At 44.4% G+C, this 60,948-nt stretch overlaps 1 protein-coding gene across 2 annotated transcripts; it reads left to right on the plus strand.

Annotated features, from left to right (window-relative positions):
• Nucleotides 1-14,571: 14,571 nt before the first annotated feature.
• Nucleotides 14,572-43,466, plus strand: LOC311531210 (myosin-1B). Of its 2 annotated transcripts, XM_084648413.1 has the most exons (39): nucleotides 14,572-14,761; nucleotides 16,975-17,214; nucleotides 17,300-17,443; nucleotides 17,536-17,692; nucleotides 18,401-18,428; nucleotides 18,530-18,638; nucleotides 18,735-18,827; nucleotides 19,024-19,087; nucleotides 19,183-19,281; nucleotides 19,871-19,974; nucleotides 20,126-20,264; nucleotides 21,247-21,365; nucleotides 21,465-21,614; nucleotides 22,317-22,487; nucleotides 23,107-23,413; nucleotides 23,544-23,617; nucleotides 24,737-24,824; nucleotides 24,919-25,036; nucleotides 25,429-25,552; nucleotides 25,636-25,772; nucleotides 26,692-26,947; nucleotides 29,684-29,926; nucleotides 30,034-30,210; nucleotides 30,297-30,442; nucleotides 30,519-30,609; nucleotides 31,147-31,536; nucleotides 32,381-32,507; nucleotides 36,283-36,401; nucleotides 36,668-36,864; nucleotides 37,223-37,406; nucleotides 37,487-37,652; nucleotides 37,968-38,092; nucleotides 38,339-38,647; nucleotides 38,748-38,951; nucleotides 40,363-40,488; nucleotides 40,582-40,752; nucleotides 40,837-40,941; nucleotides 41,252-41,347; nucleotides 43,177-43,466. In XM_084648413.1, the coding sequence occupies exons 2-39, from the start codon at nucleotides 17,011-17,013 to the stop codon at nucleotides 43,327-43,329; spliced, it is 5,814 nt and encodes a 1,937-aa protein (XP_084504539.1). In that variant the 5' UTR covers nucleotides 14,572-14,761; nucleotides 16,975-17,010; the 3' UTR covers nucleotides 43,330-43,466. The 2 variants fall into 2 exon arrangements, with proteins under 2 accessions (XP_084504539.1, XP_084504540.1); XM_084648414.1 differs by lacking the exons at nucleotides 36,668-36,864; nucleotides 37,223-37,406; nucleotides 37,487-37,652; ... (1 more) ...; nucleotides 38,339-38,647; nucleotides 38,748-38,951.
• Nucleotides 43,467-60,948: the final 17,482 nt, after the last annotated feature.

A 60,948-nucleotide genomic window follows, 5' to 3' on the forward strand; every position in this document is an offset into this window, starting at 1 on the left:
CCCACCCCACTCTCCTGTTGGTAATAGCTTATCTAAAGTGATTACTCTCCTTACAATGTGTATGATAATCAAGTTGGGCCATTTCCAGCACAAATCCAGGTTTTCTCCCCCCCCCACAACCCACTCTCCAGCTGGTAATAGCTTATCTAAAGTGACCACTCTCCTTACAATGTGTATGATAAACAAGGTGGGCCATTTCCAGCACAAATCCAGGGTTTAACAAGAACGTCTGAGGAAGGAGTGGGGGGTTTGGAAAACAAGGGGAAATAGGTTACCTTGCATAATGACTTAGCCACTCCCAGTCTCTCTTCAAGCCTAAGTTAATTGTATCCAATTTGCAAATGAATTCCAATTCAGCAGTCTCTCGCTGGAGTCTGGATTTGAAGTTTTTCTGTTGTAATATCGCAACTTTCATGTCTGTAATTGCGTGACCAGAGAGATTGAAGTGTTCTCCGAGTGGTTTATGAATGTTATAATTTCTGACATCTGATTTGTGTCCATTTATTCTTTTACGTAGAGACTGTCCAGTTTGACCAATGTACATGGCAGAGGGGCATTGCTGGCACATGATGGCATAGATCACATTGGTGGATGTGCAGGTGAACGAGCCTCTGATAGTGTGACTGATGTGATTAGGCCCTGTGATGGTGTCTCCTGAATAGATATGTGGGCACAGTTGGCAACGGGTTTTGTTGCAAGGATAGGTTCCTGGATTAGTGGTTCTGTTGTGTGGTATGTGGTTGCTGGTGAGTATTTGCTTCAGGTTGGGGGGCTGTCTGTAGGCAAGGACTGGCCTGTATCCCAAGATTTGTGAGAGTGTTGGGTCATCCTTCAGGATAGGTTGTAGATCCTTAATAATGCGTTGGAGGGGTTTTAGTTGGGGGCTGAAGGTGACAGCTAGTGGCGTTCTGTTATTTTCCTTGTTAGGCCTGTCCTGTAGTAGGTGACTTCTGGGAACTCTTCTGGCTCTATCAATCTGTTTCTTCACTTCCGCAGGTGGGTATTGTAGTTGTAAGAATGCTTGATAGAGATCTTGTAGGTGTTTGTCTCTGTCTGAGGGGTTGGAGCAAATGTGATTGTATCGTAGAGCTTGGCTGTAGACAATGGATCATGTGGTGTGGTCAGGGTGAAAACTGGAGGCATGTAGGTAGGAATAGTGGTCAGTAGGTTTCCGATATAGGGTGGTGTTTATGTGACCATCGTTTATTAGCACTGTAGTGTCCACGAAGTGGATCTCTTGTGTGGACTGGACCAGGCTGAGGTTGATGGTGGGATGGAAATTGTTGAAATCATGGTGGAATTCCTCAAGGGCTTCTTTTCCATGGGTCCAGATGATGAAGATATCATCAATATAGCGCAAGTAGAGTAGGGGCGTTAGGGGACGAGATCTGAGGAAGCGTTGTTCTAAGTCAGCCATAAAAATGTTGGCATACTGTGGGGCCATGCAGGTACCCATAGCAGTGCCGCTGATTTGAAGGTATACATTGTCCCCAAATGTGAAATAGTTATGGGTAAGGACAAAGTCACAAAGTTCAGCCACCAGGTTTGCCGTGACATTATCGGGGATACTGTTCCTGACGGCTTGTAATCCATCTTTGTGTGGAATGTTGGTGTAGAGGGCTTCTACATCCATAGTGGCCAGGATGGTGTTATCAGGAAGATCACCAATGGATTGTAGTTTCCTCAGAAAGTCAGTGGTGTCTCGAAGGTAGCTGGGAGTGCTGGTAGCGTAGGGCCTGAGGAGGGAGTCTACATAGCCAGATAATCCTGCTGTCAGGGTGCCAATGCCTGAGATGATGGGGCACCCAGGATTTCCAGGTTTATGGATCTTGGGTAGCAGATAGAATATGCCAGGTCGGGGTTCCAGGGGTGTGCCTGTGCAGATTTGATCTTGTGCTTTTTCAGGGAGTTTCTTGAGCAAATGCTGTAGTTTCTTTTGGTAACTCTCAGTGGGATCAGAGGGTAATGGCTTGTAGAAAGTGGTGTTGGAGAGCTGCCTAGCAGCCTCTTGTTCATATTCCGACCTATTCATGATGACAATAGCACCTCCTTTGTCAGCCTTTTTGATTATGATGTCTGAGCTGTTTCTGAGGCTGTGGATGGCATTGTGTTCCGCACGGCTGAGGTTGTGGGGTAAGTGATGCTGCTTTTCCACAATTTCAGCCTGTGCACGTCGGCGGAAGCACTCTATGTAGAAGTCCAGTCTGTTGTTTCGACCATCAAGGGGCGTCCACCCAGAATCCTTCTTTTTGTAGTGTTGGTAAGGAGGTCTCTGTGGGTTAGTATGTTGTTCAGAGGTGTGTTGGAAATATTCCTTGAGTCGGAGACGTCGAAAATAGGATTCTAGGTCACCACAGAACTGTATCATGTTCGTGGGGGTGGAGGGGCAGAAGGAGAGGCCCCGAGATAGGACAGATTCTTCTGCTGGGCTAAGAGTATAGTTGGATAGGTTAACCATATTGCTGGGTGGGCTGAGGGAACCATTGCTGTGGCGCCTTATGGCATGTAGTAGTTTAGAAAGTTTAGTGTCCTTTGTCTTTTGTAGAGAAGCAAAGTGAAGAGAAGCAGACAGCCCCCCAACCTGAAGCAAATAGTCACCAACAACCGCATACCACACAACAGAACCACTAATCCAGGAACCTATCCTTGCATCAAAGCCCATTGCCAACTGTGCCACATCTATTCAGGGGACACCATCGCAGGGCCTAATCACATCAGCCACACTATCAGAGGCTCGTTCACCTGCACATCCACCAATGTGATCTATGCCATCATGTGCCAGCAATGCCCCTCTGCCATGTACATTGGTCAAACTGGACAGTCTCTACGTAAAAGAATAAATGGACACAAATCAGATGTCAAGAATTATAACATTCATAAACCAGTCAGAGAACACTTCAATCTCTCTGGTCATGCGATTACAGACATGAAAGTTGAGATATTGCAACAGAAAAACTTCAAATCCAGACTCCAGCGAGAGACTGCTGAATTGGAATTCATTTGCAAATTGGATACAATTAACTTAGGCTTGAAGAGAGACTGGGAGTGGCTAAGTCATTATGCAAGGTAACCTATTTCCCCTTGTTTTCCAAACCCCCCACTCCTTCCTCAGACGTTCTTGTTAAACCCTGGATTTGTGCTGGAAATGGCCCACCTTGTTTATCATACACATTGTAAGGAGAGTGGTCACTTTAGATAAGCTATTACCAGCTGGAGAGTGGGTTGTGGGGGGGGGGGGGGGGGGAGAAAACCTGGATTTGTGCTGGAAATGGCCCAACTTGATTATCATACACATTGTAAGGAGAGTGATCACTTTAGATAAGCTATTACCAGCAGGAGGGTGGGGTGGGGGGAGGTATTTTTTCATGCTTTGTGTGTATAAAAAGATCTTCTACACTTTCCACAGTATGCATCCGATGAAGTGAGCTGTAGCTCACGAAAGCTTATGCTCAAATAAATTGGTTAGTCTCTAAGGTGCCACAAGTCCTCCTCTTCTTTTTGATGATTACCTGTTCTGTTCATTCCTTCTGAAGCACCTGGCATTGGTGTGATCATGGAGGACTTCAATTTGAGTGACATATGCTGGGGGTTTCATGCTGCCAGTACTAAAACATCCTTGAATTTCTAAACAATACAGATGACAGTTTCCTAATTCAAAAAGTGTTGCAGCCAACATGGGGAATTTCTTTATTATACCTTGTCCTAATTCATAAAGGGGAACTGATCATAGAACTAAAAATTAATTGTGGGTTAGGTATAAGTGATCATGGCTTGATCACATTTATAATGTACAAACAGAATAAAGTCCAGACCAGCTGAAAACAATTATGAGCCAAGTCAGTTGTGAGGAAGAATTTAATGAGAAAAATGTGAATGATAATTGGAAATCGTTTAAGAACACCTTACAATATACCCAAAAAGCCACAATCCTACAAGTGAGGAATAAGCTTGTGCTGGTTAAAAAAAAACTGACCTGGTTTAGAGGGAAAGTGAAGGCAGCTATATATATATATATATATATATATATATATATATATATATATATATATATATATATATATATACACACACAAATGGAAGATTATAGTAAGGAAAATAAATCAGGAATTGGGAATTGCAGAGAATTGATAAGGGACGCAAAGGGACAAAAGGAGACATCTATGGTTAGCAGTGATAAGGACAATAAGAAGGAGTTTTAAAAATATATTAAGCATAAAAAGAATCATGACAATGGTATTGGTCCATTACTAGAGGGAAATGTTAGAACTGTTAATAATGTAGAGAAGGCAGAAGTGTTCAATAAATATTTCTGTTCTGTATTTAGAGGGAAAAAACAGATGATACATTTTCATCATATAATGATGATAACTCTTTTTTCCATTTCACTACTATCTCTGGAGGATGTTAAAGAGAAGCTATCAAAGTTCAATATTTTTAAATCAGCAGGTCCAGATAACTTGCATCCAGTAGTTCACCCATCTTATTATCTAGACTTCTAGCATTGGTATATAAGCATTTAAAATTGTCACTTTTTAGCTGTCTGCCATTATGTAATGTAATTGAATGGGACTTGTTTTCATTTGACCATTTCTCATGAGTTTCTACCCGTATTTTATCTTCCATACTCTCCTCCTTATTATAGAGAACCTCCATTAATAGATCCTCCCCTAAGGGATGTCTCTGTGTGAACCACATGCTTCTCCGTACCTGTCAGCTTTACCCCAGCCCATATTTTAAAAACTATTCTCTAACCTTTATTATTTTAAGTGCCAGAAATCTGCTTCCATTTTGGTTTAGGTGGAGCCCATCCTTCCTGTATAGGCTCCCCCTTTCCCAAAAGGTTCCCCAGTTCCTAATAAATCTAAACCCCCTCCTCTCTACACCATTGTATCATCCAAGCATTGGGACCCTGCAGTTCTTTCTGCCCAATTGGCCCTGCATGTGGAACTGGAAGCATTTCAGAGAATGCTACCATGGAATTCCTGGATTTCTATTTCTTACCTAGCAGCCTAAATTTGGCCTCCAGGACCTCTCTCCTATCCTTCCCTATATCACTGGTACGTACATGTACCACAACTACCGGCTCCTCCCCAGCACTACACAGAAGTCTATCTAGATGTCTTGAGAGATCCGCAACCTTCGCACCCAGCAGGGAAGTCATCATGTGGTTCTCCCCATCATTGCAAACCTAGCTATCTATGTTTCTAATGACTGAATCCCCCATTACTATTACCTGTCTCTTCCTAATAATATGCTTACTTGTCTTAATCTTTCATCAGACAGAATTACTGTGTTCCCATTGATTTATTCCTGACATCACCTGGAGTGAAACAAGTAAGTTACCATTGCTTTGGGTTCTGAAAACCCTGGGTAACAATGGTGGATAATCAGCTGAACATGAGCTCCCAGTGCGATGTGATGGCCAAAAGAGCTAACGTGATCCTGGGATTCACAAACAGGAGAATCTCAAATAGGAATAGAGAGGTTATTTTACCTCTGTATATGGCACTGGTGACACCACTGCTGGAATCCTGTGTCCAGTTCTGGTCCCACAATTTATGAAGGATACGATTAATTGGAGAGAGTTCAGAGAAAAGCCACGAGAATGATGAAAGGATTAGAAAACCTGCCTTATAGTGGTAGACTCAAAGGGCTCAATCTATTTATCTTGAAAAAGAGAAGATTAAGGGGTGGCTTGTTTACAGTCAGTAGTATCTACACAGTGTTACGAATTACACCTGGTAGGACACTCACACAAATGCTGCGAATTATACCTGATAGGTCACGCACAGTTCAAATCTAGGCTGAGGCACATAAACAAAGTCCACAACTGCAGAGTTCCCAAAAAACACTAAGTTTATTACACTCGAGCGTGGTGCCCCCCTCCTAGCCAGGAGGGGACCCCCAAATACAGATTATACAAAGGTTATATACTTTTTAGCAAAGCATGTTGCCCTCGTGCATTGGAAACCTTAGCCAATAAACAAACCCTTTTCTTATCTACCACCTATCCCTGCTTGGTGTATTCCTCGTGCTAAACCAGTATGTTAATTACACAGCATGGTCCTAAAGCCATGCATCAGTAACTTTTATTATCAGGATGGGAGGCCTCACATCAAAGGCCAGGAGATAGGGAGTTAGGGACTGACAAAAAAACAGATACTGGGAGTCAAGGCAGGCTGGAGACAAGGGGGAGGATTTTCACAGGAATGCAGTATCTAAGGAACATGCCTCCTGATGCATGATGTGTTTGCTTTTAGGCAATGGTGGGCCCCAAACCAAAATGGAGTCACATGTGCTAACTTTTCCTTAACAAAAGGGAACATATATTTAATAACGGGCTCTTCGGTCTATCAGAGAAAGGACTAACATGATGCAATACCTGGAAGTTGAAGGTAGACTGATTCAGATTGGACATAAAGTGTAAATTTTTAACAGTGAGAGCAATTACTATTGTAACAATTTACTGAAGGTTGTGGTGGATTCTCCATCCCTGACAATTTTTAAATCAAGGTTGGATGTTTTTCTAAAAGTTCTGCTCTAGAAATTATTTTGTGGAAGTTCGCTGGCCTGTGTTGCACAGGAGGTCAGACTAGATGATCACAATAGTCCCTTCTGGCCTTGGGATCTATGAATGTATGAATACATTGCACACAGCTGTGATGGCTGTGGCTAGGTATTGTTTTGATCTGGCCTTATTAACCAGTCATCCAAGTAAGGATACATAGAGCCTTCTATGTCTTGCATGGATAGCTACCATCACCAGGCTATTGGTAATAACACAATGGCTGTGGACACTCCAATAGGGAGGACCCTGCATTGATAGCATTTGAGTTTCATGAAGAATATGAGGTACTTGACGTACCTCTTTCTGACGGCTACATGGAAGTATGCATCCTTCGAATTGAGAGCCTGGAACCAATCTCTATGCGACAATGAGGGGTTGATGTCCCCTAATGTGATCATCATGACCTTTGATGTCTTTCTATATCTCTGCATCATGGGGTATCTCACAGATTATAGATGACTTTGGAAGGGTATTGAAGGAGAAAAACATCCAAGCAATCTTCTCAAATATCCTTCCTGTCCTACAAGTAAAGGAGGACAGAAGGCAGAAGATTCTGGAAGTGAACCATTGCTAGGTAAGTAATAGATGGCTTTGATTTTATGGCACACTGGTCCACCTTCTATGGGAGAGGGGGCTATATAGTTTGGATGGCCTCTACCTCAGTAGAAGGGGAAACAAGCTTCTCAGGAACAGACTGACTAGAGTAGTCAGGGGAATGTTAAACTAAAAACAAAAGGGGAGGGTAAAAAGAAGGAAGAAATGAGCACTCATTTAACACAAAATCAAGATGTTAGAGCAAAATTAATCAAGAAATCAAATGATATGAAGAGAAGAAATTCTTGAATTGCCTGTACACAAGGCAGGGTAACCAATGCTAGAAGCCAGGTACAAGAGGCATTGGAATTGTTACATCTAACACAGACCTCATCTTAACAGATAAAGAGAATTGATCACAGCTCTAAAACTTAGCAATTGCTTCGGTATAAGTGATCATGATTTGATTACACTTGTTATGTGCAAGCAGAATAAAGTTAAAACTAGAAATATATGTACTTGATGCTTTAAAGGGGCCAGTTGCAGAAAACCGAAAACAATTATGAGCCAAAAATATGTGAGAAAAGGTATTTAAACAGAAAAATTAGAAAGATAACTGGGAATTGTTTAAGAAGACTTTACTATATACCCAAAAAGCTGCAGTCCCACAATTGACAGAGAAAGACACTTTGGTTAAAAAATAAATCTGGCTTAGACAGGAAATGAAAGCATCTATAAAATAATAGTAATAATAATAAAAAAATCTCATTATATAGCAAATGGAAGAAAGGAGAATTGATAGTAAAGAATATAACTTAAAAGCTAGGAATTTAGAAAATTGATAAGGAAGCAAAAGGACATGAAGAGAAATCTATGATCAGGCACGTTCAGGACAATTAGGAGTTTTTAAAAGTATATTAGGAACAAAAAGAATCCTAATAATGTTATTGGTCCATTACTAGATGGAAATGGTAGAATTGTCAATAACAATATAGAAAAGGCAGAAGTGTTCAATAAATATTTCTGTTCTGTATATGTAGTCACATCATATGATGATGCTGAAACACTATTTCCATTCCAGTAGTAACTCAGAAGAATGTTAAACAGCTGTTTCTAAAGCTAGATATTTAAATCAGAAGGTATGGAGAACCTGAATCCAAGAGTTTTAAGGGAGCTGACTTAGGCTCTCACTAGATCATTAATATTTATTTTTCAATAAGTTTTGGAACACTGAGGAAATTCCAGCAGATTGGAAGAAAACTAATGTTGTACCAATATTTAAAAAGGGTAATGGGATGACCCAGGTAATGTTAGGCCTGTTAGCCTAACATCAATCCTGGGCAAGATAATGGAGTGTCTGATACAGGACTCTATTAATAAAGAATTAAAGGAGAGTAATATACGTCATGCCAATCAATATGGATTTATGGAAAATGTTCTTGTCAAACTAACTTGATTTTTTTTTACGAGATTATGAGTTTGGTTGATAAAGGTAACAGTATTGATGTAAGTGTTGATGTGACTTCTGTGAAGCATTTTGACTTGGTACAGAATAACATTTAGATTTAAAAAACTAAAATGATATAAAATTAACATCAGACACAATTGGCTAAATGACAGGTCTCAAAAAGCAATTGTAAACAGGGTATCATTATCAAGCAGCTATGTTTCCAGTGGGTCCCACAGAGATTGGTTCTTGGCCCTGCACTATTTAGCATTTTTATCAATGACCTAGAAGAAAGCATAAAATCATCACTGATAAAGTTTACAGATGACACCATGATAGGTGGAATGTCAAATAATGAAGAGGACAGGTCACTGACAGAGCGAGTAAACAATAGATATTTTAATATGGCCAAAAGTAAATGTATACATCTAGGGATAGAGACCTGAGTGTACAAAAGGTGCCTTGAAAATCACTGTGATTCCGAAAGCTGAGTTAAGCACCTAAGCTCCTATACAATGAATGGGGAGAAGCAGGCATCTTAGACTGTGAATCACAAAAGGCAGCAAGCTAGGCAGCGAGTCACCTAAGCTAGCCAATGGGAGATGCCAATAAGAGGGGTGTGTGCTAAGCCCGTCCCTTTCTCAGAGATAGGTACCTAAATCCAGGCTGCAGGGAGGTCCTAGCTCTGCCTGCGAGTCTCAGCTGCAAACTTTCTCTTGGCAGTAGGTGCCTATGCTGTTAACAAGAAGCTGTCATCAATGCAGCAGCATCAATTTAGCAGGTCTGGTTAAGACATGCTAAGTCAATGGGAGAGCACTCTCCCGTCGACTTCAGTAATCCACCTCCACGAGAGGCAGAAGCTACGTTGACAGGAGAGCATCTCCTATTGACACGGCACAGTGTAGACATTGCAGTAAGTCAATATAGGTTACTTGACTTAAGTTACTTAGTTCATGTAACTTAAGCAGCATAATTTATGTTAACTTAGTGCCGTAGTAGCTTGCTAAAATTATACCTTGCTACCAAACACTTCGCCTGCTGTGGACCATGCTGAGTAAGAGACGCTTGGAGGTGTACCTGGGTAATAAGACCAGCTCACCCCGTATCATAACCAATGGGCTACCATGAGGCTCTAAACTTGCGCCAACCCTTTTTAATATACAGTATACATAAGTAACATGCCTCCAACTAAATCACGAAAATGTGAATATGCAGATGATCTTGCCATGACAATCCAAGCATCAAATCTCCATGACACTGAGAAAGTATTAACTGAGGACCTCCAAAATATGGAACAATATTTCCGGAAATGGAGGCTCAAACCAAACCCTGGAAAAACAATAGTAAGCACATTTCATCTTGATAATAAGAGTACCAAAAACACACCAAAAGTAGCTTTTTGTGGTAAAAATGTGCAACACGATTACACTCCAACATACCTCGGAATGAAACTCGACCGCACCCTCTCCTTCCATGATCATCTTGAGAAGGTAGTTGCAAAGATAAAAACAAGAGCCAACATAATCCAGAAACTCGCAGGTACAACCTTGGGTGCATCAGCAACAGTGTTGTGAACAGCTGCAATACCATTTGTATATTCAGTAGCTGAATATTGTGCACTGGTATGGAGCAGTAGCAGCCACACACGACTTGTGGTTACCCAGCTAAATACAGTGATGTGGTGCATCACGGGAATCCTTAAGTCGACTCCAACACCATGGCTACCTGTCCTGTCTCACATCGCTTCCCCACCAATATGCCGAATTGCTGCACCATTCTGCGAAGCTCAGCAAATCCAGTAAAACAGATATCCTCCTAGCCACCAAGACCTTAACACTGCCCCCTCCCGCTTCCCCCTGCAACATCTTAAGTCCTGCAAGCCTTTCTGGGAACATTCATTTAGTCTCATGCAATCAGGCTATGATCAGAAGAAGGCTTGGAAAGCAGATTGGGCTAAACAAGACTTAAAAAAGAAGCACCTTGTGTCAGATCCCACACAGAGGGTTCCTGGGTTTGATCTTCCATAGTGTTAGGGTTCCCTCCCCACTCTGAACCCTGGGGTACAGATGTGGGGACCCCCATGAAAGACTCCCTCAGCTTATATTCCACCATCTTAGGTTAAAAATGTCCCCAAGGCACAAATTCCTTTCCTTGTCCTTGGATGGTATTGTTGCCACCACCAAGGGATTTAAACAAACATTGAGGGAGGGGCCACTTGGAGCCCTATCTCCCTCAAAATATCCCCCAAAGCCCCTTCACTCCCTTTCCTGGGGAGGCTTGAGAATAATATACTAACCAATTGGTTACAAAGTGAGCACAGATCAAACCCCTGGGTCTTTAGGACACTGAAAATCAATCAGGTTTTTAAAAGAAGAATTTTATTTTTTTAAAAAAGTAAAAGAATCACACCTGTAAAATCAGGATGGAAAGTAACTTTACAAGGCAAATAAAAAGATTTAAAGCACAGAGGATTCCCCTCTAGGCTTAACTTCAAAGTTACAAAAAACAGGAATAAAACTCCCTCTAGCATAGGGAAAATTCACAAGCTAAAACAAAAGATAATCTAATGCATTTCCTTGCTATTACTTACAATTTCTGTAACTTTATATGTATCATTTCAGGATCTTGTTAGGAGATGTTTTCCCCCCCCGGTCTCTCTCTCTGTCCGAGAGAGAACACCAAAGAGAGCACAAAACTAATCCTCTCCCCACAGATTTGAAAGTATCGTCTTTCCTTATTGGTCCTTTTGGTCAGGTGCTAAACAGGTTATTTGCTTCTTAACCCCTTACAGGTAAAGGAGGGATTTTAGGCTACCCTTAGCTGTATGTTTATGACACTTGGTCATCTTGGTTAACTCTGAACCGAATTCGAACCAACCATGGTGGATGCGGATATCTAATGCACAGATGGAAAATCAAGGACTGCCCGGTATGTGAGTGTGGTTCTCCATGACAGACCATCAAATATTCCACCACCTATCACCCAATTTATAAATATGAAGGGGGCATCACTGCAATAAATTCTGTGACTCCTGATGTAGCCATTTGGCTCGATCAGCTTCAGGGGAAATTGTAGTTGCTCCTCTACACCAGCCGTGCGAAAGAAGAAGTGCTGTAGTGAAGACAAGCCCTGAGGCAGCCAGCCATCTGTCTTCCCTGGTCTGTGCATGATTCTGGGGCTTAGGTGGGAGACAGACACCTAGAAGGAGGCAGCAATGCATGTGCCCATTGCCAGAAAGATAGGTGCCTAGGGAACTTTCACTGCAAAAACTTAATGAGTTTCGGTGAGTTCAGCAGGAGTTTGGTGGATTGCATGGGACTCAAAGCTGAGACGTCAGAGTTTAAACCCAGACTTACCTATTTCCTTGGGTGAATCTAGCCTTTTGAGGCTTTGGCCCTGTGGGTATCTGCAGCAGTGTATGTGGCTGTGTGTAGGTGATGTGGGAAGGGAGGTTTGGAGGGCATACAGAAGAGAGCAGGGAGATGACGAGAGCGAGCTGAAAAATTGAAATACTGTTTTTTGAAAGATTTTGAAATTTTGAAGATGTTTCCATTTTGCAGGGTTCAAAATGTAACAATGTTTAATTGTTTGATTTTTTTGTGAAATATTTTATTGAAAAATGTTGAAATTTTAATTTGCAGAGCTGAAATTTCCAATTTATGACCTTTCATTTTTTGCCATTAATGCAACAAAAAATATGGTATCCAGCTTCTCCCCGTGCTACCATTTAATGTTTTAATTCCCCCGCATCCTGCAGTTTTTCCTTTTTCTACTCTGTAACTTTTCAGAACTTCTCCAACTTGGAAAAAATTACAGTTAATTTTTCCTTTTGCTCTTGTGGAAATTTTCCAGAGTGGCAAAAAGAAATACAAACAAACAGATAAATAAATAAATAAACAAACACACACACACCCATCCCAAGTCCCTAGATATAATTTATCCTAATGAATTCAGTGGCAAAAGGGACACAGGAAAAAAGGGAGGAAAGTGATAAGGGATGGAGGAAAACCACCCCAAAAACAAACTTTGAAATTTTACAAAATGTCCAGTTTTGAAGAAAAACCAGCAAACTTTGAAAAATAGAAGGCTTTTTTAAAAGTTTTGGCTTTGAAAATAGTAATTTTTTGTTTTAAAAGAAAGTTTTGACCGGAGAATTTCACCCAGTTGTAGGGGTTCTGCAGGTGTGTGAGCGTTACGGTGTTGTCAGCAGTAGGCTTGTGCTGAGATACACATGTGCTTCATTTGATTTTAATCATTTTCATTCCAGCGCAGGAGTGAGGACAGCTCACAGTGATTGATATGCTGGCTGAAATCCTGCAGCATTGTTAGACCCAGAGTCTCAGTGGGTATAAATCCACTGAAGTCAATGAAGCAATGCTGATTTACACGCGCTGAGAATTTGGCTCTTAGGCTTTAAGTTCTTGGAACTCAATATCTTCTGAACAGTTTCAAGATAGATTTATGCCAAATGTGAAACTTGACCTCTGCAGGGTTCCTAGGACCCATCCCCCACCCCCAGCACAATTGTGCTGTACCAGGCAGACAGCTCACTGTGAGCAAAGGAGGAAAGCATTTCCTCAACCTCATAGCTGGACATCTAGGCAGGCAGCTCTAATGGGGTGTGCAGCCCAAGCTGGAAGGGCTAATGGGGGCTATGCAGTGATCCCTGTATTGGGTACTATGATACGGTTCCCAGCACTAACCCCAGTTACACAGCAGTTTGCCTGGTTTATTATAGAAATTGACACCTAGAAAGTGAGGAATGACAGATGGAAAAGAGAGGGACTCTCCGTCACTCTGTGGTGTATGCAAAAGTGGCCCCAGAACCCCAGTGCATCCAGGAATGGTGTGGAAAGCATCTGCCCCTCCATAACAATGTGAGGTGCACATGACTCCCCACCAACAATGGGAGGATGCACATGATCTCCCCATAAAATATCAGGAGGCACCTCCCCTTCCAGATCAATGTGGGGTGCTCCTGCTCTCCTATATCAGTCTGGGATGTACCTGCTCCCTCCATAACAATGTGGGATACATGTACCCTCCCTATATCATGGATGGTGGAATCTGGCTACCTATCGCAGTCTGGGGGTAGCTGTTCCTTGCCCCTTTTCAGTAGAATGTATAATTTTTGCATTCATTTAACATTCCCCATCTGCACCATCTCCAGGGTCCTTTCCCTTGCACCCACTCACGTGGGGACCTCCTTCTTCAAGACTCCTGCTCCAGTCTCTTGACTCTGGACTTCCATTTCTCTGCTCTTTCCCTTCCACTGGCCCCCATTTCCTCACTATTCCCTTGCATTTACTGCCCTCCCTTCTGGCCCTGGATTTACTTCTTTTCCCTATCCCACTGCCCCAAGGATCCCCGTTCTCCTTTGTTTCCCCATCCTTGAGCCTCCAGGTGCCTTGCTCCCCAGACAGCCGTATCCTCTCTGGTCCCCTGCTCCTCTCAGCTTTGCCCCCATTCCCAGACTCCCTCCTGCTAGACCCAGGGACCCTCTTCCACTGCTAGATCCCTGTCCCTGAAACCCCAATTTCCTCTTCAGCTACGCGCCCCTGGAACTCTCTCCCTCTCTGTCTCACTCCTCGCTCCCTCTGCTAGGAGCTGTCTCCCATTACAGGAACTAGATTCTTCCCAGTCTCTTTTCTTCTGCTTGATTTCAGGATCCCCGAAAGTACAAATTCCAGGCAGCCCCTTTCACCTCCCCAACTGCCCCTGCCAGCTCCCTTGTCAAAATATTTATAGGAGATTGATTCACAGACCTATGGCTAATTATATCCATTCACATCTAATATGAATGGGAATTAGGTTAGGAGACAGGATTGCCGAAAATATTTTGACCAAGAAAGAGGAGGCGACTGCTGTGTTTGCAGCTCACACCCTATAAAAGCCCCTGGGACCAGTCTGTCTTGTCCTTTCACAGAAAGCTCTACGGTAAGAGTGTAAGGGACTTTGGTTTGAAGGGAGGGGGAGCCCACTCTGCATTCCGCACATCCCACTGCATTCCTGCTGCCGCGAGCACTCATTTCCAGGAGGGATTGCCTATGACAGCAGGACTTTTAAATCTACTTTTCGAGGCACCCATACCTTTTCAATCTCCAATTTATCACTGGAGTTTCATGCAGCAATAAGAAGGGAATTTCTATTTCTATTTTAGAATACTGACCAGCTTCCAGTCTGCATACTAGCCATCTGGTGTCACGAAAGAGGTAAGATCCTGATTTGCTAATTCCCAGGGGAGGGTGAGTGACCCTCTAGGGTGGGATTTCTATACAGCTCAATAGGCAGTCATTGTATCCCCTAATATCTATGCCCATTGTGTAAATGCACTGTATATTGCGCTTGGGCTCTCTTGCCCATGACAGGCAGGTCTCCAAAGTGGCTGGACTTGAAGTCACTGACCACTAACGCTGGGCTGGCCAGTGCCCTCTCTGAGATACCTCTCCTGAATACACACATCACAACGTAATTGTACACAGTGAGCTCCGACACCTCAGCTCGTAGGTCCCTAATAAACCAGGACAGAGTGGCCCAACAGAGGAGACCCTCCAGGGGATAGAATTTAATTATTTGTCCACAGAATAAATTTATTCTTTTAATGAACATGTATCCAGGATTTGCTTTTTCCCCACACCCCAAACATCACTGACAATAATCGTGCCCCAGCTAAAAGAGAGACACATTTCTCTGGTAAATGCTAATCAAGTTTTCAACTCTTACTGTGCAGAGTAGCTTAGTGAGTGGCACTTAGATACTATATGTGTAAAAATGCCTTCAGAAGAGGATTTCAGGCAGCGTTTAAGGCAGCTGGTGGCCCTTTCACACTGACTCCTTGACCAGTCTGACAGTGCCACTAATGTACCGTATAGTTAAATAAGGAAACTATAAAAGGAGTAATGGCAAATAAAGGCATATTGATCATATTTGATTAACTGGCATGGAAGAGGCAGGCAGACAGAGTAACTATTAAAGTAACCATTCTGAAATTGGCAGCACTGGATGACTTGGACCCAAATGTATTAAAAGAATTGGCTGAACAACTAATGATGATTTTTAACAAATCTTGGAACATTGGAGTAATTCCAGAGAAATGAAAAAAAGCCAATGTTGTGCCAATATTTAAAAAGGATAAACAAGATGACCTGGTTAGCCCAGGGAGGCTCGAACAATTTGTGTAGTGGAGGTGCTGAGAGCCATTGAACTAAACTGTAAACCCTGTATATGATGGAAACCACTTCAAGCCAGGGGTTGCTGCAACATCCCCTGCACCCCTAGTTCCGGCACATATGAGTTAGCCTAACATGGATCCCAGGCAAAATCATGGAAAAGCTGGTATGGAATGCAGTCAGTAAAGCCATATAATTAATTAATTAAGATTAATTAATTCCAATCAATGAGGTCTCATGGAAAATAGATCTTGCTAAACAAATGTGTGATTTTTTTAAGAGATCATGAATTTGGTTGATAAAAGTTACTCTGTTCACATAATGTCCTTAGACTTCAGTAAAACACTTGAATTAGTCCCACATGACATTCTGATAAAACAAAAAAAGCATTAAGAAATAAAAACTAGTTAACTAATAGATCTCAAGAAGTGATTGTAAATGTAAGATGATCATCCATTGGCAGATTTCTAATGGAGGCTCAGGGGGAGCTGCTTATGGCCCTATGCTATCCAATCTCTTTATCAATGCTCAAGTTTTCAGATGACACTAAAATTGGTGAAGTGCCAAATGATGATGACAGGTCAGTTATATAGACTACACTGGATCACTTGTAAAGCTTAGCTCATTTGAACAACTTGTGTTTTAATATAGCCAAATACAAAATCAAATACAAAGAAGGGAGGTCATACTTATAAGATGGAGATTGGAATCCTGAATGAAAAGCTTAAATTATATCAAAACCAGTATCTTTATTTTTCAATGCAAGAAAGCACTGACAATAGCAGCCTCTATCTTGTCCCTCTCCCCACGCCCACTTTCCAGTGCTCCCAACAACCCTTTCATTGTAACCACAACACACTAAAATGTACCCAGGAAAGAGGACCTAAGAGGGCTTTCAAAATTCCTGCTTTGTTTTTGGCTCTTCCTGGTCCCTCATATAGGGATCTACTTACGTTGTTGCTATAAACAATGGTGTGCATGTGGACAATGGCTGGGTGGACAATGGTGTGCATCCCACTGGAACTGCAGGACCTCTGGTTCTATAGATTAGGAAAGGTATAAATAAATTAACAGTGTGATAATAGAGGCCCAAAATTAGAGTCTGGATCTAAATGGCTGGGAAAGCCTCTCACTCAGATCTCAGGAGGGGCAGTTGGTAGTGACGTGGCCAGTTAAACAAGTGTAAGAAACTGACATGGCAGAGTATTCAAAATGAACAGCACGTGAATCAATGTCACACATTTTCTCCCCAACAGAACTCACTGCTGAGCTGCCCTAGATAAACCGCAGCCATGTCGTCGGATGCTGAGATGGCCGTCTTTGGGGTGGCAGCTCCTTTCCTCCGAAAGACAGAGAAGGAGAGAATTGAGGACCAGAACAAGCCTTTCGATGCTAAGAATTCAGTCTTTGTGGTGCATCCCAAGGAATCCTATGTGAAAGGCATAATCCAGAGCCGGGAAGGAGGGAAGGTCACAGTCAAGCCTGAAAAAGGAGAAGTGAGTAAAAACAAGGAATAAGGAACAGCATTTTGTTCCTCCTCTGTTCTTAGCTGATAGAAAAGGGTCTCTTCTTTCCTTCCAGACGGTGACTGTTAAGGAAGATCAAATCTTCTCCATGAACCCTCCCAAATATGATAAAATCGAGGACATGGCAATGATGACCCATCTCCATGAACCTGCTGTCCTGTATAACCTCAAAGAGCGTTATGCAGCCTGGATGATCTATGTAAGTACAGGCTGATGTCTTTCCTGGACTTCCAAACTAACAGCTACACTAAATCATGTGGAACCCCATCACGTTATCTCCCTTTCTTTCAGACCTACTCGGGTCTCTTCTGTGTCACTGTCAACCCCTACAAGTGGCTGCCAGTGTACAACCCAGAAGTTGTGTCTGCCTACAGGGGCAAAAAACGTCAAGAGGCCCCTCCCCACATCTTCTCCATTTCTGACAACGCCTATCAGTTCATGTTAACTGGTGAGTGGCTCAACTCCTGAAAAGTGATTATAGAGTGAAAATTTCATATGAGGAATCACAATCTTCTTTCCGGGAAATATGACATGCAGCTAAAGACACCAAAAACATTCAAAACTAGCAATGTGCAAACAGGAATTCATCCAAAGACAAACTGAACCTGACCCAAACATTAGCCCAGCTCTCAGAGAACTTTTTGGAAGTTCACAAGCGTGTGGTTAATGGAAAAAAGTACAGAATGTCCATATCTGCGTCTGCACATTCTGGCTCTAGCTGGGCCCAAAGAAGAACTGTAAAAAATCATGACACTCTGTTCTCAGGAAGCCTGATTCTTCCTGACTTTGCATCGTGTGTGTCATTTACACTTGTGCAAAGTGGTGCATCAGAATTCTCCACTCCCTTACACCTTGTGTGATAATTCACACGCACTTTGCACTCTTTTTGCACTGATGCTATGCAGATGGTTATAAATTGAGGATCAGGTCGTTATTCTACATACCCCTTTGCTGTCCAGAGATATAAGTAGCTTCATCAGATTTCTGTAAGAGGATATTCTGTGAAAGGGAAGTGGGTATAAGTATCCAAGTTAGTTGCCTGATGCCCTGAGGCCCCTTTGCAAATCCCAGCACTTATTTGTTTCATTCAGTTTTCAGTGAGTTCAATGTTTCACAGTAACTCTTTTAAGTCACTTTGCTTCTGTCTCTTTCACAGATCGGGAGAATCAGTCAATCCTCATCACGTATGTATATTTCCCTGCTCCGGTTTTTGCTGGCTTTGCTGTGCATTACAGGAAGAAACTCTTTGGTGATGTGTTCTCTGCTTCTCTGTTTGATTTGACAGTGGAGAATCCGGTGCTGGAAAGACTGTGAACACAAAGCGTGTCATCCAGTATTTTGCAACAATTGCAGTTTCTGGGGAGAAAAAGAAGGAAGAGCCAGGCAAAATGCAAGTGAGTTGGTCACTAGAGAAGGGATTAAATGTTCTGTTCTGAAGCTGCCATTTGGTTTAAAACGACCTTAATTTGACAATAATTGTTACTTTGTAGGGGACCCTTGAAGATCAAATCATCAGCGCCAACCCCCTGCTGGAGGCCTTTGGGAATGCCAAGACCGTGAGGAACGACAACTCCTCTCGTTTTGTAAGTCTTTTTGACAAAATTGTTCCTAGCCACAAGAGCAATGATGGGCCATATATGTTCCTACCATTAGACTGACAATATAAATGTTGGCTGAGTTTTCACACCTGCGGAAGAGACCCCAGGGCAGCTTTGCAAATCCCACTTCTGGAGTCTGTCTCTGAGGGTTTAAACGAAATAACTTTTTTTTCCTTTAAAGGGTAAATTCATCAGAATCCACTTTGGCACCACAGGGAAACTGGCTTCTGCTGACATTGAAACATGTAAGGGACCTCCCTTTAAGGGTCACAATTCTCTGTCTCTCTTTCTTTCTCATGGTGTTTTCTTGTGGCTAATTGTACTTTACCTGTCTTGCCAGATCTGCTGGAGAAATCTAGAGTCACTTTCCAGCTCAAGGCGGAAAGAAGCTACCACATATTTTATCAGATCATGTCCAACAAGAAGCCAGAACTAATTGGTAAGAAACGTTTTAACTCTTTTGGTGGAACTGATCACTGAGTAACACCAACTGATGAGCTTTGTTACATGAGCAATTATGGGCATGTCTACACTGCATTGTAAACCCAGGCTCAGACTCAGATTTGAGCCCAACCCCTCCTCTACAGTTCACGCTCAAATCTATCTGACTCGAGTTAGTAAGTCGTCAGGGCCAGATTCCTAGGACCCACATGGGGCGGTAGGTCCAACCTCAAATCCTGCTGTGACTTGGGACCAAGCTTGGTCATTTTGCAGTGTGGATCCTGCACAAGCCTGGGTCCCCAGAAGCAGAAAGTCTGACTCGGGTCTTTGAGCAATATGGAAGCATCAGCATGGTTCTGAGAACTAGGTCATTCAATTGTAAACCTGGGTTTACTATGCATCATGATGCATATGCGTAAGCTTGGAAACACTGAGTCTGTAGGCATTAGGCCCACAGACCAGGGTTTACAATGGAGTGTAGACATACCATTAAAGCCCTGTGTTACCCTCAGGCAAGGTCTGGAATAAAAATGTGACCAAAGACCAAACTGCAGCAGGGAAAAATTGGGATCTATTTTTGTTTTCAGAGATGCTTCTGATTTCCACCAACCCATATGACTTCCCCTTTGTGAGTCAAGGTGAGATCACTGTAGCCAGCATCGATGACCAGGAGGAACTCATAGCCACAGATGTGAGTAGCACAAAGAAATTAGCACAGGGACTAATACCAGAGAAGGGGTAAAATGTCTGAGTGCTTTAGGAGCTGAAATCCCATCATAAGTCAATGGGGCTTTGGCTCCTAAATCACCTAGGTGCTAGATCTTTTATGATTGTGTTGACAGAGCGCCATTGACATTCTGGGCTTCAGTTCTGATGAAAAAATGGCCATTTACAAGCTGACAGGGGCAGTCATGCACTATGGGAACATGAAGTTCAAGCAGAAGCAGCGTGAGGAGCAGGCGGAGCCGGATGGCACAGAAGGTACTAGCAGAATCTGAGCTAAACTCTCAATAATACAAGCAAAAAAATGAAGCCTTAGTCATCACTTGTGCTGAGCTGGGTGTTGGCACAATCTAACTCATGGGGGAGGTGGCTATAAGGGCTGATCTAAGTTATAGCATATCTACTATAACATACCTGCTACACATGGGTGTAAATGACACATAAGGTGTAAGCATCTCAACCTCCCCATCTCTAAAATGGCCTTCTTTGTAAAACAGCTTAGCTTCGCATATGAAAGGGGCAATGTAGGTGTTTTATTGCCTAACCAGCCCCTGGATTGTGCTATGAGATGAGACAGGCAGCGGGGAAGTGATGGCAGGAGAGGGCCAACATTGGGTAGTCATACTAGTTTAACATCATGAAGTTCCATTCTGTCCGAGAAGGCATGCACAGTTCCTGCCTATGCCAATGGGAGCTGCATGTTCATTCTGTGGACACAATTTGGGCCATGGTTTGAAACTGAAGAGAGACATTCTAATTTGTTTCTAGGCCAAATGCTGCACTGAAATACATCCCTTTGTAATCCTGTTGAAGCCAGTGGGGTTGCACAGCATGGAATATGGCCACTAACCTAAGTCCTTTATTCTGATCATTCAGAAATCAGAATCTCTAGACAGGCTGCACAGTAAAGTGGCAAAGAAAGAGCTTCAAAATCATCTTTTCATTCTGGCTGTTCATCTGCTTCTTTCTCCTTTAATATTTTTTATTCAGACCATATGGGATTTTTTTTGACAAATTCTTTCAATCACTTGATGTACAGACCCTCTCAATCAAATGCAAAACAATTAATCGAGAAATAAAGAAATGAAGGAAACTGTAAACTCCATAATTACTGGAGTTATTAATAGTATGTGGTAGCTGGTGAAACACGAACAGATCTCATTGCTCTTTTCTAGTAATTATAAAAGACACCAAAGTCTATTTTTGAGCTACTGGTTCATTCCTCTAACTCTTTGTTTAGTGGCTGACAAAGCTGCCTACCTGATGGGTCTGAACTCAGCTGACCTGCTCAAAGCCCTATGTTACCCCCGAGTCAAGGTTGGGAATGAATATGTGACCAAAGGTCAAACCGTGCAGCAGGTAACTATCGGTGATCTAGAACTCCTGGTTTGAATTAACACACCCGGGTTTCTTCTTCTGCTTTGTATGGTAACTCCAGTCCCTCTCCTACTGGTTTAGGTGCACAATTCGGTGGGTGCTCTGGCAAAGGCGGTCTTTGAGAAAATGTTCCTGTGGATGGTCATTCGTATCAATCAGCAGCTGGATACCAAGCAGCCCAGACAGTATTTCATTGGTGTCCTGGACATTGCTGGCTTTGAGATCTTTGATGTAAGGAGCAGAGGTTTGACAGCAGGTTCTTGGAAGGGATGCTCAGGGGTTCTGAGAACTTTGAGGATTATTTAAAAATTTAAATAATTTCCTGGAAAAGCCTGACTTTTCTGTAGAAACAGGTGTCTCTTGATCTTCTCCCACAGTAGTATGACCCTCCAATGATTTCATTTTTGGGTAGATTTTGTTTGGTACATGCAGAAATGGCAACTACACTGAAAGTGCCTTCAAATTGTTAACAGGTGGTGCCTAATAGCAAAGAAATTATCGTCCACCTAATGCAAATTATTGTAGGTGTTCATGGCACCTAGAGGACAGCTCACTAACTCCCAGGCAGGCTTGCAGCCGAGTATCTGGAAATGTTTTAGTAGGCCGGAGGGCTGAGAGCTCAGAAGGATCTGGGCAAGCCCAGACTCTAATATATGATCATGATCAAGAGCATAAAAATGGCTAAGTAGGCCTGGGCCCCAGAGCACAGAAATAACTGGACAAGCCTGGGCCTTACATTCAGAAATGTCTATGAAGAGCTGAGGATCGAATCCCAAAACATCTGGCTAGTTTTAGGGAAGAGAACTCAGAATCCCACTGAAGCCCAGGTTAGTTACACAGACATGATGAGTTGAAAGAAGAGCCATTGTTAGGTATATCAGGTGTGCACAGAATTTTACAAATAGGTATATCTCCGTTTTTGCCTTTGTGTAGTACAACAGCCTGGAGCAGCTGTGCATCAACTTCACCAATGAGAAACTGCAACAGTTTTTCAACCACCACATGTTTGTGCTGGAGCAGGAGGAGTACAAGAAGGAAGGGATCGAATGGGAGTTCATTGACTTTGGGATGGACTTGGCTGCCTGTATTGAGCTCATTGAGAAGGTTCTTATGCTTTATGTGCTGAAGGGTTCTTTAGCGTCTAAAGGATTTTGCTATACTTAAGATAATTAATAAATGCATGCTCAAGTGCATGTAAATTATTTAATATGCTCTGAATAATTAAATAAATATATTGGACATTGGTTGTGAAAAGGCCTCAATCCATAACTTTGGGATAGGGTCACAAGGCAGCCACACATAACTGTATGGCAACAATCCCTGTCACTGTTCACTTCCACAAAGAAAAGGACAGAGTAAGTTTTAGAACTCTTTTCAGTTACTTGGACACAGTAACTATTTGAAGGACATCTAAAGAACTGCATGGCCTCACCCCTAGACATAGAAGTTTAGAATGATTCCTGTTTCATTCACTTTAACTCTCTAGCACACAGAAAATCTGTCTAGGACACGCAAGATGATTTTCCATATGCTATATCTTTATTATTTTCAAACCTACAGATAGATACCATACGTAGGTTACCCTAATTTTATCTTGTCGAAGGCACATTCACTGACACAATATCCCTTCTGAACGCAACGAAGAGATGCTCACATTGTCTAGGAGGCTGATTTGTAATATCTCTTTTTCCTCTCTCTTCTCATCTGTTGCTGTGTCTTTCAGCCAATGGGTATTTTCTCCATCCTGGAAGAGGAGTGCATGTTCCCCAAGGCAACTGATGTGTCTTTTAAGAACAAGCTCTATGACCAGCATCTTGGCAAGTCCAACAACTTCCAGAAGCCCAAGCCTGCCAAAGGAAAGGCTGAGGCCCACTTTGCCCTGGTGCACTATGCTGGCACTGTGGACTACAACATCACTGGCTGGCTCGAGAAGAACAAGGATCCCCTGAATGAAACTGTCATTGGGCTGTACCAGAAATCGTCACTGAAAACACTGGCTTTGCTCTTTGCCGTGTATGGTGGAGATGCAGGTAATTTCTGTGAAATCAGTATTTTCTTTGACACACAGCAGGTGGCTCCTAAAGAAATAAAAAATATGCAAAATGTTCATTTTCATGAGATCCTTACATTTTAATTGCATCCTTTTCTTGTATTATTCAGAGAGTGGTGGTGGTGGCAAGAAGGGAGGCAAGAAGAAGGGTTCTTCTTTCCAGACCGTCTCTGCTCTTTTCAGGGTACAGTACAGTGGTCATTATAAATCTCTTTTCTATGTGAAGGAGGAAAGAAGACCCCCTTTAATTCTGCAAAGCCTGGTTTCCAGTTAGTTCTGACATGCACAAGCTTCCTTGCTCATAAAGAGCAAAGGGCTGCAGTCCTCAATCAAACAAAACTTCCAGGCAGGTCACTAGGAGTTTTGCCTAATTAACGACATGAGAATAAGGGCCAGAGTCACTGTCGCCTCTGGATAATGTGAAAAATGATATAAAACAAAATCATTCTCTGATATGGGGCTTAACATGTTCCTTCTCTCTACTTACCCTTTCAGAGGAAATTGATTCAGGGCCACACACTGTGCAGCCCTTCCCCCAAAATGTGGATGTTGCAATGGGGTCGGGTCTGTAGGCGCCCTTCATGTCTCTGATTATAACTGAAGAGCTGACAAGGTTACGAGTGTGTCACTTGTGTCTCACTTTCCTTCTGCCTCTCACTCCCTTCCTTTCTCATCCTCTTAAGCGTCCTGAGTCTCCCCTGCCTGACACCTTGGGTGTCACTTTCACTGGTGCAAAGGAGTACAAAAAGGGTGTACAACACTCCCAATTCAGAATTCCTCCCTCCCTCCCTTGCTCCCTCCCGTGAGTGGCAGTTTCTGACACCCACCTTGTACTCACTTTGTTCAGGTGTCAATGACTAGACGAGGTGGTGGGCAGTGGAGAGTCTGCATTCAGGGCTGTGTTTTATCCTCACATGCAGTCCATTAAATTTTAAGTTCAGGATAAACTTCTGATGTTTGTCTCAGATTTTTGAAAGTTGCCTTATGTTTCAGCAATTCCAGTGTCTCTTCTACCAGTCATAATGGCCATTTCCCATAGGCTCAATTGTACTATTTTTAATTATTTAATTTCAGTTTATTAACAAGTTTCAAAATTACAAGAAGGAGGGAGATACAGGTTAGAATGTCTCCAGCTGGTAAGACCTGACAGCTCATTTGTCTGAATTTCAAATACTGGTCAACAGTTTGCTACAAATCATGATCCCATTATAAACATTTTACTGTATTTATCAGGGCACAGATCTGCATATATCTGGATAGGTGTAACATTGGTTAACTTAAATCTTTGCTTACGGTCTCACAGGAGAATTTAAACAAGCTGATGAGCAATCTGAGAAGCACTCATCCTCACTTTGTGCGATGCATCATTCCCAATGAAACGAAGACACCCGGTAAGAAGAGCCAGTGTACAGAGATCTTAGTGAGATGCAGCCATTCCCTCTGGGCTGCACAATAAGGTACTAATTCATGCTGTGATTTGTTAAGGTGCAATGGAACATGAACTCGTACTACACCAGCTAAGGTGTAACGGCGTGCTGGAAGGGATCAGAATTTGCAGGAAAGGATTCCCCAGCAGAGTCATTTACGCAGACTTTAAACAGAGGTCAGACTCCTCCAATCCCTGTTCCATTCTCTCTCTGTGTGGAATAGCTTGCCTTTTCTAACTACTTTAACTATTGTAGTCATTGCAGTGCCCACACATGCTGTGTGTATAGAAGAAATTTAGGACCAAACTGGTATACTCCCAAAAGCAGCAAAAATACCACACTTTTCCTGTGTGGGGGGAGGGGAAGGGGCTGGGTGAGCCGTGGAGTGGCCATGTCAGGTGACTATGTAGCCCTTTAAATACCATAAAGCTGAATTTCATGATGGGTCTGTCTGTGGGACCTCAGAATAGGGGCTTCATGGGAGGACAAAGGCAGTGACAGAGACATGGCCAGTGTGGCCAGAATTGTGAGCAATGTGAGCTTCTTCATATTTTGTTTTCTCCCACAGATATAGGATTTTAAATGCAAGTGCCGTTCCAGAAGGACAGTTCATGGACAGCAAGAAGGCTTCTGAGAAACTACTTGGGTCCATTGATATTGATCAGACCCAATATAAATTTGGTCACACCAAGGTACAAACACTCTGATTCAAACACCGTCTATTTGTATTTTGTACAGAATGAAAGTGATTGTCTTTAACATTCTCTTCCTCAAGGTGTTCTTCAAAGCAGGACTTCTGGGTCTTCTAGAGGAGATGAGAGATGATAAACTGGCACAGCTTATCACCCGTACACAAGCCATGTGTCGTGGCTTCCTGATGAGAGTGGAATTCAAGAAAATGATGGAAAGAAGGTAGCAATGTACTGTATGTCTGCTGGGTCTGTGTCACCCCACAGGGGTGAAATGAACAAAATTATAGGATGGACTCCGTCTGATTTAGATCTCATTAATCCACTGTATCAAGGTGTGAGTGCTTGGGAGTAGAGCTGGATGAAAATTTTCAGACAAATAATTGATTTGCTGAAAAATGCAGTTTTAGGTCAACCAAAACAATGAATGAATTTGCTGGTAGTTTAGGCCCAAGAAAATGTCCGATCAAGAGTCACAAGGGGACTTATGTGCCATTCACAAAACAACCATAGGAGGAGCCCCAGAATACCTATCATTTAGTTTTGGTTCAACATTAGTTTTGGTTCAACCCAAACTGATTTTTTTAATTTTATTTTTCAGAACTGCCAGTGAACCAACTAATCAATTATTTGCCCAGCTCTATCTGGGAGTGTAAATCAGTCTAACTTGTATACCAAGGAGCAAGAAGAAGGTGTAATAAAGTGTGTGTTAGACTAGGGGTGGCCAACTTTAACTTACACCTTCCAGTTGGGTACTTTTTATGCTATATTCTCTTTGGCTCCTCAGCATGTGAGTTACACCAGTTCAGAGTCCCTTAGACTCCAAAACACTCATCAGAGGGAGTGGGTCAGTTACAGATGTGATGTGTAAAGAGGGAGCAAAAGTTCATTCCGGTTTGTGAGCGTGAGTCAAGACTTTAGTTCAACATGCACATTGAGGAGACCGACAGTGGAGTTTTACTCCCCCTAGACTTTCTGAGGCTCAAGCAGGTCCAGAGTCTGTAACCCTTAGAGTAGTATGTTTTCATGTGAGTGGCCCCATTTGAACTCAAATGAGGCTGAATAAATGGTACTCACAATATTCACAATGCATTGCAGAATCTGGCCTTTAACATTGACCACATATTCTGATTACATTATAGAGAGTCCATCTTCTGTATCCAATACAATGTTCGGTCGTTCATGAATGTCAAGCACTGGCCCTGGATGAAGCTGTACTTCAAGATCAAGCCCTTGCTGAAGAGTGCTGAATCTGAGAAGGAGATGGCCAACATGAAGGAAGAGTTTGAGAAAACGAAGGAGGAGCTTGCTAAGTCTGAGGCAAAAAGGAAAGAACTGGAGGAGAAAATGGTGACCCTCCTGCAAGAGAAAAACGACCTGCAGCTCCAAGTGCAGTCTGTGAGTATCACCAATGCATTCAATCCTTATTGCGCAGTAGAAAGGTCCAAGCTGAAGGTTCCAAATGCAACTTTCCCATGAAGCATCCTATTAATAGCACTGGGGTCAGTGTTTGGCCAAGATAAAATATTCCCCGTGTTTAAAATATAAAGTATTGAAAAGAAAATACAGGTGTATAAATAAATAAATAACAATACTCCCAGTCACGTATGACAGGTCATGCCCTAAAACAAGGTGAGAGCAAGCAAATTTGGAGAAGCAAAGTTATGCTCTTTAAGTACACCTGCCTCATCCAGGGCAACTTAGTGTGACAATGCCAGTGTATTCACAAGCCCTGATGAATTTACACATCTGCTGTACCCTTTAAATGTATTATGCCACTGATGTTGCCATCCCAGGCTGGATGAAGGCAATCTGGAGCCTCAGACATACCATGACAAGGGGCTGTCTATGGCTCCACCCACACAGCCGCAGCCCTGTGATGTGGTCCCCCCACTCCTCCAACACACACAGTTGAAATGGCAGCGGCAGAGGGCTCCTCCCTTCCCAGAGAAGCAGTGGCCGCAGCCTGAGGTCCTCGTTTCCCAGAAGAAGAGGCAGAAGGGGCCTCCTCTCCTCTGGAGCAGCAGGGGCGGATGTAGGGCTCCCTCTCTCTCTCCACAGAAGTAGAGGTGGCAGCACCCCGAGCACTTGCTTTTTGAGCCAGGATGCGCGCACGGCGGGAAAAGCAGGGGCACAGCCCCCCCGTAATTGGTGAGGGCACAGAACTCCTCTGGTGGCCCCAGGGCAGTGGAGGGAGAGTGAGCTCCTCCGCCCCCAGGGTGGAGTGGGGACCTGCCCTCTGAGTTTCACGCTGGAGGGCTGCTTGCAATGCAGAGCTCTTTGCTGCAGCACTGGGCAGCCAGATCCCCTCTTCCAGGAGCTGGGGTTCTCTGGAGCTCACTCACCCCACCCCCTTCTCTGCCTCCACCAGTTAGCGCTGAGATGGCACGCAGTGACAATCCTCTTATCCAATAGTGAGCAGTGCCTCTGGGGGTGGGGCAGGCAAGGAAGGGATCAGTCAAGGGGTGAGCACAGTGTTCCTGGATGGTGGCGGTGGGAGCACAGGGTACCCCATGGCCGGGCTGGGTAGGAGGGGGGAGCACAGGGTCCTCAGTGGTGCCCCAAGGGGAGGGCGAGCTCCTCTGGCCCAGGGGCAGTGGGGAGGAGCACAGAATGTGCCCCCCCAAAAGAGTCAAATTTTTACTCCTGCACACGCCCCTATCCAGGGTGTCTATCCATGCACCCTTCCACTCTGGCCCCACACAGTCCTCTGCTAGGGCGGTGTCTCTGTAGCCCATCAAAACAGCAGGGCTTGGAGCTCAAACCCCAAAGAGATGACTGGGGCCATTCTGCCCTCTTGGGCAGGGCTGTCCTCAGGCATACGCAGCATACGACACTGCATAGGGCACCCGAAAATTTGGGGCACCACCAGGACAGCAGGTAAGAGCGGGTTGGCTCCTGCACACCCAGCGCACGCTGCAGTCTCCTTAGGCAGGGGCCGTATTCACAGAGCCGAATGCACCGGGGCGGCGCGTTCTGTGTGAGGGAGAGGGTATAGGGGTCTCTGAGGGGAACTGTGACTCTCTGCCACTGTGAGGCAGGCCGGGCAGCTCAGTATCCTTTGCTGTCCCTCCCCTACCGGGCTGTGAGCCCAGACTACCGCAGCATCTCCTGCATACGAATGGTGGGAGAGGGGGGAATCTTCTGGGAGTCCGCGGGTGGGGGTAGTGGCTGGGCCCCAAGTCGGGCATAGGGGCACCAGCTTAATAATACTGCGTGTGGCCCCATAAATCCTACGGATGGCCTTGCTCTCAGAACTATTGTTTTAGGCTGTCTGCAAACTCAGGCAGTTGTCACTGCATCACTTAGACTTGGCTCACATCCTCAAACTGTTCTTCATAACCCCATGGGCTAGAAACGTCCTTTTTTTCCAGACTGTTTGCTGAGGTTTTATTGCAGCCACATGACTCCAGAGTTGAAGCCCTACATACAGGCTTTTAGTGCCTATGCCTTAATCTGTCCCTGTGAAAATAATGACTTTTAGAGAAAATTTTGGAGCATGAGCTACAGGATGTATATAAAAAGTTAAGGACATTTCAGTTTTTTCTTTAAAAAAATCACTCAGCAGATGATTTTGCACTGGCTTAACTCCACTATTTCTCAGCCAGGCCTGTGAAGGATTCGGCCTGAGTTTGAACACTATGTTGATGCAAAGGCTAGACCTTGCATACAGATCTGTCTCCAGGGAGCCTCACTGACGTCAGCGGGGCTCTGTGTGGATGCAGGGTCCAGCTGTGTGGAGTCATATGGCAGACATGGGCTCCATTTGCAGGATCTAGCCCCAAATTTTATATTCTCAGTTAAGCCATACTTGAGGTACCTGAGCACTAAAAATGTTTGCCAAAAATATGAACTGGTGAGAGATGCTTCATTTATGGCCAGAAATTGAAAAATATTTGTTTTTCATTTCTGAGTTGTATTGAAATTAGAGAAATTTCAGGCCAAATGGTTGTTTTTTTTTCCAGAAAATTTTAAGTGACTGATAATATGAACTACAAGGGGAAGTGTCATCAAAACCATAACTATAAAATACCTATTCCATGCTATAAAAGATGCAGTAAAAGTCATTATGAGATAAACACCAGTTAAAAAAAAAACCTTTTAGAAAAGATCCTAATAATGGATTCACTGTAGGAATCTGATGGCTTGGCTGATGCTGAGGAAAGATGTGACCAGCTGATCAAAACCAAAATCCAACTTGAAGCTAAAATTAAGGAGGTGACTGAAAGAGCAGAGGATGAGGAGGAGATGAACGCTGAGCTGACAGCCAAAAAGAGGAAACTGGAGGACGAGTGTTCAGAGCTGAAGAAAGACATTGATGACCTTGAGTTAACATTGGCCAAGGTTGAAAAGGAAAAACATGCCACAGAAAACAAGGTATAAGGCAGAATCTCTAACGAACTTTCTAAAATATGACACTGCTGGTTCACAAACAATAATGTTTTGTATCCATTTTCTTTAACTACCTTTGTTCAACTCTGCAGGTGAAAAACCTCACTGAGGAGATGGCAGTTCTGGATGAGACCATCGCTAAACTGACAAAGGAAAAGAAAGCCCTCCAGGAGGCCCATCAGCAGACCCTGGATGACCTGCAGGCAGAAGAGGACAAAGTGAACACACTGAGCAAAGCTAAATCCAAGCTGGAGCAGCAAGTGGACGATGTAGGCACAATAACATATGGAGAGAACAAAACCAGTGTGATGTTAGGCTCTTGTTCGCAGAGAATTTATGGCCTTTTTCTGTTTAGCTTGAAGGGTCGCTGGAGCAAGAGAAGAAGATTCGCATGGACCTTGAAAGAGCGAAGAGGAAACTTGAAGGAGATTTGAAGCTGGCCCAGGAATCCACAATGGATTTAGAAAATGATAAACAGCAGCTGGAGGAAAAACTGAAGAAGTAGGTATGGTTTGCAGGGGGTAAACTGCAGATCCATTTTGTTCCAGCACTAACTTTTTTTTTTCCGTGTGAAAAGGAAAGACTTTGAAATCAGTCAGCTCCAAAGCAAAATTGAGGATGAGCAAGTCCTGGGCATCCAGCTGCAGAAGAAGATCAAAGAGTTACAGGCTAGTCATTAATTCTTTCTATTCTGGTCTTCAGAACGAGTTCAGTTAAAAGGAAGCCATCTTTCTTAGGCTTGGTCTGAGTTAGGTTGACATAGTCATGTTGGCCAGGGGTTTGATAAAACCACATCCCTGACTGACAGAGATTTGCCCCAGTGTAGATGCACACCAGCTGTGTTGGTTGAAGAAAGCTTCTGTCAATGTAGGTGGATGAAAATAGGGAGAAAGGAGGGACAGTTGTATCAGGGCCCTGAGCTCAAGGGACCCCCAAAACATCTTTAACATCTGTGTAAGTAAAGTGAAATGGAAAGAGGTGGACCCAGTGAACATGATGTACCAGGGACCCAGATTTCTCTCAGTGGGTTTGGACGTAGCTACCCTAGTTCAGGGAGGTGATGTTTCCTTGCCACCAGAATCCCCTGTTGTCAGTGTAGCCTGCATCTATTCTATAGTGTTATGCCAGCAGAACTCTGCCGATAGCCATACTGGTATAGACCCCAGAATGAAGCCACAGTCTTAGTGTTTCCTGTTGTTCTCCAGGCTCGTATTGAGGAGCTGGAGGAGGAGACAGAGGCTGAACGTGCCTCTCGGGCGAAAGCAGAGAAGCAGCGGGCTGATCTCTCCAGGGAACTCGAGGAGATCAGTGAGCGTCTGGAAGAAGCTGGTGGAGTCACAGCAGTTCAGATTGAGATGAACAAGAAGCGTGAGGCAGAATTCCAGAAAATGCGCCGAGACCTTGAGGAGGCCACTCTGCAGCACGAAGCCACAGCCGCCGCCCTCCGGAAGAAGCACGTGGACAGCATGGCAGAGCTTGGGGAGCAAATCGACAACCTGCAACGCGTCAAGCAGAAGCTGGAGAAGGAGAAGAGTGAACTGAAGATGGAGATCGACGACCTGGCTAGTAACCTGGAGACTGTCTCCAAAGGCAAGGTACAGAGCTGTGTATTGAAAGTGCTGTCTTTATCCTAAGTCTTATTGCAGCTGAAAAGAACAGAGGATTTATATTTAATTATATCAAACTTTACATGTAAGCAGGGTGTAAAAGAAGGGTAAGAGCTGTACATGTATTACTATGAGTTGGTGTTTAGTAATTTTGGCACTAATATAATGATAACTAACGGGTACTTTTGGTTTATAAGATAAGAACCAAAGGCAGGGTTGAATAAAGTCTAAGGCTGATGGTCAATGTTTTGATAGGAAAGAAACTTGGAATGCAAAGGCCTCTACCTTTATTAGTCCAGGTTAATACCACATTAGCAGGAAAGACCTTCACAATTATTATTACACTGAAACTTTAATTAAATGATTAAAATTTAAATAATAAAAGAAAAACATTAAAAACTTCTGTCAGATCAATTATCTCAACATCACTCTTTTTTGCTTTCCTGTCTTTTTCTCTTTTGCCCTTCCTTCCCTCCCTCTAATCACTGTAAAGTGATGAGTTTTGTGAATAGTAAATACACAATAAATCATGATTTAAAATAAAAATCAAGGACTCTGCATCTCAACTGACAATCTGTTCCTTAATTTAAACAAGTGAGATAATATTTGAATGATTTATGACAATACATTATCACACACTACTACCTATTGTTGTGCATATCTTCTATAATCCTGCAGTCTTAGTGATATAAATCCTTACTATAGAACTGTTTTCGCTCTTAAATGCTGGCTAGCATTTTGTGGTCCATGAGAGTTGCAGATCGTGTGATCTCAGAATACAACAGAGCCAGTTGTGTAGCCTCTTTCCTTTTGCCCATTTCACATATTGCAGGCAAACCTTGAGAAGATTTGCCGCACTCTGGAAGATCAGCTTAGTGAGGTTAAGACAAAGGAAGAGGAGCACCAGCGCTTGATCAATGACCTGAGCACTCAACGAGCTCGGCTACAGACAGAAGCAGGTAATACACTTATAAGTGTTTGCTTCAAGGTAGAAATTTGACCAGTCTATGCCTGAGAATTGGGATACTTCTGACAATGGTGAACTTATCTCTCTATGGCTTAGACTCTACCTGCCATTCTATGTGATGCCTATAAACACTCTAGATTACCATATGTCAGATCATTACCAAGTAGAAATCCCTTCTTGAATGCTTCATGCTAATAGAATAAAGACTGAAAGATTTTTGTTTTATTTTGAACACATCACCGAATGCATTGCTACCGCTGCTACTGCTAAGAATAATAAGGAAGAGAGGGGAAATGACACACTAATGACATTTGCAGAGGATACTTAATGGGGAGAGTTGCAAAACCCAGCAAGGATAAAAATAATAGAAAGGAACCCAGAGAGATTAGGAAGATGAGCAGGAAAATAATAACACAAGATGCTTTTTGGAAAGATACAACTAATAGATCTATGGGGAAATGAACCAAAGTACATGTACTTGATGGGTGGGGGAACTCTGAGAAACAGGAATGTTGAGAAAGGTCTGGGAGACACACTGGACCCCAGGCTAGATTTACATTTGCCAACTAATATGACAACAAAGAAACACAGTGCAGTTTTGTGTGCTGCATGGGCAAATGCATCACGTCACAAAACAGGGCGGTTCTAAACCCTCTCTGTTGAATATTGTGGGGATCATTTTTACAGCAAAGGGTTAATTTGGATGTTCCTTTGCATGTCAGAGCTAGGACTATACTTTGGGTTTTTTTAAAATAATTTTAGGCTTCAACTTTTTAATGTCAATACATGATGTAGACCTTTATTAACTACATGCAAGGCCTTTGAATATATCAGATTCTTTTGGCATGACTATTGTCAAGGAAATAAAGACTTCCCACAATTCCATGCAAATTGTCCAGAGTCCATAGGCCTTAAAGCACTGCATTCTTTAGTCTGCAAGCAGGGAGAGGTAAGGAGCAGAGACCAAGGTGGGGTGGCAGGGGCTCTTGGGAGGGTAGAGTAAGCTACCTGTTTGAGGCTTCTAGAAGGGGATGGGTCTAGGGGCTCATGGGCTAGGGAGGTCAGGGTGGTATGGTGGGGGGCACCTTGAAGGGGAAGAGGAGGGTCCGGCTGGAGGGGGTGTCTGGGAGGGGAAGAGGAGGATCAGGCTGACTGGGGGAAGCCTGGGAGGGGACGAGGGGGGTCAGGGTGCTGGGGGATACCTGGGAGGAGAAGAAGGGGGGCGGTCAGGCTGGTGGGGGGTGTCTATATGAAGAAGAAGAGGGACAGGCTAGCGTGTGTGTCCAGGGATCGGAGATCAGTGGCCGGTGTTTCTGACTCTCAGAGATGGCAATCCCCTTTGGGTCCCATTAAATCTGGCCCGGCTGTCCCTGCTGTCATGACGGGGGCGGGGGAGGCGGCTGGGCCAGACTTCAGTGAGTGGTGTAGGTGTATGGGGTTGCAGGCTACCCAGGTTTGGCACCGTGGGCAGATAAACTGGCAGGTCTGGCGCCCTAGGCACTGGGTCTCTTCTTAGTGCTCTCCGAATGGCCATGGTGATCAGAGACACCTAAGAGGAGGAGGCTTCTGGGAGGAGTCTGGTTTCTTGGGTCACTTTTTGGACTTCAGCTTGTTCATGTCTCCTTCTGCCTCTTTGTCATCTTTGGGTTCTGGGAGCTGGGCATCTTGGTACTCAAGTCCACCCTTCTTCTCAGGGGAAAAGAACCAGCTTGCTTGCTCGGCTGGTGAAGCCCAATCCCACAATTGGTGTCTCAGAGTCAGTCCCTTATTTATATAGATTTGGATCCAACATGTGTCCAGAGCCAGCTGAGGCTCAGAGCCCCTTTCCCTGAGGAGCTGGCAGAGTTCCTCTCTGAGCCCTGCCTGTTTTTCAAAGGCAGCGAAGCATCTGTGGCTCAGGAGGCTCACTCAGTTTCCAATGCACTAATGTACTTGCTCTTTTCTGATTTGTATGGTCTCTGGCAAGTTTTGCTTTCATCGAGAACTTTCCCCCTGTATCTGGAGAGCCAACTGGGCACTGTCACGTTAATTTCTAAGTCCCATTTCATAAATCTACCCCAGCAAATTAGCTTACTTAGCAAATGTTTTCCAGAGCAAAAGAAGAGACAGAGAGTTGGTATTAAATTTTTAATAAATGGCCATGTATATTTAAATTAAATATTCTAGATCTATTAATACTAATATATTTCATATTCAATTTTTTAAAAGTCTTCTCTGAACTTTCTCTACCAGTTTAGAATAGTTATCTCATCTGGTTATTTTGGGAAAATCCTGGTGGCAAGATCCGATCTCTCACGGTATGTCTACACTGAAAGGAAGCCCAGGGTTCAAGCTCAAGCCTAACCCCCTTTTTGTCTACACACAAATCACACTAACCATGGGTTCAGACACAGGGTCCCAGGACCCCACGGGGATGGAGGGGCCAAGCCTGAGTCAAGCCAGGACCCAGGGTCCAAGCCCTATTGCTTTGCAGTGTAGACATTGCCCCACAGGACTCATGCTCTGGGAGTTTGCCAAAAGTACTGCACAACTCCACAGGCTGACTTCCTTTGTTCACTGCACCATGAACAAAGGGCTAGAGTGGCCACATTTTGGGATGGTGCTAAGAAGTCTGGGACATGGGTGGCTGAACTCGGTCCCGCACAATGTAGCATAGACGTTGGAGCCCCAGGTTGGGACCCAGGATTCAGCAGTTCCTAAACTGAGGTTACAAATGAGTGTAGATGCTCAAACCTTAGGTTAACAGGCCCAAGGTCTTCTAACTCGAGTTCTACTAACCTTGGGCTTACATTGCAATGTAGACAGACCCCAAAGGTGGATAAGTTATTATTCCTGATGTCCAGTATGTGAAAAAAACAATGCTAAGTCCTAAGTGAGGTTATGAAGGCATCTTTATTGTCAAGAGTGAAAGGAAGCAACCAAATCTCATTGAAAAGCTACCATGTTATTGGGCTTGGCTAGCACAGACATTCATTTTAGTTTTGGGAGACTGAGCTCAAACTTGTGTGGCTGTACAGTGAGCAGAAAACTTCCACTCTGAGCCCGGAAACTAAATCCATGGTCCTACTCTGAAATCAATAGGTGCAAGAGGAAAATGATTGGGATACAGGTGCTCTCTCCCTGATTCTCAGAAGGCTGTCTATATCTCTCCCTCTATAGACACATTTGGATCATTCGAGTCTTGGCACAATGCCAAGCTAACTGAGCCACGCTGCCATATTTACAGACTGTATATCACATGCTGTGTCTAGGGTTTAAGGAAGATAAGGGGCCCCCGATTTCCACAGTGCACAAAGCTCCAAAATTCTTTAATCCAACCCTGACCAAGGGGATGAAGGAACTAGTAATGAGAAATGATTTAATAAGATAATAACATACAGTGTGGCTAAGTGATAACTTAGTTTATTTTAATGGAAATAGGAAGGGTGGAAGACTGTGTTTAGTGTGATGCACCAAGGGTATAAGTAGGACTATTGGAATGAAACTAAGAAAAGAAAATTTAGACTCAATATTAGGGAAACCTTCCTGACAGTGAGATGTATTAGACTTCCACAGGTGATGAGTCTATAAAATTATATGGGACTAGAAAAGTGGACTAGAAAATGTACTCTAGGGAACAAGAGATTGGCAGAGAGATAGACTGGATGATGTAACAGGAGTTTCTCACAGCTAACATATGATTTTGTCTCATTTGTGAAAAAACATTGTTTCCATCATTTTCATTTGAGTCTCATTAAATCCCTCCTATTTCACTTTGTCCTTTTCAGGTGAATTTTCACGCCAGGTAGAGGAAAAAGATACATTAGTTTCTCAGCTCTCAAGAGGCAAGCAGGCTTTTACCCAACAGATTGAGGAACTGAAGAGGCACTTAGAGGAGGAGATAAAGGTGAGGATTTTTCCATCCGTATTGTCTTCATCTGAAGGTTGGCGGTTTCATTTGATGCCTGATTCATCGTCTACAAAGGATGCTTTAACCTCATATAAAATCATATCAGTCTGGAAACTAGACAGTGTATTTATATTTATCCAGATCAATTTTAAATGCCCCCTACAATGGGGTTTCTACCACTCCATCGGCTGACGGAGGACACTGTCAGAAGGATCCCCAGGATATTTAACTACATCACTGTGCTACTCCTGTTGTGTCTCCAGGCTAAGAACGCACTGGCCCACGCCTTGCAGTCTGCTCGCCATGACTGCGACTTGCTCCGGGAACAATATGAGGAGGAGCAGGAAGCGAAAGGTGAGCTGCAACGTGCCCTGTCCAAGGCCAACAGTGAAGTTGCCCAGTGGAGAACCAAATACGAGACGGATGCCATTCAGCGCACAGAGGAACTGGAAGAGGCCAAGTACGTGTTGGGATGGGGGGAGGGCTGGAAGAAACCAAGAATGTAATGTGGAAATGGGAAGAGGCCAACGATATGCCCAGAACATGGAGTATATGGGGCCCAGGTGTGATGGCAGAGAAAAAGAAAAACTAAAGTGTATATATGTCCTGGGAAACAATAGAGGGACAGTCCAAGTGCAGTAGTGTTTCCAAGATTAGGAGAGGGCACATATTATGTATGCACTCGGGTCACAGCCCAGAAGAGGTGATTCTGCTCTCACAAATCCCAGAGCAGCTGCACACAGATTTCTTCCCATACTGCTCACTAAATGGGAGCCGTATTTACTCACTAAGTGGGAGCTGTATTTACAATCTTCCAGGAAGAAGCTTGCCCAGCGTCTGCAGGATGCTGAAGAACATGTTGAAGCTGTGAATTCCAAATGTGCTTCCCTTGAAAAGACGAAGCAGAGGCTGCAGAATGAAGTGGAGGACCTGATGATTGATGTGGAAAGATCTAATGCTGCCTGCGCAGCTTTGGATAAGAAGCAGAGGAATTTCGATAAGGTATTTCAGCCTTGTGGGTGTTGGATGGAGCATCCGCTAGTGATCTCCATTGCTTAGACTAAGGTCTTGTTGTTCTTTAGGTTCTGGCAGAATGGAAGCAGAAATACGAGGAAATGCAGGCTGAACTGGAAGCTTCCCAGAAGGAGTCTCGCTCGCTCAGCACGGAGCTGTTTAAGATGAAGAATGCTTATGAGGAAACCTTGGATCAACTTGAAACTCTGAAGCGTGAGAACAAGAACTTGCAGCGTAAGTCCCCGGATTTCTTCTCCTAACATGGGGCTTCTGGAAAGCTTGTCAACACTCTAAAGTGAAAAGAAAAGGAGTACTTGTGGCACCTTAAAGACTAACCAATTTATCTGAGCAGCCGATGAAGTGAGCTGTAGCTCACAAAAGCTTATGCTCAAATAAATTGGTTAGTCTCTTTTCTTTTTGTGAATACAGACTAACACAGCTGCTACTCTAAACTCTAAAGTGAATCTGTCTGTGCCTGTGGCATTTCTAAGGAGACTCTCTCTCTTTGGGCCCTTTGTCTGATTGCGTTATTTGTCTGTAACCCAACAGAGGAGATTTCTGACCTCACAGAGCAGATTGCAGAAGGGGGAAAGACCATCCATGAGCTGGAGAAAATGAAGAAGCAGATTGAGCAAGAGAAATCAGAAATCCAGTCCGCTCTGGAGGAAGCTGAGGTACACATGCCATTAGTCACTGCTTTACAAAGAGAGAGTCAAAAACCTTGGAGCTGTATCCTGTTGTAAACACGGTGGGATAATTCACAGGGACAGGAGGACAGCACATGCTGTGCTGGAAGCTATGTACTCAGTGCCCATGCTACCCACAGCACTACATTCCAGTTTGTGGGAGCATCTAACACTTTATGTGGAAGGAAAAAACTATTTTGTCCCTTTATTGACCCTTCACTTGCTCTTGTTAAGGCTTCCCTAGAACATGAAGAGGGCAAAATCCTCCGCATCCAACTTGAGCTGAACCAGGTAAAGTCTGAAATTGACAGGAAGATTGCTGAGAAAGATGAGGAAATTGAACAGCTGAAGAGAAACCATGTCAGAGTTGTGGAGTCCATGCAGAGCACCCTGGATGCTGAGATCAGGAGCAGAAATGAAGCCCTGAGGCTAAAGAAAAAGATGGAGGGGGATCTGAATGAAATGGAGATCCAGCTGAGCCATGCCAGCCGCCTGGCTGCAGAGGCACAGAAGAATCTGCGAAACACACAAGGAGTGCTCAAGGTACACTAAGCCACACATGCCTAGTGCGATAGTTCAGCTGGTCTTTTCAGCATGCCAAGGAGTCTGTGCCTCCACGTAATTTCTCTCACTCGTTTTACAGGATACCCAGATTCACTTGGATGATGCTCTCCGAAGCCAAGAAGACCTGAAGGAGCAGGTGGCCATGGTAGAGCGCAGAGCTAACCTGATGCTGGCCGAAATTGAGGAGCTGAGGGCAGCTCTGGAACAGACAGAGAGGGCCAGGAAAGTGGCTGAACAGGAGCTTCTGGATGCAAGTGAACGAGTTCAGCTCCTGCACACCCAGGTCAGGGTCTAGTGTGAAAAGAAATCCCACAAACCCCTAAGCAGGAGACTGCTCTGTAGGTATCCTGCTCCAAAGAGCAGCGCTAGAGGGTGTTTAGAAGATTTTTGTTCCTGAAATGGCCTTTACGCTAATGTCCATAGGATGGACCTTTGTTAAACAGAAAGCAAGAAGCTGCAAGGCCCTCCTTGGTTTCCTTCATGTTGCTTTGTTGAAGGCGACACAGGGATGACGAAGGTTATAATTGCAGTGATGTGATGGAGGGGGGCAAGTGTCTCAGAGGCTCTGGGTGTGGCTTTCCTGCCTCTTATACAGTTTCCATCATTGGATACTTTTAAGTCATCTCTGCCATCCCCCTGGGGCTCAGGAGGTATTTCTACACAGTGATTATTTTGTTTTGGAATGGACCAGATTTACAACAATTGGCACATAGGGTTTGCCACAAGCTATGGAGATAACGTTTGTGAGAGCTCTTAAAATATTCACAGCACATTCTCCAAAGAGCAGAGATAGGCAGTGATAAGAAGCAGTAAAGACCTTGTCTGAAATGAGCATTGTGGCAATATTCAGTAGGATGGACCATTGCTGAAATGGAAGCAGAAACCTGCAAGTCCATGCTGAAGGCTACATGGGGGTTGTGAAGGTCAGAGGCAATTACAGCAATACTTGAAGTTGAGTGATGGAGGGCGATATCAGGGGCCTCAGGTAGCCTTTTGGAATCATTCTGAACCAGTCCGAAGGGAGAGCTGGTGGGTTTCCTGCCTCAGACGTAGTTGCTGTTGATGGATACTGTTAAATCATCTTTGCAGAGATGATATTTGGGGCTCAGAAAGTGTTTCTAAAGGGCAATTATTTTGTTTTTGGAGCTGACCAGATTGCACCACCTGGCAGGTATTTCCAACCTATTTTCACAAGGGATGATATCACCAGTAGACTTTAAAAGATGATCTTCTTTTTGTACCCTTCTGTAATGACACACGTTGAAGTGTGTGCTATACTAAATTGTCAATACATGGCAATATAATCAAATGTGTGTGAGGTGCTTTCTGTGTTTATTTGCCAAGTACTCCTCACTGCTACCTTTATTAAGGCAATGAGAAAGATTTTTCTTTGTATTAATATATTCTTTATTCACTCACTACTTCTGTCCTTCCTGCAAGCACACCGCCTTGGTATACAGGGTTTGTCACAGACTGGGTGGGGAGGGGTAATGTTTTTGAGAGCTCTGTCTCAAAATATTCATAGCACGTCACTATCTGCCAATGTTCTGCAGTGATAATTCATTTAGAGGAGAGTTCTGTTTTACAAAATGTTAATAGTAACCTGTACATTAAACACAAATATTCAGTTCATGCTCCAGAGTCAATATTTTGGGACTAACTGTAAAAATGTCTTGTCTATTGTTGTTAAACAGAACACCAGCCTGATCAACACGAAGAAGAAGCTGGAAACAGACATTTCCCAAATCCAGAGTGAAATGGAGGAGACAATTCAGGAAGCGCGTAATGCAGAAGAGAAGGCCAAGAAGGCAATCACTGATGTGAGTTGAAGGCACCTTTCTTTGGAGAACATGGCCGTGTTTGCACCTGAAATGGCTGGTTTTCTGGACCGGTTTCCTTTCTTTACTCACTAGGCGGCCATGATGGCGGAGGAGCTGAAGAAGGAGCAGGACACCAGCGCCCACCTGGAGAGGATGAAGAAGAACCTGGACCAGACGGTGAAGGACCTGCAACTCCGTCTGGATGAGGCAGAGCAGCTGGCACTGAAGGGTGGAAAGAAGCATATCCAGAAACTGGAGTCCAGAGTGCGTATTCCCCATATTTGTGCATTTAGGAGCATTTCCTATGTCCAGTCACAGTGAAACTCAACGATCCATTTCTCATTCCAGGTGCGCGAGCTGGAAGGTGAGGTTGACAATGAGCAGAAACGCAGTGCTGATGCTATCAAGGGTATGCGCAAGTATGAGAGAAGAGTAAAGGAACTGACCTATCAGGTAAGGAGGGAGGCCCTTTGTGCTGTCACATCCTTCTCCGGGGAGCACGAATTGTTTGCATGTGAACCTGCAGCACAGAATTTTTATTGCCATTCTCAAACAGCAAGACTGTTAACAGTAATACTATGGAAAAACAAAGAGTTCATCAGGAAATCATTTGAAAGACTATTAAAATATCCATGTTATAATCTTTATTATCCTACTTACCAAAACGTTTTATACGCAACATTGCTTTCACTGTGTAATATGAAGGAAATAGACAAATAATTTGGAAATGAAATGACTTTTTTCCATTACAAACTGTTCCTAGACCGAGGAAGACCGCAAGAATGTTTTCAGGCTCCAGGATCTGGTAGACAAACTACAACTGAAAGTGAAAGCTTACAAGAGACAAGCTGAGGAGGCTGTAAGTATCATTCTGAGGTGGGCGAATATTCATCCTCTGATGGGATAGAAATTCTGTTACTTCGAGGAGAATGATATTAAGTTTTTTTCCACTAATTGTCTGTCTGTATGTCTGCCTATCTAAGTCCCTGGAATTTGTTTGATGCCTTGTGGCTGTTTTTTTGCACAACAGCTCAAGTACACAGAGAATTAGTTTGTGTTGCTCATGGTAAAATCCCTTATGGACACCTGGATGGCTTCAGAGCAACATCGTTGGGAGAGGGCTTCCCACAACACAGTGCCAACCCAGAACAATGGATCTGGGAGGCTGCAGTAAACACAATTTCATTCAGATACAAATAATTCCTTTAAGTTGCAATTTTGCCAGAGCCAGAAAATGCTGTCACATTATCAAAGAATAGGAGTACTTGTGGCACCTTAGAGACTAACCAATTTATTAGAGCATAAGCTTTCGTGAGCTACAGCTCACTTCCTCAGATGAGATGCATCTGAGGAAGTGAGCTGTAGCTCACGAAAGCTTATGCTCTAATAAATTGGTTAGTCTCTAAGGTGCCACAAGTACTCCTATTCTTTTTGCGAATACAGACTAACACGGCTGTTACTCTGAAACCTGTCATTATCAAAGAATGTTTCTTCCCCTGGGGCAATGGCTGAGGGACTTTGTTCTTGGAACAAATCAGGATTTGTGTACATCGTAGCAGAGCTTGCACATCCTTTGGCCTGTACCTGCTCAGTTTACCACTCTTGTACATTCTTTAGCATGGTGTTATCAGTCTGGTCATATTCAATCATATTCTATGATTCTATGGTGGAATATTTACACTCCACCTGTTTTTCAGGGGTGCTTGTACATTTCTTGAAAAGAATTTGTAACAGAAGCTTATGAGCAACTGAGAAAGGGGTTAGAATGGAAGCTACCTGACCTACAGTATACACTACCTACTCAAATATTAAGTACATATAGTAAATACCATTAAAGTCTTTTTAATATAAAACTCCCTCTTATCTTGTCCCAGAATGTAAATCACCTGTCCAGTAGCGCTTCTCATTATTTAAATCCCCACTATCTATCAGAATACTTTTGATTTTCCTGCAACAATACACATAAATAAGGAGCCACTCCGTGTGTGTGTGTGTGTGTGTTTCACACAGATAGATAGATTTGCACTAGGGAACTAAAACTTTTTTGAGTTTTTTGTGACAGGTTTATAGTGCTTTTGATATAACACAACTGATCTGTTCCTTTCATTCAGTTCTGTCTTCCTCTTTCTTGTAAGATGCATCTCACTAGAAAGTACCAATTGTCCTTTTCTTGCAAAACCATGAGCACACAGTCTAATTGTATGAAAGGTAATTTTTGGGGAATCTAATAAAAAATCAGCAAATAGGAGATATTTTAGACTGCTCAGCTGAAGCGTTCCCCTTAAAATGCATATGAGCTGGAATGGTGTGGCATCTGGCATTCAGATTTCTTCACTGTCCCATCCACCTATGAGTCTATGAGTCTAGGTACAAGGAACCTACATCCACCGTAGGATAAACTTTTAGTAACAATCATGTTTACTGTCATTTTGCAAATGCAAAAGACTCCAGAATTATCAGTGAACATACACAGCTAAAGATACATAACTCTTAAATGTTTGCAAAGGTATTTCAATTAGTTTTAAATAAATTTTCTAAATTAGAAAATGATGAGGTAAGACGTGGTCAGTGGGTGACAGAGTCTGGGCCTTCCCCTCAGCAAACAATTGCATCCAATCAAGTCCCAAATGTGGGAGAAGGGAAACTGTTAGCCTTTTGGTTTTCATAACACTCTCTCACCATCCTCAGGAGGAACTATCCAATGTCAATCTCACCAAGTTCCGCAAGATCCAGCACGAGCTGGAAGAGGCTGAGGAGCGGGCTGACATTGCGGAGTCTCAGGTCAATAAGCTCCGGGTGAAGAGCCGAGAGATTCACAAGAAGATTGAAGGAGAAGAGTGAGGATGTCTCCATGCTGCAAAGTGACTGAAGAAATGCACAAAATGTGAATCTCTCCGTCACTTTGCTTTGTAATTATTGTTTATTCTGTCCTCAGTGTCTAGTAAATAAAGCTAATAGAGAGCTTTGCATACAAAGAACCAGAAGTGGCTTTTGTGTTGTATTCATTAGCTCTAGAGTCTTATTAAGGTTTGTGCACTTATATTTTTCTAACCAAACATACACTAAATATTTGTAAACTGTCATCCCTACATTTTTAAAGAATTTGGGCCACCATTAAGATAATCCAATCTGACCTCATGCAAATACAAGGCCACAGAATTCACCCAGGAATTCTTGGAGTAGAGGAAGTTATTCTTCTGTATGATGTAAGTGAATGCTCTCAACCCATCCAGTCTTGATTCAAAGCCACCAAGCAATGAGGAAGTTACCACATCCCTTGGTAATCTGTTCCACTGGTTAATTACTCACTCCGTTAACAAGTTGTATCTTATTTCCAATTTGAATTTTTCTAAATTCAACTTCCTGGAAGTTGTGTTACATTAAATTGATCCCACAAATCAGATCTGGCCGTGCTATTATGGTAGGTCCCCTGCTTTCCCTTCGTATGATGAGTGAGGGCGCTGCCTGTTGCCCCTATTCTTGGGCGTTGAGGGCTCCGCTAGTGCCCTGGTAGGAGAGAGAAGGGGAGCAGGGAAGGGACCCGGGCCCGTCCTCTGCTCCAGGTCCCAGATCCTTCAGCTTCATGGGTTTCCTGCCCTCTCCCCCGTTGGGCAGGTTTTCTCTCAGTCCTGTGTGCTGGGGAGTCCCTGTGCTTTGCTTGAGCAGGGTTTCCCTTCCTCTGGTTCTCTGATCCTCTGGTTAACAACAGTACTCCAAACTACAGTCAGCTCTCCTTCCCGCTCCCTGTCTGATTGAAGCAGGGGTTTTTATTAGGTCTCTGGCAGGGCCTTACTTGTCTCCAGGTGCTCTAATTAACCTTTAGTAGCCTCTCCTCAGTCCACAGGGATTACGGCTCTGATCATCCTGAGGCTTATGTATCTCCCATCTATCATTCTCCTGCTTCCCTCTGGCCCTGCTGTATCACATATCTTCCCTCCCGCTCCCAGCCCCGCTCACCACCACATGGTTGGGCTACTTGGGATCAGAGGCAGTGCTGTCGCAACAGGCCATCAGCATTGCCGTGTTGGTTTCCGGTCCTATGCTGTACCTGTACCTGGAAATGGAAGGGTTGCAGGGATAGGAACCATCTAGACACTCTCACATTCTTCTCCTTGTTTCTGTGCATCCACTGGAGTGGAGCATGGTCTGTGATGATGGTGAACTGCTGCCCCAGTAAGTAGTATCAGAGAGTTTCTGTGGCCCATTTAACTGCCAGACATTCCTTTTCAACAACGGTGTCCCATTGCCCCCTGGGGAGGAGTTTCCAGCTGAAGTACAGGATTGGGTGCTCCTCCTCTCCCACCATCTGCGAAAGGATGGCATCTGTCTGTAGGATGAATTCCTTCTCGAAGGCTGGGGCTATGAGCACTGGATGACTGCAAAGGGCCATTGATAAATTTGTAAATGCATCTCAGTCTTCCGCCACATTGGTCCACTTTACTATATTTGGGCCCCGAGCTTTTATCAGGTCCATCACAGCCATGCCCTCGTGGCGAAGTGAGAGATGAATCTATGATAGTACCCCACTATCCCTAGGAATGCTCTGACTTGATTTTTGTGGACTGGTCGGGGCCAACCCTGTATTGCCTATACCTTTTTCCATTGAGGTTTCACCAAGCCCCTTCCTACTACATACCTGAGGTATCTGGCCTCAGCGAGTCCGACCACACACTTGGGAGGGTTGGCGGTGAGGCTGGCCTGACTAAGGGCATCTAGCACCTCTTCTTCTTTTTAAGGTGCATCTCCCAGTCAGGGCTATGGATAACTACGTCATCTAAATAGGCGGCAGCATAGTTGGCGTGGGGTCATAGTAATTCGTCCATTAGTCGTTGGAATGTTGCGTGGGCCCCATTCAGGGCCGGCTCCAGGCACCAGCAAAGCAAGCACATCCTTGGGGCGGCACAGTTCCAGGGGCGGCCTTCCGGCCACCCTTTTTTTTTTTTTTGCTTGGGGGGGAAAAAACCTAGAGCTGGCCATGGCCCCATGGAGACCAAAAGGGAGGATGATGTATTGGAAGAGTCTGTCAGGTGTAGAGAAGGTGGTCTTCTCCTTGGCATCCTCAGACAGCGGGATTTGTCAATAGCCTTTGGTCAAGTCCAGAGTTGTCAAGTATCGGGCCTTGCCTAACTGATCAACTAGCTCATCGATGTGTGGTATTGGGTAGGCATCAAATTGGGATATTTTGTTCAACTTCCGGCAGTCGTTAAAAAACCTCAGGGTGCCATCAGGCTTGGGGAGTAGGACAATAGGGCTGGACCACTGGCTGTAGTATTCTTCAATAACCCCAAGTTCCAGCATCCTCCTCATCTCCACCCTAATTTCTTCCCTTTTGGCTTCTGGTACTTGGTATGGTTTTATCGTTATCGTTGCCCCGGGGTAGGTGATATGGTGTTGGACCATCGTAGTACGGCTGCATGAAGAACACGTCTTGGTTCCGCTGGATCATATCAATGAGTTCAGGGGATATCCACACCTGCCCTTCTGAGCCATCTATCTGTCTCCCAGTCGCACCAGGGTTTCAGTAAGTTAACGTGGTAGATCTGCTCTGGCCTTCGGCGGTCTGGTTGCTTTACCTTATAGTCCACCTCCCCAATGGCTTCCACTATCTATATGGCCCATGCTAGCTGGCCAGGAGCTTGCTTTCTTCTGTTGGTACCAGTACCAGCACCCATTCTCCTGCTTTCTCCCGGTAGTTGTAATAGGTCCACTGGGCCTCTTGTGCTTTCTCCAAATGCTCTCGTATTATGGGGGTCACTTGGACTATTCGATCTCTCATCTGTGCCACGTGCTCAGTGACATTCTTCCCTGGGTCGGGCTATTCTTCCCAATCCTCCTTGGTGATATCTAATATGCCATGTGGGTGGTGTCTGTATAGTAGCTCGAAGTGGGAGAATCCAATAGATGCCTGGGAAACCTCCTGTATCGCAAACATCAGGTACTGGTAGAAAGGCATCCCAGTCTTTTCTGTCCCAGGCCACTACTTTCTGGATCATGCTTTTGAGGGTACAATTAAATCGCTCAACCAGGCCATCTGTTTGAGCATGGTAGACTGAAGTTTGCAAGGCCTGGATGCGGAGTAGGGTACATAAGTCCCTCATTAATTTCAACATGAAGGGAATCCCTTGGTTGTTCAGGATCTCCTTAGGGATGCCCACTCTCGTGAAAACCTGGAGCAGTTCTTTTGCTATTGCTTTGGACGTGGGGTTTCTTAGAGGACTGGCTTCTGGGTACCATGTGGTGTGGATGACGAGTATGCTTCAGTGGCTCTAGGACGATCTTTCTAGAGGGCAAACTAGGTCCAGGGCTATCCTTTTGAAAGGGACTTCAATAACAGGCAAGGGCACCAACGGAGCCCGTAAATGAGGTCAGGGACTGTGCATCTGGCATTCTGGGCAGGAGGTGCAATAGCATTAGACTTCCACTCATACTCCCAGCCAGTAAAACCTCCTTAGACTCTATCCAGGGTGTCCTCCAAATAAATGGCTGTGAGCTAGCTCTAACACCACCCTTGTGTGCTTCCGTGGTACTAAGAGCTGCTCAACTTCTCCCCCCTCCACCATATTTGGGCTATGTGGTACAACAGATTGTGTTTGACCACGTAGTACAGCCCTGGGCCTTTGGTTTTCCTCTCTACGGGCATGCCGTTTACCTCCACTACCTCCTCCCTCATGTTTGCATATAGCAGATCATAGGCTTGGTCCTGCCCAAAATTCTCATGTGCAGAACTGATCTGGCCTAATTTTACAGGATCAGTTTCAACTCTGCCCCCTGAGTTGCTCCTACTGGTGCTGGGGACTGCCTCCAGGTCCTCACTGGCCTCCTGAATAGGTTTGCCACCAGGGTGGCTTTCTGCTTCCCCACCGAAATCCTGGTTCTATAAAGACAGGGGATCTGAACCTCAAATGATAAGCAATTGAATCAACTGATTGTAAACAATATTAGTGTGTTTTAAAAGTATATTGAGTAAGGTCTTCTATGAAAGCCTGTGACACACAAGTGGTTAATGTCATTGTGAAATGTCTGTATTAACTTTCTATGAGAATTATGGATACTCGCTATTATGTTTTAAAGTCTGTGACCGTTTTTCTCTCAGGCAGGAGGGAAGGCAGCTATCTATGTGTCTCCAATGTAAATTAAGCAGTGTGGAATCAAAACAGTGGAAGCCCTATTTACATACGAATCAGCAGAGAGGAGGAAAGTAAACAGGAAGAGAAGAGCAACACGAAGCCATCCTGCTGCTTGGAGCAGGGTCAGTGAACTATGGGAAAGGTAAACAGAAACAGAAAGCCTTTTTGGTATCCATCATTGGGGGATTAAAAGGGGCCAGAGCTCTTGAATTCACAGAATGTTGGATCCTTCAACCAAGGTGGTTGCAGTCTCTGGAAACTGACTACAGGTGATTAACCTGCTTTGTCAAAGATTGTAACTTAAGTTTTAGCCTGAGAAGCATATTTTTACTTTTGTTTGCTTGTCTCCCTTTCTATCTTTATTCCTTCTACTTGGTGTCACTTAAATCTATGATTTTTTGTGTAATAAACTTGTTTTACTTTATTATAAACCAAATCAGTGCTATGATTGAAATAAGAGTGTTTGTCAAACCCCAGTTAAATTAATGAGCTGCAGTGTAATGTCTCTTCATAGGAGCAATGAATTTAATAACTTCAGTAAGTGTTCAGTGAAAGGGCTGGACGATTTGGGGGAAATTCAGGACTAGGAGGGTGCTGGCATCATTCTGCAAAGAGTAACTGGGCAGTAGAAGCCTTGCTGTGACTGAAAGCTTGTCTGCTGGCTGTGGCTGTCAGGAATGTGAGCTGCAGCAGCATTGCATTGAAGGTACCCAGAGTTGCAGGGCAGGTGGCGACATGATCCTTTACTGCTCTGTATTGAACCCCAAAGCGTCACAACTACTTCTACTCAATATTCTCTTTTTGTACATCCAAGAATCTCATTAGCCCTTTTTGCCACAGCATTGCACTGAGAACTCATGTAGAGGCAATTATCTACAATGATCCCTTCTCTGAGGCACTGTTTTCCAAGACAGAGTCTCCCATCCTGTAGGTATAACCTGTGTTCTTGGTTCCCAGATGTATTATTATTTGGCTGTATTAAAAACCCATTTTGTTGGATTATGACCACTTAACTAGGTGATTCTGATCACTCTGTAGCAGTAACCTGTCCTCATTATTTGCTATCCCACCAATCTTCATGTCATCTGCAAACTTTACCAGAAAAGGTTTTATATCATCATCTAGATTGTTGATAAAAATATTAAATAGTGTCTAAATAGAATAGACCAAGAAACAATCCCCGTGAAACCATGCTAGAAACAGCCAGACATATTGATGTCTCCCCATTAACAACTACATTCTGAGATCTGTCAATGAGCCAGATTATTTTTTATCAATTTTATGTGTGCCTTGTTAGTTTCATATAATGCAACCTTTTTAATCAAAATGTTATGTGGTACTAAGACAAATGCCTTGCAGAAATCCAAATGTACTATACCAAGACAGTTACCTTTATGTACCAGACCTGTAATCCTGTCAAAATAAGGTTAGTTTGACAAGACGTGCCTTCCATGAAACCATGCTGACTGGCATTAATTATATTTGTAGCTGCAGAGAGGCAGAGTGGCCTCCCTCTGGATTTAAGAGTGAGAGACACTACCCTCCCCCTGATGGGTGGAGTCAAACTCTCCCCCCTCACCGGAAGTTCTGGGATGGGACAGGAAGTTTAAAGTTCAGTGGACCTTGCTTCTAGGAAGCCGAGCCTTCTGCAGGACCTGAGCAGACCAGCGCCCTACTGCCTGAAGAGATGGAGGACCCTGAGGCTCCCACCCTGTGCATCTTGGGGAATACCTGGGGACCTAGACATAGTGGGGAAGTCTCAGACCTTGGGTGAGCCAATGCACTTGCCCAACTCCAAAAACAGGCTTAGGCGGCCAGAAATAGTTTTATCTGTTTGGGCACCTATGACATGACTGTCCCATAATGTACTACAGCTTTGGCCAGGTCTGAACCGGGGAGTCTAGGGCCTGTAAGCAGCCCTTGGGTAAGGTGACGATTCCCCTCGATGTGAAGTGCTGAAGGCTCCCCTTGTCCTGTTGTCAGTGATTAGCACCTCATTCAAGAGGTTCACTACGGACCTCGTGGGGCTCTTCACAAAGAGCACTGTGGAGTTCAAATATATCCTGGTGGTTTTAGATTATGCCGCCTGGTTTCCCCCAGTGATCCCCCTCTGAAACATCCTGGCATGAACCATAGATGAAAAAACATGAAATCAGGTTTTGGTCTAACAGGATTCAGTCAAATCACTGCTGATAAAGTCTGTTGAAGACACAAAGATCATTGGGGCCCTAAATAATGATGAGAACAAACCTCTGATGCAGAACAATCTGGATCACATTGAAAGCTGGGCAGTTAAACAACATGAATTTTAAGGCAGCCATACACAAGGTTATAGATCTAGGAACAAATAGAGTAGGTCACACTGAAAGGCTGGGGACCTGCATCCTGGGAAGCAGAGACTTTGAAAAGAATGTAGGGGTCATGAACGCCCGGTGCGATACTGTGACAAAAAGACTTAATGTGCTTCTTGGCTGTATAAACGGTAATATCAGCTAAGACAAGGGAGGTGATATTATCCTGTATGCAATGCAGCAGAGACTGTTGCTGGATACTGTGTCTAATTCTGGTATGCACACTTGAACAAGGATGGTAAAAATCTGGAGAGGGTCATTGGTATTATTTATATAATGTTTTTACAAGTTACACATTTCTTTACACATCACTAAAATCCAACCCATCAATTTGTCCCAGTTACCTACATTGTTGTTCCTTTCTTTTCTTTGTTTTGAATACTAGCATTCTAGGTACTGGTCAATGTAGCTGTGATTCACTGAGGACCGAGGACTTTTGCTGCTGGATAGGGATAGTTGGCGCAAGGAGGGTTTTGCTTCCTTGAATGACCCCACTTGCTGAGGGACCAGTCAGAAGGAATGTGTCAGGCTAAGCATCTTGGCGTTATTTCCAACCACACCATTTCACTGGACACCGACAAGATACAAAAAAGTGTCAGCTGCAAACTTTGTGCACTTGTTTGTCCTACAAAGCCATTGCCCTTGTGGGCAAAAGAGCTGATCATTCACTTCCCGGTTTACAGGGCTGTCAGCAGGACTCCACAGTTGCTTGAAGATGGTGCAGAGTACAGCAGCACACCTGCTCGTAGCACGGAGCCGCTTTGATCACATTACAGCTAGCCAGTATTCGCTACACTGGACTCATGTGATGAGCGGGCTGCTGGACTTTAAGTTGACCTTTTTTATTCTTAAAGTGGGCTCTGGCACTGTCCAAGGCCTCCTCTTAGAGCTTCGTTGTGGTGAGTATCTGCATTCCCCCCCCCACACCTTTCAGGTGTGTCACCATTCCGCCATCGCAGGTGCTTGTGCGATTACTGTGATGACGCCTGAGGGTAGCCCTGCCCTCCGCCACATGTCCTCCTCTGCTTGCATCCCCCCTGCCCAGGTTTTAACACAGTTGGAAAATCACATTTTTTCAGAGGTGTTTTCCATGTTCAGTGCTATGGCCTCTGTGTCGGAATCCCCCCCACGCATTTTTAACGACGCAACATTTTTGGCCTTTTAAATAATTTATCTCTGTTATTTGTATTGTATCTAGCACTGCTTGTGCATGGACCTGAGTGCCTCAGGGCATGCGCTTTATAAAAAACACCATTGTTTATGGGGCAGACCAGTGCACCGTGTAAAGGAGCCGTGTGCTGGGGCTTCTGTAGGATGGGCTCAGGAGAAAGAACTCCTCCCCGCAGAATGCAGGCCAGCAATATGACCTGGCTGTAGCTTCAAAGCTGCAGTAGTCCTCACTGTACCACTTGGCAAAGTCCTGCCTATTGAAGCCTTAGAATCCTAGAACTGTCAGGCTGGAAGGGCCCTCGAGAGATAATCCAGTGCCCTTTGCCAAGAAAGGACCAAGTGTGGCTAGGGAGGCACAGTTTCCAGAAGGGCTGAACACCTGCAGCTCCTGTCTGGGGCTTTGTATAGAGTTGTGGGTGCTCAGCATAAATGAAAATCAGCCCCAAATATCTGTTGTTGAGCACCCAAAATCAGCAGCAACTTTTGAAAATTTGAGTCCAGATATTTGAGAGAGACAGGTGAAGAGCAGAGGGAATGGCAGATTAGCCTCTGGCTCTGTGAATGGACAATTTAGGGCCTAATACAAAGCCAACTGTAATCAAGACTCCCAGAGGTTTCAATGGGGTTTGGATCAGGCCCTAAGACATTTTAACCTCTGTTCTTAACTGCTATAATGATATATTTATTTATAATGCTACTTGCCTTCTGCAGCCATGGGGTCATGAAATCCTGACCCAGAGTAAGGAAGACAGAGAATAACGTTTATCTCCCCTGAATGCAACTCATCCTGCAGCAGTCTGCCAGAGGGAAGATTGGTAAGAGAAGAGGAACCCAGACAGAGATGTAGTTTTTGCTTCTTCTGTTTCAGTTTCTGTGCTGTGGAAAGCAGTCACCCTTTGGAGAAACAGGAGACATTGAAAATGAGACGTGTCCATCAGAACATATGGGCAGAGCCAGAGAGGTAAGGAATAATCCAGGAACCATTTGTCCTGTCAAATGTCAAGAATGACCCATTAACTTTTTAGCTGCTAGTTAAACTAGCTAGTTAAACTGACCTAACTTGAGTAGGGGAAAAGCACCTTTTGTCCCAGTCTAGACAAGACCTAAATGACTATATGTGGTGGGGAGAAGAAGTGATTTAGGGCCTCACTCTTTACTTTGGTCAGCATTTTCAACCCCAATCCAGCAATACGACTGCTGAGGCTCCCATGTTGTTTCCTTCCCTCTGGATAACTGGATTGACGGTCCTCTACATCAACAGACCATTAACTTGAGTCTTTTGTCTAAAGCCATCCCTGACAGATGCTTGTCCAGCCTGATCTTCAAAACCTCCAATGATGGGGTTACCACAACTGCCCTTGGTAACCCCCTTCTAGTACTTATCTAGCCTTATGGTTAGAAAGCTTTCCCTAATGTCTAATCTTGGTGTTGATTAAAGTCCATTACTTCTTCTCCTACCTTCAGTGGACATGGAGAACAACTGATCACTGTCCTCTTTAGAACAGCCCTTAACATATTTGAAGACTATTATCAGGTTCCCCCCCCAGTCTCCTTTTCTCAAAACTAACCATGCCTAGTTTTTGTAACCTTTCCTCACAGGTCAGGTTTCCTAAGCTTTTTATTACTTTTGTTGCTCCCCTGGAGTCTCCCCAGTTTATCCACCTCTTTTGACACCCAGAACTGGGCATGGTATTCCAGCTAAGGCCTCACTAGTGCCAAGTAGAGCAGGACAATTTTCTCCTGTGTCTTACATAAAGTGTTCCTGTTAATATACCCCAGAATAATGTTAGCCCTGGCTGGGATGATTTAGTTGGGGTTGCTCCTGCTTTGAGCAGGGGTTTGGACTAGATGACCTCCTGAGGTCCCTTCCAACCCCAATCTTCTATGATTCTATGATCCTATGCACCCAGGACAGACCACTATGGGACTCCACTAGATACATCCTCCCAGTTTGACAGTGAATCATCAATAAGTACTTTTTGAGTATGGTCTTTCAAGCAGTTGTACACCCACCTCATAGTAATTTCATCTAGACCACATTTCCTTAGTTTTCTTATCAGAATGTCATGTGGGATTGTGTCAAAAGTCTCACTAAAATCAAAATATATTATGTCTACAGCTTTGTCCCTATCCACTAGGTCAATGATCCCATCAATGAAAGAAATTAAGTTGTTTTGGCATGATTTGTTCTTTACAAATCCATCTTGACTATTCTTTACTACCCTTTTATCCTCCAGATGTTTACAAATTGCTTGCTGTTCATAAATTGCATAGTCAATTCATAGAATCATAGAATATCCAGGTTGGAAGGGACCACAGGAGGTCATCTAGTCCAACCCCCTGCTCAAAACAGGACCAATCCCCAACTAAATTGCTTGACCACAGTTTGGTTTGTTATAAAATATATTCAAGAGCCCAAATAACCAATATCAGTCAGGTTTATTGCTATAACCCAGTAATAGTATAGTACAGGAAAAAAGTTCTATATGATACTCGTCTCCAGGAAAGACATCTTATGCAGCGATGTTTCATTCACCTTACACAGAAGGGGTGCGCTCAGAGTTACACATTTCAGTCGGTATTATTTATATGATGATTTTACAAATTATGCATCTCTTTACACATCACTAAAATCCAACCCATCAGTTTGTCCCAGTTACCTACGTTATTGAACTACGTTTGAGTGCACAATGTCCGGGTTTGGGCCTGCAAATGTTCATTTTCAGTAGGCACGGTTATATTTTGCAGAGACAGTGGTATTCAGCTTTGAAAATGTGGTGCTCAAAATTTTATCTGACATGAGAAAAGAATCTGTGTGTTTGACTTAAAATTATGAACTTTTTTCTTTCTGAAATAGTATATTAAATTGCTCAAAGTTGGAAGGAAAATTAACCAAAACAAGAACAACATAAATTTCAAGAGAGAGACCTCTGATCATTCTTGCCGGTTCTCTGCACGGGTTCTCTGTTTTTGACATTCCTATGAAGGGCAGATTGACTTCATAATACACTTTGATAGATTCCGTTCTAAAAATATAATTCCCTGTATAGGGAAACTTTTGTAGTGATAATTAAGGTAGGCCATTTCTAGCAGTTGACAAGAATGTCTGAGGAATGGTGTGTGGCAGGGGAGGGGGGAATAAATATGGGGATATAGTTTTACTTTGTGTAATGACCAGTCCTTGCTTACAGACAGCCCCCCAACGTGAAGCAAATACTCATCAGCAACCACACACCACACAACAGAACCACTAACCCAGGAACTTATCCTTGCAACAAAGCCCGTTGCCACCTGTGTCCACATTTCTATTCAGGGGACACCATCATAAGGCCTAATCACATCAGCCACACTGTAAGAGGCTCATTCACCTGCACATCCACCAATGTGATCTATGCCATCATGTGCCAGCAATGCCCCTCTGCCATGTACATTGGTCAAACTGGACAGTCTCTACGTAAAAGAATAAATGGATACAAATCAGATGTCAAGAATTATAACATTCAAAAACCAGTCGGAGAACACTTCAATCTCTTTGGTCACTAGATTACAGACCTAAAAGTGGCAATTCTTCAACAAAAAACCTTCAAAAACGGACTCCAATGAGAGACTGCTGAATTGGAATTAATTCGCAAACTGGATACAATTAACTTAGGCTTGAATAAAGACTGGGAGTGGATGCGTCATTACACAAAGTAAAACTATTTCCCCACGTTTAGTCCCCCCACCCCCACTGTTCCTCAGACATTGTTGTCAACTGCTGGAAATGGCCACCTTGATTATCACTACAAAAGGTATCCTCCCAAATACGATAAAATCGAGGACATGGTGATGATGACTCACCTCCATGAGTCCGCTGTCTTGTATAACCTCAAAGAACATTACGCAGCCTGGATGATTTAAGTAAACGGATTTTTAAAACTTCTTTTCTGAATAAAGATATTTAATTCTCATGGGCACATGAGAACTAACAGTCCTTCCATTCTTCTTTGTACAGACCTACTCAGGCCTCTTCTGTGTCACTGTCAACCCCTACAAGTGGCTGCCAGTGTACAACCCAGAAGTGGTGGCTGGCTACAGGGGCAAGAAGCGTCAAGAGGCCCCACCCCACATCTTCTCCATCTCTGACAATGCCTATCAGTTCATGTTAACTGGTGAGTCATTTATCTGGAGGGGAAAAGCCTAGTATTTTGCAGCTTTGTGCAGGGCTGGCTGCCCAGTTAACAGAACTCAACATTTAAGCATAAAGATTTCACTATTCATTGGACCAAAGTGAGAGACCATAGCCTGGTGATGAAGGTACTCAGCTCTGAATCAGGCAGCAAGATGATTTGACTCCATATTTCCTACCTTCCTGAGGAGTCACTTAATCACCAGGGTACAGAGCCATTCTCTTTCCTTCTGGCCCAATAAACATTTAAGAATGTATTCAAAGTTGAACAGCTGCAACAGGCAAGATTAAGAGGTCCCAACCCCAGTATAGCCTGCTGGTTAGGCTGCTCTCTTGGGAGGCAGAAGCTGTGCACTTAAGTCTCTGCTCCAGAGTGGGGATTCAGACCTGGGTCTCCCACATTCTAGGAAACTGCTGTAACCACTGGGCTAAAGGTTATAAAGTGGGATCGATTCATGGTTTGAAAACCTTCTTCTAAGCTGAAACTATCAGGTCAAGTTTGTGACTAGCTTGGGGTCCACCAAAACTGCATTTTTGGCAAATTATTTGTCCAAAATTTTCCCCCACCTCTAGTTTCTAGGCTCAGCTTTTCCAGTAGCTCACTGAGTCAGCTTGGACAAGTCACTTCCCTTCTCTCACCTTTGTCTCTCCATCTATAAAATGGGGAGACAAATAATGGCTTCCCTCATGAGGAGTTAGAATCTTGGCTCATCTGTGTTTGGCTGCTGCCTGGGGACTCCTAGAGGAAATGGGCTTGAGACCACGCTAATATCATGACGTTAGCCATCCCCTCTGCCAGAAAGTTTAGCTTTTCTGGGAGTTGTCAAGCTAATACAGGCTAGGAAGGATATTTTCTGCCTAGAGCAAGAAATCCTGACTTCCTAAGCAAATACTGAAGTCTGCGGCATATCCTGACAGTTCAGACTTTGGCACTGCTCTGCATATCTAAGTGAGGCAGAATCAGGGCCTGAGGGGTTAATGTTCAGTGCCGCAGAGAAGGGGGGCATCAAGGAACTGGTTACAGCTCCCCAATTCTCTGACCAGCCCTAGCTCCAGTGTAGGTTAGAACAGCTTGGGTACTACTCGAACAGCACCAGTTGGCAGCGGTCCCGAAGAGCCTGCCCTGCAACTGAGCACAGAGACGTGTCATATTCCAGATGGGAGCTAGGGACAGAGCAGGGCAGGGAATTTGACTCTAAGTCAATAAATATTTTAAATATTGATAGAAAACCCAGAGTCTTGTGAACAACTAACTCCAGCCCAGTCAGCTCTGCAACTGGCCCCTTCTGCACACCCAAGCTCCAGCCAAGTGTGGTGATTCCTCAGCTTCGACCACAACTTTGGAAAGGAAACATTAAAATCACTCCCACAGCCAGAGTCTCTTGGTTTGGTGGAGCCGGTGGGGGTGGAGATAGAACAGAGTTTGGCTTTCGGATGCAATGTGCACTACAGTCCATTTGATAGCTCTTTGTACCATTTTATTTTCAGACCGTGATAACCAGTCAATCCTGATAACGTGAGTATATTCCAGTACCTGTGAGTAAGATGGAAGGATAGGAAGAATAGATTTAATTTTTTTTACAAGTGCATATTTTTTTCTCCCAACAGCGGAGAATCTGGTGCTGGGAAGACTGTGAACACCAAGCGTGTCATCCCGTACTTTGCAACAATTGCAGTTGCTGTGGAGAAGAAGAAAGATGAGCAGCCCAGCAAAATGCAGGTAGATCTGTAGCATCCCCTTCCCGTGCTTTGTTTCAGCACACGCCTGTCCAGGGAAAACAGAAGAGTTGGGGCTTGGGGGCCAGTATGGACTCTCTAGTGGCTGCATTTAGCTCTGAATGCGCTGAGGTTAGTGGCCCCTCTTATTTCACCTGGCAGTGAGTTCTAGTCATGGAGGCTCTGTTTCCCAAGAGCATCAGGTGCCCTCTGTTGGTCGACGATATCTATAGTCGAGCAAAACGCAGCTGCTCTGGGAGCTTGTGGTTGTGAAGGGAGGGTTGTGAGGTAGATGGCAGTGGTGTCAATTCAGATATTTCAGGGGTGGGAGGGAGGCAAATTCTGGTCCCTGTCCCCTGCTCCTGGCAGGGACCCTGTTTCTGTCCCCGCTCATCCACCTCCTTGCAGAGACCCCAAGTCTCCCTTGGATGGGGAGTCTCCCCTCTTACATAGTGCATGAGCCAAGGCTGCCTGGAGTCGAGGTCTCAGCAGACCCCCCAGGCTCTGCCCTACGGGAACAGACTCCCCATGTGCCAGGTCACAACACCATTTGGCTCAGTCCCGCTCTGCTGCAACGCAGGGGTGGCTGGGCCAACTTTCCACGCGGCGATGCTCTGGACTGTACCAGGAGCAGCTGTACTGCTTTAGTACGGGACCTTGTGCAAAAGTGGTCGGGCCCTGGCCCCCCAGCTCTGCGGCCTACAGGACTCTGAACAGGGCACGGGCATTTACCCCCCAACTGCCTCTGATGGGCGCCACTGGTAGCTGGGACCATTCCATGCAGGGTTTCAGACATAGGCGCCAACTTCCCCACTGTCCACTGGGTGCTAACCCCCGCCCCCACCCCCACGGAATCAGCGCCTGTGCAGAGCACCCACTAATTTTTCCCAGCCCCGGAGCACCCACGGAGTCGGTGCCTATGGTTTCAGAGTCAGGACATCAACCACAAACTGGATTTTGTTCAGTGAGGAGCCAGTGAGGGAGCAGCGTATTAGGAAATACAGAGAACAGCATTAACCAGGCCCAGGTGCACCAGGACGTGGATTGCCGTGGTCAGAGAGAAAGGGGCTCAGACCAAAGGGGTTTTGGCTCCACGACTATTTGAGTGTCCAAAGGCAGGGCAGAGTCCAAGGAGACTCTTAGCAATCTGAGGCCGATGCCTTGGATTGTCAGGCTGTGATGAGGTTAGCGAGTTCTTCAGAAGCACTTCCCACTTCCCACCAGCATCTCTGCAGGCCTGCCTGAGCTCAGCTTTCGCCAGCTGCTCTCCAGGTAGGTGCTGATCTCAACTTGAGCTGGAGGCTGTGCAGCATGCACTGAATGTAAAGGAGAAGTAGGAGCCTCTCAGATGCACAACAACCTGCTCTGCCCTCTGCTGAGTTTATTCCGGTCTGAAATCTTCCGGTTAGACGGACTGGAATACTGGCTCCGTCTCAACAATACCAGGGCACCTGGTAGCATAACAGCATCTGACATGTAGCTTGCAAATGGGCTTTTCTGTTCAGCCTGCCTGCCGCTCTCTACTGAGCACTATTTCTTTACCCTGATCATGTTTTATATCTTGTTTATCTCCCGTCTCCAGGGTCAGTCCATTCTTTGCCATGTACTGCTGTGCTGCCCCAAGAGTAGCCCAAGAAGCAGCCAGTGACAATGCCTGGTGAAGAATGTACTGCATGGGGCAGGGGTTCAGAGGAGGCTACTCTCCTCCCCCAGGCTTCCAGCTGCAATGCAGGTAGCTGGCACCAGGGAGCCTGACACCCTATGCCCTTGGGGAGTCATGGCCACCATCTGGCCATCAGTTTCCTTAACAGGCTAAGAGTGTCTTGTGAGGGACTTTGACAAAGGCCTTGCTCAGCTGATACCAGAGTAACATTTCCTGCTCTGTAATTCCCAGGGGCACCCTGAGGCCTCTAATTCTAGCAACAACATTTGCTACCCTCCAACACTCCAGCAAAGGAGCTGAGGTTAATGAGACTCCAAATGATTCGTTAGCAGCTCAGGTGTTTCATTGTTAAGCTCCTGGTGACCTGGTGCTCTTTAATGTATTGGTTTGTTCCAACAAATCTTCTTTTGAAACCTCCATCCCTGAGCGAACCTCATCCTTATTACCAAAAGGAGCAGGTATCTCCCTGTATCCTTTGTGGTGAAGGCTGATGCAAAGCAATTATTTAGCCTCTCGGCAATATCTTTGTCCTCCTTAATTGCTCCTAGGTGGACCAGTAGACCCAAAGCTTCTCACAGAGGCTTTCTGCTTCTGATGAAGAACAGCAATGCTTGAAGTCCGATTTTATATCTTTGGCATTTGCTCCTCAAATTCCATCTGAGCCTCCTAATTTCCTTCCTACCAGTGCCTCACTTAGGGCTGCATTTCCATTGTCAGAATGACCTCTCTTCAGGTCAAACACCCTCTTCAACCTTGCCCTTTGGCCACAGCTGGGTCACTCCTTGCCTTCCTAGTCCCTTTTCAACTTGGGGCGAGGAGGTACATGCCTGCTTGGACTCTGTTGAGTAGCCTCTGGGCCACATACAGATTTTCATATATATTCTTTTGATGTGAAGGCCTTAGTGACCAGCAGCCCCACTGGTTAAACAACCCTGCCTCCTCTCCACTTTAGGCTCACTACATTAGTGCATTATTCCTGTGCCTTCCCAACGGTTTTGAAATTTCTTCTGCTTCTAATATTTAAATTCACTGTTTAGTGTCTGAGGGTTTTTTAGCCTAAAGTCCCTGTGGGATATAGCACGCCTACAGGACAGCTGTGTGCATGTGGGGTACAGCATGCCTATGGGACTGCTGTGTGTGGAGGGGTATAGCATGCCTACAGGACTGCTGTGTGCGTGTGGGGAGGGTAACACACACCTGCATGACTGCTGTGTGCATGGGGGGGCAACGTTCACCTTTGGGACTGCTGTGTCCTGGGGCAGGGGATGAGGCACACCTGCGTGACTGCTGTGGTTGGTGGCATCTGGGATCGTGAAAGATGCCCACCTTCCACTGGACATCAGCAAGTGGGAGTGGGTAGCCTGATTCCCCAAGGCAGATTTGAAAATCCCAGCATAACCCTGAACTTCCCATTCATTAATGGCAGTGAGCATGTGGGTACGTAATGGCAAACGTCCATAGTGGGCCCTGGTTCAGCTAAGATGCTTAAGGAAGTGGCTGGTTCTCAGCAGGTCTCCACTGAAGTCAGTGGGACTACTTGCAGGCTTACTGTTGGGTGTGTACTTAAAGACCTCACTGAGCCAGAGACAAGAGGGATGTCATGGAATCTGCAGGTGCTTGGTTTGTAATATTTCCTTTCCAAAGTTCCACCTGAAGTGACTACAAGGTTTAACTGGAAGTCTTTGTACTGCACCTAGGGAACTCTGGAGGATCAAATAATCGAGGCCAACCCGCTCCTTCAGGCCTTTGGCAATGCCAAGACAGTGAGGAACGACAACTCCTCGTGCTTTGTGAGTTCATTTCAATTGTTGGAGTGGAGGCAGAGAACATATCCCACATGAAATACACTGATTGCTGTAGCTGCTCATTGCACAGCATGTGTGTTGGTATAATTATATAAGTTGGGTTTGTATCATTCAATAGGGCAAATTCATCCGGATCCACTTTGGGACCACAGGGAAGCTGGCTTCAGCAGATATTGAAACTTGTGAGTGGCAGCAAGCTCTTACGGGCAGTATTTGAACAGTATTGGTAACGGATTCGCCTGGGACAATAACTCTGTCTGACTTTTTGCCCTGTTAGATCTCCTGGAGAAATCCCAGGTAACATTTCAGTTGGCTAGTGAAAGGAGTTATCATATTTTTTACCAGATAATGTCCAGTAAGAAGCCTGAGCTCATTGGTAAGTGCTGGCCATGCTGTGTTTAGTTCGATGGCATTCGAACCGTGTACCATTCTGCTGGGCCTGTGACTCTGAAGCTAATGA

This window comes from Lepidochelys olivacea, assembly GCF_965140295.1.
Source record: "Lepidochelys olivacea isolate rLepOli2 genome assembly, chromosome: 14".
In the NCBI taxonomy this organism is placed as follows: Eukaryota; Metazoa; Chordata; order Testudines; family Cheloniidae; genus Lepidochelys; species Lepidochelys olivacea.

What these genes read in the sequence shown, in the direction of transcription:
- LOC311531210 (XM_084648413.1), top strand. Translation starts at nt 17,011, where the DNA reads ATGTCGTCGGATGCTGAGATGGCCGTCTTTGGGGTGGCAGCTCCTTTC. An exon ending in CCGTCTCTGCTCTTTTCAGG is followed by an intron (nt 23,618 to 24,736) that starts GTACAGTACAGT and finishes ACGGTCTCACAG; the next exon opens with GAGAATTTAAACAAGCTGAT. An exon ending in TGCAGCTCCAAGTGCAGTCT is followed by an intron (nt 26,948 to 29,683) that starts GTGAGTATCACC and finishes GATTCACTGTAG; the next exon opens with GAATCTGATGGCTTGGCTGA.